The sequence below is a fragment of the Chenopodium quinoa genome, unplaced genomic scaffold (genome assembly GCF_001683475.1).
Source record: "Chenopodium quinoa cultivar QQ74 unplaced genomic scaffold, ASM168347v1, whole genome shotgun sequence".
Taxonomy (NCBI): Eukaryota; Viridiplantae; Streptophyta; class Magnoliopsida; order Caryophyllales; family Amaranthaceae; genus Chenopodium; species Chenopodium quinoa.
Genome location: NW_018743691.1, coordinates 3,415,469 through 3,468,133, shown reverse-complemented (window position 1 = coordinate 3,468,133; position 52,665 = coordinate 3,415,469). Strand labels below are relative to the sequence as shown.

At 33.9% G+C, this 52,665-nt stretch overlaps 4 protein-coding genes across 7 annotated transcripts; 3 read left to right on the top strand and 1 right to left on the bottom strand.

The window, feature by feature from the left end:
* Positions 1-2,075: 2,075 nt before the first annotated feature.
* Positions 2,076-6,388, top strand: LOC110683785 (root phototropism protein 2-like). Its single transcript, XM_021860198.1, has 6 exons — positions 2,076-2,222; positions 2,821-2,935; positions 3,028-3,097; positions 3,635-4,012; positions 4,421-5,146; positions 5,329-6,388. Exons 2-6 carry the CDS (start codon positions 2,847-2,849, stop codon positions 5,809-5,811), a joined length of 1,746 nt encoding a protein of 581 aa, XP_021715890.1. The 5' UTR covers positions 2,076-2,222; positions 2,821-2,846; the 3' UTR covers positions 5,812-6,388.
* A 10,327-nt stretch (positions 6,389-16,715) lies between these two features.
* Positions 16,716-30,391, top strand: LOC110683784 (inactive poly [ADP-ribose] polymerase RCD1-like). Of its 4 annotated transcripts, none has more exons than XM_021860196.1 (9): positions 16,716-16,854; positions 19,444-19,594; positions 20,489-20,550; positions 20,816-21,924; positions 23,858-24,099; positions 24,426-24,526; positions 27,206-27,379; positions 27,463-27,558; positions 30,047-30,391. In XM_021860196.1, the coding sequence occupies exons 4-9, from the start codon at positions 20,837-20,839 to the stop codon at positions 30,101-30,103; spliced, it is 1,758 nt and encodes a 585-aa protein (XP_021715888.1). In that variant the 5' UTR covers positions 16,716-16,854; positions 19,444-19,594; positions 20,489-20,550; positions 20,816-20,836; the 3' UTR covers positions 30,104-30,391. The 4 variants fall into 4 exon arrangements, with proteins under 4 accessions (XP_021715888.1, XP_021715886.1, XP_021715889.1 ...); XM_021860194.1 differs by having other exon boundaries at positions 20,729-21,924; XM_021860197.1 differs by lacking the exon at positions 30,047-30,391 and adding an exon at positions 29,886-30,031 and having other exon boundaries at positions 20,729-21,924.
* A 6,473-nt stretch (positions 30,392-36,864) lies between these two features.
* Positions 36,865-37,875, bottom strand: LOC110683901. Its single transcript, XM_021860306.1, has one exon. It carries the CDS (start codon positions 37,873-37,875, stop codon positions 36,865-36,867), a length of 1,011 nt encoding a protein of 336 aa, XP_021715998.1.
* Positions 37,876-44,465: 6,590 nt separating this feature from the next.
* On the top strand, positions 44,466-46,574 carry LOC110683900. The gene is made up of 2 exons (XM_021860305.1): positions 44,466-44,533; positions 45,926-46,574. The coding sequence occupies exons 1-2, from the start codon at positions 44,466-44,468 to the stop codon at positions 46,572-46,574; spliced, it is 717 nt and encodes a 238-aa protein (XP_021715997.1).
* Positions 46,575-52,665: the final 6,091 nt, after the last annotated feature.

The window sequence follows — 52,665 nt, the reverse complement described above, 5'->3', positions numbered from 1 at the left end:
CAGCTTTTTCGCTGACTAAAAAGTCAATTATCAAACACATTTTTTGGCTGTTTGACCACCTAAAAAAGCCAAAAGCTAACCAAAAATCCATTAAAAAGCCAATTACCAAACATGGCCATGGTCTCCTATCTTAGTATGTGTTCCCACTCAGTAAAATACGTTAACACCCTTTTAGGTAGTTTGAGAAAACTTGCTCCAATGGTAAGTCGAAAATGCATGGTTCTATACGCTTATAAATAGAGTAGTAAAGACTAAAGAGTGGCCGGATGTATATTAGAGTACGAGGTCTGACCTAAAATTATATTCTTAAATTAGTTGGGGATATCAATGATGCGGCTCTCGCCTTATCACCTATGATCGATGGTATGAAATCCATCCCAAATCTTTAAATTCCAAAGTGCTACACCACAATTTTGTCATATATTTTTAAATTATTACTAATTAAAAAACGCATAACTCCACAAATGCTTATTTTACTCATAAGTCATATAAGTAATACTGCGTATTAGTTTATTCAGAGGATTTTCAGTGCGACAGGGGTTACTTGTATTTTAGAGTTACTAGTATTTTGGGATTACTTATATGGGTTACTTGTAGGGGTTACTTATATTATGAGGTTACTTGTATGTGTTACTTATATCGTGAGGTTACTTGTATTCTGGGTAACTCCTACAAGTAACTCCATACCAAACCAGTAACACCCTATAAATAACCTTAACCAAAACCAGTAACACTCATACAAGTAACCCTAGAATACAAGTAACACCTACAAGTACCCCTGACAAAACCAGTAACACCTACAAATAACGTAACCCATGACCAAAATCAGTAACACCCATACAAGTAACCCTAGAATACAAGTAATACCTACAAGTAACTCCTGATAAAACCAGTAACATCCAACAAGTAACCTTTGTTGCACCATGTGGCCAGCCGCATACAAATTTTTTTTTGTATAGTTTATTTTGTTTGTATTCCAAATAGATCTATGTACCCTAAATAAAAAATTAAGCAAACAATTTAGGATATCTTCAAGATAAAAATGATTGGATGGATATCTTAGTTGATTGGCTAAAATTTATGCCACGTGTCATATTTGTCTTGCTTACTTAGATTAAGCTACTCCCTTAAACCAGTTTCTTTCTTAAGAAAGCCACTCTCCTAAATATTAAAAATGGGTCCCATTGTCAGCTTAACATGTGACTTGTCCTGAGGATGATTGTTTTCTACTCTTATGCTGGAATTATGACGTGGCATTTTCATAGCCTAAAGCCCTAAACATTGTTATATTTCTCTTGACGTACGCATGTACCCCTTGTTAAATTTAAGAAACAAAATTTCATATTTGTTGTAGTATTGATGGAAAATGAACCACTATGATTGTGATCGTTTTTTATGTTTATCAATTTCTAATATCAATATAAAAACAAATATGAACTTTAATTTGATAAACTATCTTACTAAATTACCAGTAATATTCTAAGTATTTCCTTATAAGTTATAACATTGGGAAGATAGTTTATATAAGAAATAAGATGAAGATAGTTTTTTGTTGGATTCAAAATTAAGTACTTTAATTGAAATTTGAATGGTGTTTGTTTCATTATTAGATCATCTCATATAATGTCTATTTCTCTTATTTGAAACTGAACATAAGACTATGGCATAAATTTGCAATGCACTTGAATATTCAAAGGAAGTATAGTTAGATACAGTTTTTCATAATAGATCTCGATTCATGACCTTCTTATCATATCATATATAAATCTCCTACCAACCACGCTTAGTAATTTATTTATTTATTTATTTAAATAAACCAACTACACGGAGTGTTAACTATACTTCTTAAATTATCTACAATAGATTTTTGCCTAAGGTAGGTTCCTCTACTTCTTATATTGTTAGCTTAAATAAAAAAATTTAAAAAAATGAAAGATGTATAATATTATTTACAAATAAAATAAATAAGTAGTGTGTAAATAACTTAGTAATTTAGTATTGTGACTTTGTGAGTTTGTTAATATAGATTGGATACGTAGGTTGGTCCATGCAAGAACGTATATCGTCCACACAAGAATTGCCCCCACCAAATAAAAATAAATACGGAGTACTATTCAATTAACTTGCATAAAAACTAGTGTGCTACTCTCCCTTTCCTCCTAAATTCCAAGCTTCCATCTATTCTTCATCCTTTGCAAATTCCAGCTAATCATCTTATCAAGGTGAACTTCTCCCTCTTTTTTGTAATTTATGTTTTAATCTTGTTTATATTATACTAATTTATCATTTTCTAGCTTATTGTTCATACATTAATGTAATTCTATTTGATTATGTTTTATGTTTGTAGCGATTGTAGTAGATAATTTACTTTTTTTTTATTAGTAGTTGACAAATATGTTTCTTCCCATTCATTTGTACAAGTTTATGCTAAAGATTTAGGTAATTATATAACCCTTCATTTGTAAAAGCTCAACTTTTAGGACTCAATGCATACTTGAAAATCTATGTATAATTGCTAGAGTTTAATAAGCCTTTAGTTAAGATCTGTGCTAGATAGGTTTAAATCGATGTTTTTCGATGTTTTAAGGTTAGAATTTCGGCCATTCGAGTAACTTTTTGTAAAATGTACTGTTTCATAGAGTTCCTCGTTATGCTTTCCTATAACAAATTTGGTTACTTGTGGTGTATTTATGCAAGTATTTAAGGCAGCATCTTGTAACCTATGTTCGTAGGATATTATGTAACAATTATATGATTAATGGTGTATTTCCTTGTTAACATAGATGATGCCTAAATCTTCTGATGTAATTTCATTTTCAGCTAATCATCAAGTGTGAAACAAAATCATGAGTACGCCATCCTCAAGTAATCCTCGACGACGTTCTCTTACTATGGAGAGGACGGTCTCTCCTGCTATGCAAAGGACTGGCCAATGGTATTTTGATCTCCTCCAAAAAAAAAAAATACATGTGTAGGGTTATTTTTTTATAATTTAGGCTAATTGGCTTTTATTTACTGTGATGACAGGGTATTCTCTCAAGATATTCCTACTGATATCGTTGTTGATGTTGGAGAAGCTTCTTTTTCTCTTCACAAGGTACTAATAGGCGGATCATATACTTTGTTCTTTTCGCCTTTCTAAATTCTCTAGTAAAATAACTTCTGATTGATAGGCTACAAGAGTTTAAGGTGTATGAACATTGTGTGATTAGCTATATGATTATTGATACGCTGTATGTCTATATAAGAATTTAAAGTGTAAGAACATAGTCTGATTAAATTAGCTAAACAATTTTACAATAATTTCCAATTTGTTTCATTTACTAATAATTTGCACAATATATTGTACGGAATAACCATATAGACTTAATCTGATTGCTTAGATGGTTTCGAATAAAAAAAATTGTTGTCCGTTGCAAAGCCATACGAGAACAATCAACAAAAAATTTCGAATCTGACATAATATATTTTGTGCAGCTAAACAAACTAGAAAGGTCAATAGTTGATACTGCTTTAAATTCTAAATGATTATATTCTCTGATCTCTGCTTTTGTTCTGTTCAGATCATAATAAATAAGCTTATTATAGAAATATATAACAAGGTCTAATTGCCTATGTTTTTGTGGGATGACAGTTCATGTTAGTTGCAAAGAGCAACTACGTACGAAAACTAATATTGGAGTCTAAGGAGTCAGACCTAGGAAGAATCGATTTGTCGAATATCCCTGGAGGAGCTGAGGCGTTTGAGAAGGCTGCAAAATTCTGTTACGGCGTAAATTTTGAGATAACAGTTCATAATGTAGCATCACTCAGGTGTGCTGCAGAGTATCTGCAGATGACAGACAAGTCTTGTGAGAACAACCTTGCTAGTCGAACTGAGGACTTCCTTTGTCAAGTAGCCTTGACTAACCTCTCTGGAGCTGTCATTGTTCTGAAGTCTTGTGAAGATCTTCTTCCTATGGCTCTCGACCTCAATATTGTTCAGAGAAGTGTCGATGTTATCAGTGCTAAGGTTCGACATAACTTCCCCTACTTAGTCGTGTTAAATTATACTTCGTATTAGTAGACTATGTTGTCAAGAACAAAAATCTCAGTTAGCTTGATTAGGAACTATGTTTAGTATTTCTATCGCGGTATAATATTGGATAGAAAAGTATAAGATCTGCACCATCATATCATAACATGCCATACAGATTGTTCGTGTCTGTTAGTCTAATTTTTCGAGTTTAAAGTGTTTTTCTTAATGTGTACGAGTATCCACTTAGTGGACTTTCGCGATCTTTACTTAAATTATGTCAAATTTAGTCTGATCAGGCTCATAGGTTATGTGTTATTATCTGATATTACCTAAATTTGTTGTTCATTTACATAAATCCATGATTAAATCTGTATATTTTTGTTTTGTTTTGTGTGATTTCAGGCGTGCAATGAGGCTAACTTTCCTAGCCGTACACCACCAAATTGGTGGACAGACGAGCTATCAATCCTCGATGTAGCCTCATTTCAGAAAGTTATTACAGCCATGAGATTACGCGGGGCAAAATCTCTAACCATATCAAGTGCAATCATCACATACGCCGAGAAATCTCTTAGGGACTTAGTCAGAGATCACTCAGGAAACGGGATCAAATTCTCAGACCCTGCAAACTCTGAGTTGAGAATCCAACAACGCGAACTCCTTGAGTCTATCATCTCCCTCTTCCCCTCTGAGAAAGCTGCATTCCCTGTCCACTTCCTCTGTTCTCTTCTTAGATGCGCGATTTACCTTAAAGCATCTACAATCTGCAAGAACGAGCTCGAAAAGAGGATATCAGCTATACTAGAACATGTCACTGTGGATGATCTTCTGGTGTTGTCCTTCACATATGATGGAGAGAGCCTTTTTGACCTTGAGAGTGTAAGGAAGGTGATCTCAGGATTCGTTTCGAGGGAGAAGAGTGTGGATGTCTTCAATGGGGGTAACTTCAGAGAGGCTTGCTCTGCTTCCATGCAGAGAGTTGCTAGGACAGTGGATTCTTATCTTGGTGAAATTGCAACTTATGCAGCACTTAGTATTTCCAAGTTTAATGCCATTGCTAATCTTGTTCCTAAGGAGGCTAGGAGAAATGATGATGACCTTTATAGAGCAATAGACATCTATTTAAAGGTAATTATCCTTGGATCTAAATGCTAAGAACCATTACATGTTACGCTTTTCATAGATAATGCTAAAACATATTTTCCATCACATCATCTTTCGGCCTTTTTCTCTTCACCTTTTGTTAATTTTTATTGATTTAAACTATTACCTGTGTATGTATTTTGATTTTGGTTGTTGTTCCAATGTAGTCTCATCCAAATCTAGACGAGATTGAACGAGAGAAAGTGTGTAGCTCAATGGACCCTCTAAAGCTCTCCTATGATGCCCGAGTACACGCCTCACAGAACAAGCGACTCCCAGTCCAAATGGTCCTGCACGCCCTCTACTACGATCAGCTAAAACTAAGGAGTGGAGCCAATGACGGGGGATTACCTGAAGCAGTAGCAACACGAGGCCAATTACAAGCTGATGTCTCCTTAGCCAAGGAGAATGAGGCCTTAAAGTCGGAGTTGATGAAGATGAAGATGTACATTTCGGACATACAAAAAAATAAAGCGACAACCTCTAAAACAAGTACTAGTGCTGGTATGCCAAAGAAAACGTTCTTTTCGTCGATGTCTAAGACACTAGGGAAGTTTAACCCTTTCAAACATGGGTCTAAAGATACTTCTCATTTGGAAGATGAAGTTGATCTTACAAAGCCTAGGAGAAGAAGGTTTTCCATTTCTTAAAAGCATAAATATTACAGTATAAGTATATTACAATTTAGCTACTATTATTATTACTCACCATATATTAAAACCTTGGCACTTAGTTATAAATTTGTTATGTAAAACCAACTATAGGTGTGGAGGGAGCCCTCATTCATCTTCATGATAAACAAAATTTGTTTATCTAATGGCATTTTCGTAAATATATCAACAATTCATCCCAGTCATCATGGCATTTTTGTAAATAAGTGAACAACTATTATTAATATGCGGGTCCCACAAATGTTGCCTTATTTACGAAAATGTCATGCTGACTGGGATTTTTTGTTGATTTATTTACCAAAATGCCATTAGATAAACAAATATTGTTTATCATCAAGATGAACTTGTATTTTCTCATAGGTGTGATGTTAAGTATTGGTTTTGTATTGATTTTTTTTCCCTATTAACTAGAGTGGCATAGTGTGATTTGTGTAGAAAGTTTGAAACATTATGTGTATAGTTGGCTAAGTGATGATTTAGACTTGTTATATGATGATTCTCTTTGTTCAAATTCATTTGTTTCTTCCTAGACATTAATAATTACATAATTTTATCATTGCTTTGAATTTGCACCGCTTATTAATAACTATTTAGAAAAACTTGACCCAACCTGTCGTAATATTTTTTAAAAAAAAAAAAAAAGAGAGAGATCTAGATCGATGCCCAATTGTGATAACATCACTACTATTAAGTAGTCAAACATAATGTTAGAGGTGATATAAGATGTTGGAAAACATCTTATATAATCTCTAACACATAACAACAAAATTCCACAAAACATCATCACTCTGTTGTTCGTTGTAGGTTTCGATTTGGTAAATAAATTTTGTCTAAAAGCAAGACTTGATTAGATTAGCACTTTACAAGGTTAGGACGTGATACTATTTAGGTTTGTCTAGACCGTGCCCTACTGCATGACCTACTAGAACTGGCTTCGCTGCTTGCCCCAAAGTCTGCAGGGGCCTTAGGCGTTTTGGGGACAGGGTCCCGTTGAAATACGGAAGCAATCTTAACATTTTGAGTAGCACCCTGCCAAGCACAAAAGATATATGAGTATTGTTGAACAAAGGAACAACTACAATTTGTCATCATCAAAATTCTTAGAATACAACAAGTAGTACTCTTACATAACTACAATGTTCTAACATTTTGATGAGTTTTCATTCTAAGCATTGTAAAGCAGAGCAATAGGGGATTAAAATCGGAACACAACCATTATTAAATTGATGTAACATATCATGGAGATGGGAAAATTGTTGCATTGTTAAATAGAGAATTAATTGTCATACCATTTCACATATACAAGAACAGAATACAAAGAGATAAATGGAAAATTTTAAGTGATTCATATAAATCAGCATAGATGTAAATTAGCATTAGGATTAATAAAGTTGGGCAATTGAGCTAAGAGCCCTTAAGCTTAGAGGACCTATAACACCATCATTCAAAATTGAGGAGATGAGCATTTTCACATAGACCTAAATCTATGCATTGTGCTAAGTAGTTACTGAAAGGCTAGATGCAGACACAAACAACACTAGACACAAACTCATCACCACCTTATAGTCATGAAATTTGGCCTCGAAAAATCTGGTTCTTTCTTTATAATCTTCAGCAATATCAATCTTAGAGCAAAAAAGCACAGCAAAGGCCCTCCAAAATGGATTATCAAATGATCTACCAATCGATCTCTCATGTCCTTTACATATGTCATCGAGCAAGTCCAAAAACGGCATGTTCCAATCAGCCTCCTAATCTATTAACTATTACTAAAACAAAACATTGTTACATCATCAATTATGAAACAATCTTACGTGTCATTCTCACATTAATTTTTTTCCCTCTAATTTTATGTATGATGTCATCAATTATTAATGACTTTTTTTTAATTTTTAATCTATACTTTTGATTTTAATGCATAGATGTCTATATAAAATTCAATTAACCAAGTTTCTCTCCTAAATTATAATTTCACATACCTAATTTGTTTGATGTTTGATTGTGGTTACAATTTTATTTACTTTCCTTAAATTAAATGTAAGTAAATTATTTTTATATTTAATTCTAATCTTCATATACAATGTAAAACAACTTAATATAAATTTTAACTGTGCATCGTACGGTAATTTTAACCGTGCATCACACGGGCTAGTGCATCTACAATAGAAAATTATCATTATTAAATTATGGACTCTTTTTTGAATTATTAAATTATGGACTCTTTCCAAACTTACATTTGGAAGCTGTGAAGTTGAAGCACTGGTATGTTTCCGCTTTCGCTTTGGCTTTGCCTTCTGAGAAAGAAAATGGTTTGAGAGGAAATTTACAAATTAGTTATACACAAAGCCTAACATAGAAAATCACAAATTAACATACAACCACCGAAAATCAGAGATGAATACTTGCTTTTTAGATGTTCTTAACAAAAGACAGCAAACCTTCTTAGCTACACTAAATGCATTTAACAATAGTCTAAGAAACCCAGAATATAGTTGAAGAATTAAAGACCCAAAAAACCTAGAAATACCCAGAAGATGGGAAACCCACGAAATCAGCAAAACGAGCAACCCAGAAAGTGATTGAGCTAAATCTTAGAAACTTGAATAAATTTTGTGAGGAATAGAGAAGAATCAGACATAATTGAACAAATTTTGTGGACAAGAAAAATACCCAGAAAAGTTCAAACCCAGAAATTAGAAGAACACACAAAAAAGTGCGACATTTCGTTCAGCCATTTCACCGAACACCTTCTGTGCATGGAGAATTCCTTTCAATTCAGCAATGAAAGAAACCCAGCAGTAAAATCGATCATTACTTTATTAAAAGAACATTACTTCATAATTAACATGATGAAGAAGTTGAATGAATCAAACATAAATAATATTCTGAAATTTATAATCCCAAACATAACCTAAATTTGTTGGAAATAAAGAAAGGAAATTCAAAGGGTCAGATATGAGCGCCCGATCAGGCGCCCGACTGGGCGCCCAACCGAACGAGACCCGCCCGATCAGGCGCGAGAAGAGTCGTAAAATTCTGGAGTTCCACCGCCCGATTAGGCAAGATCTGCCCGATCGGGCGCCCGACCTGGCGCGAGAAGACATCAGGAAAAGGGAGTGTTCGCCCGATCGGGTGAGATCCGCCCGATCGGGCGCGTGTTTGTCCGTTGGACTCCAACGGTTCCCTTGGATTCCTCTTCTTGTTTGATTTCTTGTAACTCCCCATTTAAAAGGTTGATTATGGTGTTGTTAATGACCATAATATTTCTGATTTTCTCTTCTTTGTTCATAGAAGATTTCTCCATGATGTTTCATCTTCTTTATTCATCTCTATAAATTGGAGGATGTTTTCTGATTTTTATATACACAAGAAATACTTATCAAACACAAGCTTGCTTAAACACATACTCTATATTGGGCATAAGTTACTTGGCTCCAACCTTCCACCCAAAAGTGCCTTTGTGTGGAAGTGGTGTGTTAACCTTAGGGAATTGAACGTGCCGGCAAATACAATAGTGCACCCCGGTTGCGCCAGAATTTCGTTTTTAAGTCAGTGATTTGCATCACGACACACCGTACTCTTTCATTGTCTCAAGATCATCTTTTCGATCTTCTAATTTTAGAATATAGCCTTGAAAATACTTCTTATATTACAACAAAATTTACTTGAACTATTTAGACAAACTGATTCATTACTACAATCTACACCAACTACAATCTACACCAAGTCACCAACAACCAAAAACATAAATTATAAATAATAATAAAACTTATAATAATTCGCAAAAAAAAAAAAAAAAAAAAAAAAAAAAAAAAAAAAAAAAAAAACCCACAATTGAATCGGCAGAGCTACTGCTACTTCCCTTCTTCTATTCTATTTTTCTCTTGAGAGCCATGTAGTTGAGTTAATGCATGTAGTTGAAGTGTTAACTCCTTTTTCGACAGAGAGAAAAGTCAGAGAGATTTTGAATATACGAAGTAGGTCAGCTAGGTAATAATGGCACAATGAATAGGAATTTTTTCATTTCAATTTACTTGCAATATTGTAAATGAATACGCTTACCGATACATATTTTGACTGTTAATATCTTTTATTATATGCTTATAAAAATTTTATATTAAAAAAATTATACATTAAAATTTTAAATAGACCCAACCACATATTACATGATTACATTGTCTTTCATATAAGTAATAGTTACAAAAGAGGGTCAAAGTGAAATGTGTGAATAGTGCAAAAAGTCAAAACGTTATGAGTAATTTGTGACGGATGGAGTAATTTTTATTATTTTAAGTCAATTTTCTTAAATTTTAAGTCCAGTTTTTTTGTTTCGGACAATTCATATATTCGGGAAAAAATCGAATACGGATATCCGAAAATATACTCTATTTTCAATTTTTCTTTTAAAAATAATTAAAATTAGACGGACCAGATATCCGAAAATATCTGATCAGAAAATTTTGAATACTCGTTTCTTCCGATCGGGTATGCATCGCAAAAATTTCAATCCTAAATTTTTTCGTTTCAAAAATGCCCGCCCCTACTTTTTTGCACTTCTAATTTTTATTTTTTGGGACTTTTATAAAATCCAATCACTTTAATTCAAATCCAAATTATTAATTCATTTCTAAAACTAGAGATTAGGATAGAAGGGGATTAGGATACTAGGGGTTATGTTGTTTGATGTAGGGGTGTTAAGAGCTTTGTTAATTAGTTTATTATGATTGATAGGACAATTTCTTCCATATTTTAATTTGATGATATAAAATACTAGTGGCGAAGCCAAGATTTTGACAATGGTAGGGCACTGTACCATTGAAACCCTTTATCAAGTCTTAAATTTTATCTATGACTAAGATTCAAAATTATTACTTAATAATCGTGTTTATCAAACCTTTTTTATTCCAAAATCCATGAAACATTACCCCCAATTTAAGGATTTAAACCAATGACCCTGTTCTTTTTTTTTTTTTTTAAGATCTTTTAAAATATTATAGGTTCAGATCAAAATCACTAGATAGATTTTGCGTATTAAATTAAATAGCATGATCCAAAACACCGTTACAAGGATTTGTAACTACTAATCCAGGTGTGCACTTATCATGTTAAAAGAAATATTACAATTAAACTTAGGGTCTGTTCCGATACGATTATTTTCAGTTCAGTTCAGTTCAGCTTCTAATTTCCTTCTCCTATAAAATATTTATTTCATTTCAGTTAAGTTAGCTCAGTTCAGTCAATTAGAATAGGCCCTTAATGATTCTTCAAGCTTTATTGTTATTTGGAATGGGACATTAAGAGTAAAAAATAAATAAAGAAAAAAAAAGTAAAATTAAAAAGGACCAAAAAAAAAAAAAAACAGAGAGAGAGAGAGATAAATATAAAATAAATGGTTGGGTAAAAGATTAGAAGTTTAGAACCCATGACTTTTGATGCACGAGGAAACGCTCCAACCACTAGGCTATTAGTAAGTTTATACAGAATAATGCAATTTGTATTCTATTTAAATATAATTTAACTAACTTTTTTTTTTCCTGGTGTGCCCTACTAGGATTCAATGTAGCTCTGCCACTGGAAAACAATAACCTGACCTGACTCTTGTTCCTCGGCCCTATCATAACTAACCTAAGTAAAAATATTAGTCAAAGATTAACAACAAAAGTCCACAAAATACCATCATTATGTATGCTTGGGTTTGGTAAATAAAATTTGTCTGGAAACCAAATTTTATTAGATCTTTATGTTACAAGATTAGAATTTGATGCATTTTAGGTCTATTGCTAATTAGCTTATTATGATTGATAGTTCAAATTCTTTCATTTTTGAATTTAAAGATTATAATTAAAAACTTATAAAATCCAAGTGAGGTCAATATTTTAAATATCAAAATTAGCTCAACTTAATAAAGTCTATTAATCCAATTGAGGACACGTGGAAATAAAAGCTCAAACCAACCCTTGAGGCTTGATCCCCTACGTAAATAACCAAGTAAAGAGAACTAGATGCCCACGTACGTGAGATAACACCTATACTATTGATTAGTCAAAGATAACAACAAAATTCCATGAAACACCATCACTTTTTATGTTTAGATTCGGTAAATAATTTTGTTTAAAAATTAGACTTGATTAGATTCGCACATTTCGAGGCTAGAATTTGATACTTTTTTTGTTTAATTAATGCTAATTTATTATAACTGTAAAATTTTCTATAGTACATTTTGAAAGATTCTAATACAAATATTTGTATTATATTGGTTGATTCAATAGAGTCAGTTTTCTAGGTCGGGCATGCTCAACTAAACCTAATCCATAAACCTAGCCCATAAATAACTAAACAAAAACTCAACCTAACCTATTATCATTTGTAGTCGTAAATAACTAAGGAAAGAGATTTAGATGTCCGCGTGCGGTAACATCACTACTACTAATTTATCAAATGGCATCAACAAAGTTCCATAATACCCATGCATCGTTTTGTACGTTTGGAGTTGATATATAATTTTTTTTTTCTAAACCAGACTTAATTAAAGTTGCACGTTACATACAATGCAAGGTTTGGATTTGATACATTTTTAGGTCTATAGCTAATTAGCTTATTATGATTAATAGTTCAATTTGTATGTATTTGAATTTGAAGATTTTGATATTAAAAACCTATATTGTTTAATTCAAGTGAGGTCAGTATTCTTAGTACAATTCGGGTCAAAATTGACCCAACAAATCTATAATATTAACCTAGCTAATCGAGGACACTTAAAATACATAATTTGACTTGACCTACACAATCCCCTATCATAATTTACTCAAGTAAAGAGACTTAGATGCTGTAGGGAATATTTCAAGCGTTAATCCCCTAGCTTGAACCCCACTGTGATCATACACTAAAGTACGGTGGCGTCCAAAAGGGAAGAAGATAGAGCAAAAGAGTCGCCAACAAGTTTTAGGAACTTGTAAACCGTTCACGAGGTGAAGGTTACACCCCTTAACGATCCAAGAGATCGTCAACTCCATAAGGTCTAGAACCAAATAAGGGTTCGGGGATGAAGGTACAAATCCAACCTAAAAGAGATTGAACCTGCCCTAATAATAGGCCTCTACTTTATTCTGATCGTATTCATGTGCGCTTTTTAATTAACATGCAATCAATAGGATTAACCCTAAACCTGTTTAATCTATGTTAGTTGAATATAATGCACACATAAATCTATTATTGGCGATCACTTGAATTATAATCATATTAACCCTAACAAGATTATTAATTATCTTATTAAGCATGATTACAAGTACCAATTCCCTTTAAACATGCATCAAAGGCGTGATCAAGCAATAAAAATATAATAATCAAGCAACATAATAATCATCATCATCATGAAAATAAATTATAACCATCATAACTATAATCATCATCATCATCATCATAATAATAATAATAATAATAATAATAATAATAATAATAATAATAATAATATTCATAAGCATCATAAATTATAACAATTATAATCATAATCATGTTCATGTTAATATTAAAGCATAATAATAACAAGATCTTAGGCATGATACTAACAAGATTAATAACAAACCCTAGCATGTCACTAAGCAATAAAAATCAAATCTTTAACTCTAACATGATACTAACAATCATAAATATTAGGAAGAGAATAAATGGCATCATAGCAATCATATTTAATATTAAAATTACCCTAGACATGATACTAGAAATCATAATAACAATATAAACATGATGTCTACATCATAAATCAATTAAAACAAATAAAGTACTTACTTTGATGCCTCGTACCTCTTTCTATTAACAAAATACACACGTTAGTAACTTCAAGGAAAATAATAAACAAAACAATTAAATTAAATAATTGAAAGAGAGATTTGAGACCAAACCCTCAGAAATTAAACCTTTCACGTCTAGGACAAAGGCAACTTCGAACTTGGCTAGGTATGTCTAGTGCTAATGTATGAGGAATTGTGTTTGTAAAAGGCTACATTAGAACGAGAGAGAGAGTATCAAGAAAATCTTGATGAGAGTTGGTGAATGAAAACGGAGTTTTTACGACGTTATTTATAGAGAAAATCAGCCAAAAAGATAGAATAAACAAAACAAAGTCTGACGCACAAAAAACAGAGCTGGCGCAAACCCTGGCTAACTGGCGCTAGGCAGCAACACTAGCGCCAGGCGCCAAGCCTGGTTTTAACGCGTTTTCGAAAATCAGATAAGTTTGCCGTACTGGAGGATAAAATCATATAATTTCCTCGAAAATGCTGTTTGATTTTAATTAAAACTCTGAAAAGTCAACAAAAGTCAATTTATCAATGCTAATTGAATTAGGAATGAAAAGAACCTTCTAGAAGAATCTAGAAGACTAAAACCATTCCTAATTGCATTAGGAATGATAAATCATATTAGGCTCTCCCCTAGATCATTGGGCCGCATATAAGGCTCAAAACAGGCCCAGTTTAGTAAATTGACCATAATTTCCTCAATATTCATCGGAATTGGGCTTATAATATATCGTTGGAAAGGTCTTTGCAAGCCCCATCCAACTTTACTACTATTGGACCCATATCATGGACCAACCAAACTGGATTGACTGTTTTCTTAAAATAAGTTTTCAAAAACAGAGAGAAGAGAAAAGAAATTAAAACTATCCGCAACACTAGACTTTCCACACTTTCGCTTCATTCAATTATGATTCGACGTGAAAGGTACTCATCACCGGGTTTGATTTTGGGGAGACACAAATGGGTGTCTACAGATGCCCACGTGCAGTAACATCATGAATATAAATAAATTAGTTGAAGATAACAAGTCCACAAAACACCATCACTTTGTATGTTTAGATTTGTTAAATAAATTATGTCTATAAGCCAAAATTAGTTTAGCTAGAGTACGTCATACATTACAAAGTTATGATTTGATACCTTATACGTTAGTTGCTAAGTAGCTCATTCTGATTGATTGTTCAATTTCTTCCATATTTATAAAGTCGCACTCAATTAGAGTAGTACGTACATTACAAGGTTTAGATTCTATACCTTTTAGGTCTATTGTTGATTAAGGGCCTTTTCATTCACCTTAATTCCACTTATTTCAAGTCTAATAAGTTCAGTTCATGAAAGATAAAAAGTTCTGATACGGGTTACCCAAGTTCAAATTACAATTAAAACAAGTTTTGATAAGTTCAGTTAAATTCAAATAAATTCAAATATGTTTAGTTAAGTTCAGATAAGTGAAAATCAGTTGAATAAAACACACCCTAACTTATAACGATTGATAGTTTAATTTCTTCCTAGTTGATTTTGAAAGATTGTAGTTGTACATACTTATGTATTATACAATTAAGTTAATAAAAAGGTTTTAGGTCTTGGCCATGCATGCTTAACTTAACCTAATTCATTGACTTAACCTAGATACTTCTAAACAAATAATCGATCCAACCAAATAAGATCGTTTATCGTAAATAACCCAAGTAAATAAAGCGACCTCGATGCCGACGTGTGGTAACATGATTCATGACTATCCTTTAGTCGTTACAGAAAACAACTATCCACACAATACAATCACTTTGTACGTTTGGATTTTGTAAGTAAAGTTGTGTGTAAATGCGTGCCAAGCTTGATTAGAGTCGTTTGTTACAAGGTTTAAGATTTAAGTCTATTGCTAATTAGCTAATTATGATTGATAGTTCAACATCTTCCAAATTTGAATTTGAAGATTCCAATATTAAAAACTTATATCGATTAATTTAGGGTTCAAGTTTTGTTAGTTTTTTAAGTCTTAACCATACTCAACCTAACCTAATCCAGACCATTTACCTAACTTAAAATAACATACAATTCCCTATAAAAAAACCCAAGTGAAAAGACATGGCTACCCATGCCACGTGAGGCAACATCATTACTATTCATTAGTCGAACAACCATTTACTCTATATGTTCGGATTTGGTAAATAAATTTAATATGAAACTAAAGTCAGACTTGATTCTAGTCGTCGTCCGTTACAGGCAAGGTTAGGGTTTGATACCTTTTTAAGTCTATTGTCAATTAACTTTCTATGATTGATAGTTCAATTCCTTCCCTATTTAACTTCAAAAGATTCTGATATTGACTACTTATATTATATCGGTAATTCAAATGAAGTCAAATTTCTAGAGTTTGGCCTCGGGCAGCCCAATCTAATATATTAACCTAAACCAAGACACTCCTAGATAAAAACTGACCAACTCGTTTATTGATTCCCTATCGTAAATGACATAAGCCATTTAACCTAGATACCCATACGTGACACCATTGTTACTACTTATCACTCAAATAAAATAGCAAAATTCCAGCAAAAACCCTTCCTCTAACTCAGTTTATTATGTTTAAGTCAATTTTCTAAGTTTGAATCAAACTTGACCCAACCAGATCTATTCCATTAACCTAATCGACGACACTTAAAAACAATAACTTAACCCGGCCTTTAATAATCCCGGTTATAGTAAATAACCCAAGTAAATCGACCCAGATACCCTCAAGTGGCACCACCATCAATCAAACGGTCAAACCAAACAGCAAAATTCCAGAAAACTCCCTGAACCCTGACCTTCCATACTTGTCAAAAACCGTATTTTCCCAGTCCTAAGGTCCAAAACAATGCAATAAACCGACCTACTTTCTCTCTCCTCAACCTGTCACATCCCACCCATCACAGACCAATTAAATCCAACCCTAGAAAAGTCAATCAATACCCCAACTTCCTCAATACATCACCGCCTTGTAACCCTACCAAAAAATTCTAACTCCTTTTGCGTTTGCTCCAAGTAATAATAAATAAACGGCGTTTACTGCAACGTTAAGTCTTCAACAATACGCCGACCTACGCCGTTAAAGTCCTATTAAATTCCTTTTTATCTTTCTACTTTCTCTCTCCTCTCTCTTGCGCTACTTTCTCTCTCCTCTTTTTGCAGTTTAGGGTGGATAATTCTTAGCGCCGGAACTTTCATCATCAAATTTCATCGATTTTTGGTATGATTCTTCTGCTTTATGATCGTTATAATTCGCGTTTTTTGTTTGATTTGATTGTTTTTTTTGTGAATTAGGTTTTATGATTAGGTTTTTTGAATTTTGTGATTTTTGTTTTGATTGTGTTTGTGGTTGTTTTGGTCGTTTTTTTTGAGGTGTTGAGTAGTAGATCTAGTAATTTAATTGGTTATTTTTTATGTTAAATTGTGTTTTTTGGGGTTTATTTGATTTTTTTTGGTATAATTTAGGTTTATGGGTTGACGTTTGAGTTTTGTGAATTTTTGATTGTTGTTTTGAAAAATTATATACGTTGTTTGGTTGATTATTGAATTAACATATATGGAGTATCTGAATTGATGTTTTGATTGAAATGATGGCAGACTTATGTTTTTGTTAGGTAAAACATTCAGAATATTTGGGGGGTAGATTTTGAGTTTGGAAAATTGAATAATTTCGTATGGAAATGTTTTAGACTTAAGATCCTTTGCTATCTTTAGTTTTCGGCTGTCGTGGTTGATAATTGGATTTGTATATTAGAGGAATTATATCAGGGTTGATGTTTAAGTGCTAAATTTAAGTACGAGAATATGAGTTTCTAGTTCATGTATCTTCACTATAATCTTAATTGAACTTCTAGGAATTTGAATACAGTCAATTGAATGAATAAATGATATTAGTAAAAGCCACATTGTTTCATATTAGAGTTAGTATTAGCTTACTCAGTGGCCAGGAAAGGGTAACATAACTTTGAGATAACTTGGTAATAGCAGTTGCTCCATCAGAGTCTTTGAGGGTTCAAAATTATGCTTTATTCTTGGCGGCTGGGTGGATTGGCAATCTTACAAGGCTTATAACAACCCCACTAGTTTTGGGTCAAACTATGTAATGACTGTTTGAAATAAAACTAGTATTTGCCTCATGGAATGCTCGTGTTGATTTTTATTTTTTTTTTTTAGTTTTTATAACTATACATTATACTACATTATTTTATATTTTGCTAAAATGCTATTTAAATTTTAGACATTTATCTAAAATTGTAAATAACTTAAATTAAGTCAAAAAATTTACATAGCATTTTCATATAATTAAAAAAATCATAGTAAGTTTTACCTACATTGTATAAACAGTAATTATCAATTGGTTTAAAGAAGATGAAGATATAAAGCAATCAATGAACTTAAAAAGTTATCATGCAACCTTTAAAAAAGATCAATGCAAAAAAAAAAAATAAAAGAGAAAGGAATATGATTTAAGAACAAAAAAAAAAAAAAAAAAAAAATTAATGGTTGTCAATGTAAATTGAAAATTTTGAAACATCATAGAGGACAAATTTTTGAGTTAGTTGAAATTGAGAATTGAGTCGTGAAACAAAATAAATAGAATTTAGAAGATGTGATTATGTAGATTTTTTTTTTTTAAAAAATACATGGACATGCATTGTGGTTATAAAAAATATATTAAAAAATAGAGATTAAAAGAGTTTGGAAGGGACACATGGCTTCATGGTAGGATAAGCACTCAATTTAAAATATTAGTATAGATAGATATAGATATATAATTTAATTCGGATGAAGGTTGAAAGAATTTGTACTTGGGCATAATTAAATAACCTTGATTAGAATTTTGTACTAACCGAATTGTATTTAGTAGGATTCAAGCAAAAAATACTATTGCCAACAAAGTGGAACATATTGAATATATTTCGTCAGAGTCGAGGAGGATGGTCAATTAAAGCCTTTTATCACTTGAGATTTTTTGAGTGAAGTATTTGTAACTACTTTTGTAGTTGAGCGTCCCCATTGAAGTATTTGGTAGGGAGAGAAATTGGAGGAATTGGGGAAATTTAGTAATCGCGTAGTAATTGAAAATAGTTTTCCTTTGTTGTTTTCTCAAAGACCTTTAATTGGATAAGTATAGCGATTTTTTATATAAAAATATTCTTTTTTACAATGACTATGTATTTGTCTGAATTGTTTGACGCTACTATATTAGATTTTAAATATATAGGCAAAGGTGGTGGCTTTGTTTCTTGTAAAGTAACATATATGAAACATTTTGCTCCTTGTGATTGTAAAATTTATTGTCTGCTGTGCCATCCTGTCCAATTTATGTCCTTTTGGTGAGTGATTTGCGGACTTTTTAAACAGTAATTTTTTTATTGTCTCAGTTGAACCATTGATTAGATAGATTAATTATGTTTCTTTCCTGGTTTTAATAAATATTTGCTGTTATTGTGTCTGCAAGTTGTATGCTTAACTGTCTCGGATTATCCAAAGTGTTTAAGCCTTCAGGGATGATATTATTATTATTATTATTATGATGATGATGATGATGATTATGATTATGATTATGTTGTTGTTGTTGTTGTTGTTGTTGTTGGTGGTGGTGGTGGTGGTGGTGGTTGTGTGTATTTTATAAAGTATTTTATTTATTTTTTATCTTTATGTGAAAATAATTTATTTGTTTGATATGTTTTGTATTTGACATCAATGACATGTAAGGTTCATATGACTTTAACTGTTGTGCAATGACATGTGCTCCTCTTCTACCACCCCTGTTTTCTTGTTTTCTAATATGGTTTGAAGCTGACAGGTTATGTTAAGTAGATAATCCACAAGTACATCTGTCAAGTGGCTGGGATATTCCAATGGGACGACAGTAAGATTTGCTGGTGACTGGTAGCAATTGTGAAATTTACCTGTCTATATTGTATGAAAGTTAGCGTCATCTCTGTGTAATATAGGTATTGTTGATTTTTAATCCTCTCGCAATTATTATGTTATCTTGACTTTACTAAATTGGTGTTTTCAATAATGCAAGAGTTTGGTTGTGGAAAAATAAGTTTGGAGATCAATTTTCTTGTATGAAGAGAGTGTTAGTCTTGTAGTTCTTGTGTGTTATTTGTTAAATTGTTTTATTAGCTCCTTTGGTTTGACCCTTTGACTTAGTAGAATTTCTAGGTTATCGGATTTGTGCAATAAATTTCATGGATTAATTTATAAGTCAATAGATTTGGGTTTTTTATGCCACTTTACCCTAATATTTATTTTCATCAACTGTCGAATCTTTCATTTTTATTGTTTGAATTCAACTCTTGTATGATATATTTCTGATAAATTGTTCAGAAAAGCAACTTCTATTACTGAATATACTTCTTTTTTTTTACTCATAACATTGGGGATTTTACGCTTGCAATGCACATTTTGCAACTGAAATATCTTAAGTTGTATTTTAGAAAAAAATATAAAAACTTGCTATTATGAAAGTATATTTTATGACAAATCTAACAAGATCCCACATGGCTATGTTTTTTTAAACGTATAAAATAAATAAATAAATTAAAGGAGTGTGTGAAATTGCAGAATTCCAATTGTTGCTATTAAATAAAAAGGAGAAAGAAAGTATTATTTTATGAAACACATTAATCTCCTGTGGAATATTTGAAAGACAGGAGTAGAAAATGTTATTTATCCAGCTTATTGGGTGTTGAGTAACTTTGATGTTTTACTGTATACTGGCTGTGTGGTCTATTTTTGTGTTTGAACTGAATAATATTGGAAGGTGTTGATGCTGGTTTATTTGTGCATTACTTTTGCATCATATGTCTTTTCTTCTCTAATCTGTTCATTGTTTTTAGGTACTATATCTTTTTTTAAAGGTTTTTTCATAATAAATGGAATCCAGTTCAGTTGCTCTCAGGTATGTGCCAATTGGTCATTATTACTATTGGAAATTTTGCTTTCCTTACCACTCTTTTTGTATGTGGCTTGTGACCCTATTATTTTCCGTAACTTATACTGACTTTTTCTTTTATGCAATTGCTCTACATATTAATTTTTTGTGCTAAACATAATGTGTGAAAGCCTGCTTCTCACAGGGTTGATCACTTGTATATTATGGCACCTGTGCTGCGTTCTTGATCTGTACATACGAGTCAAAACTGTTGATTTAGGTTTGTTTACAGGGATTGATCCACTATATACCAATGGAAGGAAAATACGCAAAGGTATTGGATAGTAGTCGTAGAGTTGTTGTTGACTTGAAGAGGAAGAGAGCTGCTAAGTTTGCTACGTATTTGGCTCGTAATGCCATTCCCCTCTCTACTTTGAAGTCATCTAAGCTTGGCAAGCGAAAGAAACCTGATGTCTGCAAGGCCAAGTGCAGGAGCTGTAAACTTGGTTCTCGTAGATCCTTGCTTCGTTATTACGCAAATTTTATGAAAAGTGGGCTGCCCAAACGTTTGATGTTTTTCCAGAATGGAGAATGGGTTGATCATGATTCCGAAGTTGTTGGCTTGGTTAAAAAAGATTTTGAGTTTAAAAAGGGTGCTGTTGAATTGAAATTCAAGAGTTACCATCTTCTGCTTGATTTCGTGCATATGGTGCAACTCAATTTGAAAACTTCTTTGGAACAGTCCATTGCATGGATTGATGAAAATGGATGCTGTTTCTTTCCGGAAGTTAATGTTGATGTCAATGATCAGCATGGGCTTTTCCAACCAGAGATCCACAGAGATGGGATACAGGACACCCAAGAGATTAAGCTGCAGATTGAAATTGAAGTAAATGGGGTTGGTGATTCACAATATATTGAACATTGCGGTGAATCAAGTCCTGTTGTCAAACGATTAAAAGTTGGTCAGAATGCTGAAATTGAGGATAGCTGCGATAAGGTGTCTGATGTGAGGATGAATGAAGATGTTGGAGAAAATCAACATGTTGAGAATAATTTGGATGCTGACGTTGATAAAGAAGTGAAGTCTGATTTGAATTCTGATGCTGTGAAAGAAATGTTTCTAAAGGGCATGGATTCTGCTGGTAGTCCAAATGTTGTAGGAATATGTCCCAACTCAGCTGCTATGTGCCAAGGTCGGTTGGAGCTTTTCTTGAAGCAGGTTGAGATAACGAAAAAGTACCGTGGTAATCCAAATGTTTGCTATGCATGGCTTGCATCTACTAAAGAAGCATCGCCTGGAATTATGACTTACGGACTTGGGCATTATGGATTTCAACAAACCAAGTCCATATATGGCATTGGTGTTCATCTCACAGCTGAAAACTGTGCTGATGCCAGGTTATAATTTATGTCTTCAGTTTTTATAATTTATTGTATTAAATTATATTAGGCGTGCATTCTTGCTTGCATCTAGGCATGTGCACACGTGTGCGCGTGCACTCAAACACACACACACCTCAGTAATTTATATGCTTTTGCTCATACTTGCACCTGTTCACATATTGTTTTTTAAATGCTTTATCATATACATGTCCCATTACTAGAAAGTTGTGATAGACCATTGGGCCTAGTTATGCATGTTCAACCAGACATGTTTAATGATTGCTAAAGAGAAGTGTTTTTAATGCCAAATGAAGAATGTGAATAATAGGTTTGCTTAGAATGTTATCTTATTTGAATGTCAATACTCATGGTTCGCTGCCATCTTATGTACAATGAAGTTTTCCTTAACTTAAATAATCCAGTGTGCATACATGTGTGTGTTTCTGCTGTGTTGTTTGTTTACAATCAGTTTATTGTGAGGGTATGATCTTTGAGGCACAGGATGATTGTTAGTGCTACTCATGTTGCATAAACTTCTGCTTTAGGAGTAAATTATTTCATGCGAATATGGCAGTTATATGCAGAATAGTCATCTAGGCTAATCTATTGGAGAAAATAGATTATATGTTCTACCTTCTAGAGCTAGAAAGTGACATCTAAAGGGTCTTGTTTGCCAATTTTGTTCTAGCTCGAGTACCATACAAATCTCATCTGCTATGAATTTGGAATGAGAATGAGAATAGCAAATTATCTCAAGGATCTTGGTTATACTGTGTATTAAGTAGACCTGTGCAAGGTTCTTTAAGTGAGCATCGATCTTCTTTTTGCACTTTTAGGGCTTTCATTGTCATCTTCTGGAAGTAAAGTTATAAGGCTGATCATGTCTATCATGAACTTCAAAGCTTCTGCTTTTACAAGCAATTTGTAGTTGTCTTTGTAGAGTAAGGATCATCTTGAGATTCTTGACTGCAAGATATTATCAGGTTTGCCCAAATTCAAATCTTTCTGACTCTGGTTCTTTGGTTTTTAAGGGATCTGATGTTTTTGCAGACAATGCCTTTTTGACCATATTTGGATCCTTGTATGCATGTTATTTGTCATATGACTAAGGCTAATCCTGGGCTTCTGCACTTTTTCACCTTTTAGCACATTTTATTGTAGATTTTCGGTTGCCAAATTGGATGCCTTCAACTTTGGCAGACCCCATTGTTTTTCCATCTGTATGTATATATGGTGACTGCATCTTTAATTTTGATGCTGATATGTATCTTGTGTATTTTTACATCAGGTGGTTTGCAGTCAGTCTAGACAAGCATGAATTATGGTCTTGTGTTTTTTAACTAGTATAGTAATCCGTAGAATTTATCCCTTGCGTGCACAGGTTGGTGTTTTTTAAATCAGGTTATATAAGTTAACATTTTTTAACTTTGCTATGATGATTTTTAAATTAAGATTTTTTTCGTAAATTGAATTTAAATGTAGATATTAGTTTTTCTTCTTTAAAAAAGTGTGATGCAAAACTTGCATGATAATATTAACGATTTGAGACTTTAAAAGGGATTAGTGAATTTGAGCAATAAATTTAAGTCTTAGAATGTAAAAAGAAAAATTAATGTAATAAATTTCAAATTTGACATGTGAAATTAATGTGATGAGAATTGTGAAACAATAGAATAGGACAGGTTTGTTTGAGTTTGTTTACAATTGAAAATAAACATGCTTGATAAGTTGACAATAATGCAAATCAACTGTGCCAAGATTATTCTCACATGTGTCCCAGCATGTTTAAGTATATGCATGCTTATCAACAAAGTATTTTGTGCTTCTGCTAAAATTGTTGCATGTTTTTCTGATCTCTGCCCAACCCTTGTGATTATTTGGATTGCTGCCAGCCATATATTTTGCAACCAAATGCCAGTGGTTTTTAAAGATAGTGTCTTGTTTACAGTGCAAATTATTGTGATATTGACGAAAATGGAGTGCAACATATGGTTCTTTGTCGTGTCATCTTGGGAAATATGGAGGTAGTTCATCCCGGATCCAAGCAATTCCACCCTAGTAGCGAGAGCTTTGACAGTGGAGTTGATGATCCTGAAAATCCACGACATTATATTGTGTGGAGCATGAATATCAATACTCATATATACCCTGAGTATGTTGTTAGTTTCAAGGTCCCTGCTAATAATAAAGGTGATATTTTATGCCTATGCCTATACACTCAAAGATTTTGTATTTTCCATCTCTCTCTCTCTCTCTCTCTCTCTCTCTCTCTCTCTCTCTGTCTCTATGAAGTTAGGGTACAAGTCAAATTGCCAAGTAATTTGTACTCCGATTTTCTCCTCGGGCAAGAGTTTCATGTTAGATTTTGTCCATGCTTCAAGCGCTATTTAATATACTCGAGGAAAATTTTTGTTGGAATGACATGATCAATTCATACCCATGCCTTTGCACTTTATTTTATTTGTGCACTTGGATTTCTTTATTTTTGCTTGAGAACTAGAAAATGAATATTGCAGGTCAACTATTGAAGAATGATGGCAACCTTGATAGTGTAAGTGTCAAGATCGGTCATCAAAGCTTTATGAAGCAGTGCAAAATGGAGATTGTAGCTGACATTGTAAGTTTGCCGATCTTCTGTGACCTGTACAGTAATCACCACTGTCATTTTTTCTGATTAGATATGTTTTATTCGCATATTATGTGTGCTTTAAAATATCTTATGTGTATTTTAGTGTGATGCTGTAGCTGACATGATAAGTTTGCTGATCTTCTGTGACCTGTACAGTGTAATTGCTACAGTCATTTTCTGATTAGACATTTTTTAGCTACATATAATATGTGCTTTAAAATATCTTATGCAGACTTTTGGTTATGCAAGAAAAATATAGTTGGTTGTAGAGAAATTTCATAAAGTGGAATGGATTACATACATATTTGCTCGCATTGCATTTGTTTTTTGTTTGTGCATGAGTTAAGTTGATTATTTAAAGTGATTATAACAAAACTCTATCTAGCATTGTGATTTTGCAAAGATGGGTGATCTAGAGGTTTCATTCGTTGCTGAGAAAGAGGAGTGCTGTTCAGGTCCTGTGATTGTGAAATTGGTATACAGATCTGCAAAATAGTAGATTGGTAAATTGGTATACCGTTAAACTTCTGCCTGCTGCATTTATGATGCCAATCAATCTACTAATTCACTAATCTGCTTTCCAATTTCACAATCACAAAAGCCATACAAAAAAGAAAGAATAGTCTGTCTAAGCTTCTGATATACCACAACAATCATGGATAAAGCACAATTCAACTAATCACTTATGGAATACAACCCTTCAGTTACCCAAAAAAAAAAAAAAAAAAAAAAACAAAATCAAAAGCTTGCTAATGAAATAATGAATTTTGAGTTCTGACATCCCAAAAAAAAAGAATAACAAAGCTTAATAATGAATTCTGACATCCACAATCTTCCTTTACTAAACTTCAGCCTATTTCCCACAAGCCTTGAAACTGATTCCAAATTTTCATAATTATATCATTAAATGTCTACTTGCTTCATCTGATCCCACCAATCTACCATTTCACTAATCTGTCTATCAATATCACAATCACACAAGGCATAGACAAAACATTCTAATCTTCTGATTCACCATAACAATCTTGGATAGATCTCAATTCAACTTAGCACTTGTGGGAAGAAAACCCATCAGTTAATCCAGAAAAATAGAAAGCTGAGTGAATTCTGACATCCACAATCATCCATTGCTGACCTTTGACCCGATTCCCACATGTGACCTTTAAATTGATTCCTAATTTCGCATATATTGAGATGTCGTGAGATTAAAATTAATGTGAACTATCTTAATATAAAATTGTGAGAGCCATTTTCATTACAGAATTTAAGAAATTTAGCGCTTAACAAATGCATACAAAAAGGTCTCGAGTTGAATTGTGCTAATTTTTAAAATTAGCAATTATTTGCTTAAGTACACTTTAATTTAACAAACCTCAATATATGGCTAATACATATGATATAGGCTAATATAATTATTATAGGCTTCAATGAAATGCAAAAATAATATGGCACAATTTATAAAATTATGTTGGGATAAATAGAATCAGTTTTAAAACTGTTTTAACAGTAAAGACCAGACTCTTCTACACAAACATCCTCCTGATTACCGAACCAATTCACATTGACATGCCAAAATGAATTATTCAATTCCATTGCCTAAACTGAAATGCTTTTGCCAGTAAGCAGACTGGATTCCTGGACGAACATCCTTTTGATTTCTTAAACTAAATATGCAATAGCAACATGACAGAAAACAAAGAACCCTGCAATTCCATTGCCTGACAAAAATCAAATTGCAAGCATTTGGATTTTAGATAAAAATTAATAATAATAACAGGGGGTGGCCTGGTTGGGGAGCACTTGTGGAAAAACAACCCTTCGGTTTACAGAGATAATCCAGAAAAGTAGAAAGCTGGTTACTGAGTCCTGACAACCTTAATCATCCCTTGCTGAACTACTTGGAATCCCTTGACTGGAATTTGAGAACCAGACATGGAACTGTCATGCTCGGTTATATGTGTAATTTTTAAATAATTGTTAAATTAAAATACAAATTCTAATACATTTTATCCCGGAAACATTTTTTTTTATTTATTTTTTTTCTATTTGCATCACTTTTTTTTATGGGTGTTTTTTTTTAAATGCATCACTTCTATATTTGGTAACATTTTATCATTTCTCTCTCACTTTAAACCCCACTAAAATTATTTTATTGTTGCCGTAAAAAAAAAAAAATTTATTTTATCGTTTCTCTCTCTTCCATGGTCCCCACTTAAATAATAAAAATATCTATTCTCTCTCGCTTATTTCTCTTTCATGGTCCCTATCTTACTTTTACTATAATAATTTATTCATCCTCTCACAATAATATATTATTCTCTTAAAAATTCGTGCATTCTCAAGTGATGCAAATAATAAAAAAAAAACAAAGGGAGTACTATTTTAAAAAAAAGGGAGTATTTTTGTAATCTGTTTGACCAAATTTAAAAGCCTGTAAAAAAGCCATTTTCCAAACAATTTCAAATTTTTGGTCTCGAAAGCTGACACCAACTGTGACATCTCATACGTTTAATGGTTATAGAACAATTTAGAAGACTTCCTTTGGTTGAAGTTTTTGCACATTGTATTAATATTGAGCTTATTGATTATGGTTTGTGTAGATTGAGTCGCACAATTGTAATCAACGATGTGTGTTCCTTAAATAACTCTATTACCATACATTTTCAGGCAAATGATCATGTGTCGAATTTGACAAGTGATGGAAGTAAAGAAAAAAGTGGAAGTGTGAGTTCATTTCCTAAATCCCCTTGGATGCCGTTTCCGATGTTATTTGAAGCAATTTCAAAGCAAGTTCCGCGAAATAAAATGAAGTTGTTGCTTGCTTATTATGAGCTATTCAGGGTATGGATTGTTTTGGTCACCCTTTTCAATCTCTATGCTTGTGTTTTGTTGGTTTTTTTCCTCAATCGTTTGTGTTGTATCAGAACAAGATAATTTCTCGAGAGGATTTTGTAAAGGAGTTGAGACTAATTGTTGGAGATACGTTGTTGAGGTCTACGATTAGTGAACTCAGCTTCAAGGTAATTATTGGTTTTTTTCTCTCCTTTTCGTTTATCTTCATGTACTTTTCTTTTTGCATGTCTTTAGCGAAAGTCTTAGGCATCAGCGGCTGCTGTTATCAGGATATGTTTGTTTTATAAATAATGTTCTGTCTGTTATCATTATTTGTTATTATTCTTGATTTCTCTGAGGTGATATTATCATTGTGTATCAGTTAGTGTCCAAGTATGGGAAACACTTATGCACCTGTATGCATGTGCGTCTGAAACTTAATGTCCAATTTTAAGTTCAACTCTTGGCCCCAGTGTATAAAATGTATACATGCCCTTTTGATTACCCATGTTGGGAATTCTCGTCCTATATTGTGATCCTATTTTAATATCAAATTTCTTAAACAATTCTTTGTTTACATCATTCATGAAATATGTTCTTGTTGTGAGTCTTGTGATAAAAAATAATAATTTTTTTTTTGAACTCCACATGACGAACCCTCTGAACTTGTTTTACTGATCATGATGGAAAATTCTTCTTATTATTTGCCCTCAGTTGTCTACTGAATTATATTGCCTCTGAAGTATTCCCATCATTTTCTTGAATTTATGTTTATTATTTATTATTAAGATGTTGACATTCTCGTCATTTTCTTGAACTTATGTTTATTATTTTTTTAGTAAAATGCTGACATTGTAAATTAGTAATACTGACTGAGCTATTTGGATTAAGTGATGATGATGTATTGATTGTGGAAATATGTTGGAGTGATTTTAAATCAAACTCCATGGCAATGATTAAACTCTTTGCAACTATTGTACGTGATGAATTTAGATATAAATCAATTCAATAAACAAGACTTCTTTTTGTTGTATTAGGCCTTCTTGATGTGTCTGATCATTTGTGGCCACACTGCTGCAGACCCAATATCCTATCATTTTCATAACCTTATTCCAGAATCTGATCATGTACTGATCTGGCTCACCTAAACTCCCTCCCTTTAGCGGATTTTTAGTATCTGGCTTTTTTTTGTTGACAGTCCTTTGCTTTATTCTGTTGATAAGCTGCACTTGTTATGCTCCCTTGTTTCCCGGCCTTCTCCTCTATCCATTATCTTTCCTTTATTCGTTTTCGAATGTCTTTTCTTGTTGTACTCAGAAGTCTCAAATCTTTAGCTTTCATATTATTCCGAAGTGCTTAATTCTTGGTGAGTAGTACCATTTGTTTCACCAAGGGAAAGGGAATGGGAGCTAAAGGAGTAGAATCTCATAAGTTTTTATTCATCAATATGTTTTACCTTCATTTATATCTCTTTTAATTTCTAGTATGTCCTTCCTTAATTTAACTACCAAATTCAATTTCTACCATAGCAAAGGTTATTCCTATCTCAGTATTGCTTTTAGATTTGAAATTCCCGGTTGTTCTATAGGCTGGGTTACAAATTTGTGCTTTGGAACCTTGAATGGTCAAATTCAACCACTATAGGTTGGATTACAAAATTCCTGGCTGTTCTATAGGTTGATGTTTGTGTTGGTTTATGTAAAGTTACCGTGTCCAGGTATCTACTCTTTTTATCTGGTGGTTTATGACATGGTGATGATGCATAGGGGTAGTATCAGGTAATGGTGGAAGAATTGGATCTATTTATGTTTGGGGATTTGGAGTGGAGCAATAAATACAGGGGATTTTGTGTAGGTGATTAGGGAAATGGAATTTTGTGTTGCAGTTTAACAGATCCTGGGGTCGTTTGTCGAACATCGTTTTTTGATTGATGAGTGTTGAGGGTATTTTGATTGATGGAGGGTTGAGGTGTAAGGTTTTTGCAGGGGCTTAATGGAGGGTAGGTTGTGCCCCCATTATACAGGGGTAAAGAAATGAAAGAATTTGTGTCTGCTTTGATTGGGATGCTACGCGGTCAGAGGATTCGGGATTTAAATTGGCTAATGGAGACTGTTCATGTCTTCAGCAGTTTGCTTCTGGTGTTTTTAGCTAGCAATGGTGTCTGGTGTGGGGTTGGTCTTTTAAGGTGAGGGTGTCAATTCCCCTCTTGTTGGGAATTAGTGATATCGACAAAAGCTGTCAAATGGGATTCATGTAAAACCCGAACAGTAAGAAATGGAAAGAGGATTGTTTCCTTTGCCTCCCCTGAAAACCAAATTCAAACTTCCGTTGGGCTGCTCATTTTGGATAAGCTTTAATAAACAGTCTGCATGGTGACATGATCATTCTGTTCATATTTCTGGAAAGATGGCTGTTGTGTGGTCTGATTTTGGTTGACCAACCATTCTTTTTCAATTTTCTTTTCTGGAAAACGTTTCTCCCTCATGGGATTCCATGTTTTTGGTGTTTACTGCAGTGTTGTACTGTGAATGGTGTTCTTCTCTACCGAGTATTTTGATAGCTGGGTGCATCTGCTGGTTCGTTGAACAGGATGAAGCCCTCAGGAATATCTTCGAAGTGATTTTGGTTTGTCTGATTTTTTGTTTTTAGTTAGCTAATTTACATGATTTTATGCAGGCGCCCCCAACCAATGACAACATGATGGCAGTGACAAAACAAGAAGTAGGAAGTTAAAAAGGTAGCTTGTTTAGTGGCCCTAGTCCAAGTTCTATAAATTTGTGGTTACTTCGGCAAGGTGGCAATGCGTCGACATGAAGTTTGTGTATATGAAATACTTGTTCTGGGTCGTCAAGTTTTCAGGTTTATTTAGCTTGCTTTGTGGATTTTTTTTTTCATGTTTATTTTTTGTAGTTAAACATATTTCATAAGTCATACTTAAACCTTGGTTTGGAGTTAACCCTATGGAACAAGTTTGTGGACCTGTATTTTGTTTGAAATAATTTGATTTACATTTCTGGAACTCTTACCTGTTTGTTGGTTTTAAAGTTTCATATCCCGCTTATTTGGTTTAGGCTTCGTTTGTTTTAAGCTGTTTGGGAAAATGATTCTCCGTTGAAAATAATTTCCAAGAGAAAACACAATTGTAAAAATATTGTTTTCTTTGTTTTTTTACAAGAAAATTTACTCTGTATATAGGAAGGGGAAAATATGGGAGAAAAATGTGGCATACTTTCTTTGTAGAAGAACATTTTCTACTCTTTGGAGAAATGTTCTCCACCTTTGGAAAAATTGTTTGTCATCTCTTTAATAACAATCAAACAATGGAAAATTTTCCAGTCATAACAAATGGAGCATTAATGGTTAAAAGTATCTGAAGCAAAATATGGAGTGCTACTGTAGAAGCTGAAGTTGGTTAAAATTTAAATTGAATTTTCGTTGAAGTAATCAATTATGGCTTATTTCATATTACAATGAAACTGGTTAAAATCCATTGATGTGATGTGATTGTACGCTTCTCCCAAATTAATTCATTTTAAGGAGTTTTTCAAATAATGCCAATCAGTTTACACTTTATAAATAAACTACTTTTGATTATCCTTACTATGAAGGTGAGTTTTGTCAATGTTTTTATTGTTTTATTACTGTTAGGGACAAAGTGGGTTACCTTGTTTCATTATGTGTAGCTTTCTTATGACGGTTAGCTTAGCTTGAAGAAAACTTTGTTAAGTTTAGGGTTTTTAAAAGTCAGCTGCGTTTTTTGTTTAGCATTTTTCCATAATCAAATTCATAACCTTGCCTCTAATCATGCATTAAATTGGTATCAATAGTCTGGGTTTGTAAGCTTGTATTCACTGGATTTTGGCAGAAATCACTTTGCACTGCTACCATTGAGATGTGATGAAGCAGCTTATTTTGTTTTCTTTTATTATTTCTGGGATTAGTTTAATTAAATTATATACACCGTACTATTAATATGATGTTTTTGGATTCCTAAGTAAATAGGGGGGGGGGGGGAGTTACAGAATTTCGTCAAATCTCTGTTTACGGGTGGGCGCCTTACAAAATTGCGAAATTTTGATTGACATTGTCGTAGACTTGTAGGAAAAAATTAGGTTAGTTTTTTTTTTTTTTTTTTTTTTTTTTTTTTTTTTTTTTTTAATAAACTTTATAGTTTTGTTGCTTTGTTGAGTTCATTCACTTACACTAAAGATCTAGTGGGGGAATATTTTCTCGTATTAATATTTTGGTATTGAATTAGGAGTTGATTTTTTTTTTTTTTATTCTTTTTTTTTTTTTATATTCAGCTGCAGGTGTACCGTGCACCTAACTAACCCAAGGTTTGTTTTTTGCTATTTATTTGATGTTAAATGAAAAACAATTATCAAAATGAGAATAAAATACGTATGGGAGCACCATACACTTGAGTATATATGACAATATCTCATTAGGAGTAGGGATGTCAATGGGACGGGCGGGAATGTTGGTCTTCCCATCCCCACCTAATATTTTCATTCCCATCCCCTTGGCGGGTTCAATATTCATCCCCATCTCCGCCCTGGCGGGTACAACTCCAAAACCATCCACGCCTCCCCCCCCCCACTTGGATATTCATCCCCACCTTATCCCCACCAAAGACCCACGTAATACCCACCCAAGACCCACCTTATCTTCGTCTCTCAAATACACAATCCTACATAATTACTACGGATTATAATAATAAAAATAAATTCTTAAAATTACACACTTTTTTATTTATAATACAAGTATAGTACAAAGTATTATTCAAAAAAAAAAAAGTATAGTACAAAGTATTATAATTAATATTTTATTTCAAGTAATTATTTTATAAAATAGTATAGAAGTATATAATTTTGCTTTTAAAGATATATAGACGGGGTATGAGGTGGGTATGAAGTCGGGCGGGTGGGGCGCGGGGAGGGGGATGGGGCGGGTACAACTTAAAATCCACCCCCGCCCCATCACTTATGGCAGGTATGGTTTTTATCCCTATCCCTGCCCCACCACCCGCTAAACCAAGATCCATCCTCGCCCCATTGGGGCGGGGATGGGGCGGGTCTCCAACTTGACCCGCCCCACTGACATCCCTAATCAGGTGTTTGGGATGACTGGTGTGTCTTATCCAAATTACTATTTAAATTGGTTTAGGCTTTGTTTTTATTAATTGCGGTAGAAAGCTGCTTAATAGCCTGTTTTATATTAATAAAGAAGGAGCTAGACCTTAGGCAATTAGGCTGATTGGCAAAATTTTGTCAATCTGTCGTCCTTGTGGGCCCCAGTGTACCAGATATTGCTTTTATATTCACTTGTACTTCTCTTGCTAATTGACGTAAAATTACCGTTAATGTGGGCCAACCAAAGTCTCAAGAAACGTCGAAAAGCAAACGGTTAATTTAATATTTCAATCCAAAATACTACCTCCGGTCCATATTACTCGCAACTTTGGGGTATTATTTGTGAAATATAAAATATTTTAAAGTTGCGAGTAATTTGGACCGGAGGTAGTACATGTTCCTTGGGTTTAGCCAGTGACAACATTTTCATCCCAAATTGACATCTTCATTTAGATTTACTGGCAGATCCTCGTGAGTTTGGAAGATGACATAGGAGAAGGTTCATCGTGTCCACACAACTATAATTGCGTACTCGTAATCCCAGGTGTTAGGATTTCGGTATTTGTTTTTAAATTAGGTTTGTTTGTACAGATTAGTGTTGTTTAGATCTGTTTTTGGAATGTCGGGGTTAGCTGATTTGCTTAAAGTGTTTGTAATTTATAATTAGTATTCATCATGTGTTACGATATTTGAGCACCAATTATGGCATTTTGTAGAATAATATGGCAATTAGTGATTGCAATAAATTGCTCGGAGAATGCCGTGACATCATAATTAGTCGTGGAATAAAATTAAATTCAAGACCAGAAGGTTGCAGAAGATGATGTCGCAGTAAAATTCAATTACAAAAAATCAACACCATAGGTTGGAGAAGATGAAGTAGCAGTAAAAATAAATTAGGGCTTCAGATTGGGAAAGTGAAATACACGGTGTGAAATGGCTTGACTAACAAAGCCGTTAGTCAAGAACATGAACCAGAATCTACTGTTTGCTAACCTTCTTTGTGTGGTTACGTTTTTACTCTCTACTAAATATGTGAAAAGACGAAAGCATCCCCTGATGTACAAAATATGTTAATCAGGCTGATGAACTAGTATTTTCCCAATAAAGAAGATCTGGTTTCTTTAAATACAATGATGAAGGCATTTTTTAATGTGAGTTGAATGAAGAAATCGAGACTAGCAGGTCGAAACCTTGTCTACTCAATGGTTGGAGAAGAAAGATTCATTATTGACCTGCCTATGGGAATTGTGAGAAATTTTCAGCAACAAAGATCAAGATTTGAACTTGTTAGAACTTACATCCTCTGTTAGTTGATTTCTACTTTTAGCATTTATTCCTCACATAATAGAGAGAAGTAGTAGATAAATCACGAATTAATACTTTGAGTGAGTTGAAGATGCAATTAAGAAAATAGTTTGAATTAATCATCTTTGACAAGAATTTTAGTGTGTAATAAATTCACTAAATTGTTTGAAATATGCATGTTTTGTTATTTGTTGAAAAATTAAAGGAAATGAAGATTGAAAATAATCATAATACATGAAGGGTTTGATACCATTGATTTCTTATGAGGTAGAAACATCAAATTATGTATTCTTTGATGATGTCCTAAGGTTGGCGGAATAACTTTAGAAGCAGGATAATTGGGAAACTTCTTACGTCAGAGAGAGTAAAATATTATTCTTGACTAGTGTTATCCCATGGATGGTTGGTCAATACAGCCAAAGTATAAACCAAATAATAATTAATAAAATAAGTATATAAACCACACATCAATTAGTAATAAAATACTACCTCTGGTTCATTTTAGTTGCAACAATTTCCATTTTGGGGTGGTTCAAATTACTTGCAACAAATTTTTTTTTCCTTATTTGGTAACTTTTGTCCTGTAAAATGACATATATGCCCTTACTTTTTTCCTAATCTATTTTATTAATACTCCTAATTTCATTTGCTTAGTTTGATGATTTAATTAATTAATTTAACTACTCCCACCAAATTTACCCCCTTCCCCTTTAAATTCCTTCATCTCCCAACCATCTTCATTGAATCTGCATTCAATTCTGGAAAATGGTTGGGAGAATTAAATTCTGGAAATTTTTTCCAGAAATCACACCCCCTCTCAAACCCTACCTTTTTAAATCTCTCACTCTCGTCCTCTCTTATTCTCTCTCCTCTTCGCCTCCTCTTTCTCCTCAAAAAATCTGGGTTCTTTCCCCTTTCTCTCTCTTCATCTTCTGGGTTTTTTTTACAATGATTCACCTTAATTCACTCTTGAAATGTCTTCTTCTCAACCAAAAATAATAGATCTGGTAAGCCATGAGTCCCTTTCTTCTGGATCCACACGATCCCCACCTAAACCTGAGGCAACCATGTACATACCTCGTCTTGGTTCTGGTGTTATGAAGCCGCTCCGTCGTGCTTATGTAATTGCTAGGAGGAAGATTGTAGGGGCGAATCTTGTTGATTACATCTCAAGCGACGAGGATGAGAAGCCGACAAAGTTTTCCGGGTCAAAAAGGCCTGTTCCGCCACCTCACAGCCCAGATCGGAAGGTTGTTTCCACCAAAGAAGGTGGATCTGCTGCTGTGATGGTTGTTCCAGCTGCTTCACCACCACCAGACGCCAATTCTGAAACTAGGTCTTCTTTTTTCTAGGAGCTGACTGCCGGAGAAGTCCTTCAACCACTTGCTTCCCATCCCATGATGAGTGGGAGTACTTCTGGGACAAGCGCTGGTAAAAAGCGCCTGAGAGGCTTACCTCCAGGGGGGGGGGCAGGATCCAAATGACGTACTGGAGGCTTACCTCCGGATCTACTACCCTCAGTAGTCCCTTCCCCCATACTAGTTGGGCAGCGTAATTTCTAAAACTCTAATTAATCTTGTTCTTCTGTTCCAATTTATGGTTAATTATGCTATTAATGAGTCCCCTGTTCTTTGTTATGCCTAGTATGATAGTGTTGGTTCATTGGGTATGATTTGATGTGTTTCCCGTTATGTTTGGATATGTTGTTTGGGTATGAGTTGTTGGTTGTTTGGGTATGAATTGTTGTTTTTAAATGAATTGTTGAGTCCCCTGTTATGTTTGGATATGATTTTGGGGTATGAGTTGTTGGTTGTTTGGGTATGAATTGTTGATTTGGATATAAATTGATGAGTCCCCTGTTATGTTTGGTTATTATGTTTGGGTTTGAGATGTTGGTTGTTTGGTTATGAATTGTTGTTGGAATATGAACTGGTCTGTTGGTTGACTTGAGGAGTTGTGTTGGTGTGTTGGTTGACTGCTGGTATGATTTTGTTGATGAGTCCCCTTTCCTTGATGCATTGAGTCCCCCCCAGCTTGCATCAAATTGAATTCCATCCAAATGATGAAGGGACTCATCTGATAGCTATTTGAGTGTCATGACTGCTCTAGTTACCTCTTATTGAGGTTTCTATTGAGGTACCATGACTCATTGATGCCTTGAAAGAGAACTGTAACCCTTTCTAATGGATGATTAGTACCCAAAAAAGGTTGTGTTTCCATTAATAACAAAAGGTTGTGATTTGTACAAAACCAAACTAAAGTAGCATACAAGACTACCTAAGAATGTGTAACTTAAGTATGTACCAAAATACACCTAACCAATACCAACAAAAACAACAAAAAAACATGTTAAGATTGTACTGGTTATGTGTGGCAGTCTTTGGCTCACATGGTTTGATTGTGCTTCCTTATATTCTTCAATCTGCATCAACTTCCATTTGAAATTCATTTGCACTTGTACTTGGGATTGTGATTGAATCAAGATAGGAAACAACCTCTGCAATTAATTCCTTGTCTACCTAAAGCAAATCTGGTAAAATACCTTGCCTGTCTAGACTTCTTTTTTTCATGTGTGGTGGTGTATAGTTGTTTCCTCCTTTTCTTGTTAATACCTCAATCATGCATCACTGAAGTGTAATCCAACCGTATTTGTTCAACTCTGGATCAAATACTTTGAATGCTATTTCAACTTCTTTGATGAGATCAACTAAGTTCTAAGGGAATGACTGATACTGCAGTGATTGAATGACATTGAATAATCCTAAGTCTAGAACATTCATGTCTGGTGATTGAGCTGGTTGAAAAACAAATTATATGTTGAATCCATATGCTTGACATGCTTCTTGAAATTCTAGATCTTGTGGTATTTTGTGAGGTCTAGCATTGTCCCATTGAATAGTTATGTCCTTGGGAAGCTGTGGTGGCCATTGTTCATGTATTGTTGGCAACACATTTTTTTTTTTTGGTGTTTAGAGAGCCACAAGGGCGGGGTGAGAATCGATCCTAGGATCTCCTAGAAATCGGGAGGGAAGCTCTAACCACTTGAGCTATCCCTCACTCTCTTGTTGGCAACACATGATTAAGTAGCATGTTCCTTATTGCTTCCTTGTTAATACTCTGGACTGCCTTAGCCTCTATGGTTCCCTTGTCTCTGTTTTTACTCTTTTTCTTTGCTTTCTCATACTTGACAAAAGGGAAAAGACCATACTTCTCATCATGTAATAATTGTTTGTTTGCATCATACAATGGTTTCCCAATCATGCCCATAAACATAGCCTTTATCTTAAACCTTATGGAAAGTTGTGCTCTGTATGGATTGTCTTCTGTTGGAAGAAGATAGAATGTCCTTGTTTCAGGGTTTATAAAAAACCACTTTTCATCAATGTGTATCCATTGTTGCATGTCTTCAAATGAAGAGTCCCCTTCTGCTGGAATTGGGGTAATGTGAATCAGAACCCATTTCATTCTTGCTATTTTATATTGGTCAGTGAGTGCTGGTTTGTTTGTGCTTGTGTGTGTTCTCAGTCTACCCCTTTTCCTTAACCTGTGAATAGCAGACTTAGACACATGAAGTGCTGCATCATATCCTCTTTCAGTTTGTCTTTTGTACAAAGGCACAAATGTTAAGAATTCATCAGTGTACTCCTTTAGTTTTCTGCCAACAATACCTATTTTTTTGGTCCTAACATCTACAGCATTGCCTTCTAAAACGTGTTGCTTAATTACCTTAAACCATCTTGTTGTTGTTGATCTATGCACATGATGCTTTCTGGCCAAACTGGATAAAAATCCTCTTGGCAAAGAGTCCCCCTCCATATTGAGCATGATCTCATCAACTAGTTGGCGCTTTTCTTCCACTGTCATTTCTCTGCTTTGTCTGCCATACATATGCAGTGGACCATGTAGTTCACCATCATCATCTGCATTATAACCAGCTTCTTCTTCTGAGTTGCTGTTGTCTTCTTCAGTTTCTTCTTCTGTGAAATGATGCCATGCTGCCATTGTCTGCTCCTCATTGTACAGTTGATTTTCATTAAAAAAGAGTTCTTCAAAGAACTCTTCCATGAGTCCCTTACCTTTTTTTTTCAGGCTGTCTGAAGGTGATGAAGTGGTGGTTGGAATTTTTTGGATGGTCTTCAACGGAGCCTAGAAGAACTGAACATGGATGCTGCTTTTGTTTAACTTAGCACTGTGAATTTAGGCTAGTTTTAAACTAATTGTAGGCTTTTGTAATTTGTAGGCTTGTGTTTTGTGAACAATGAATTATTCACCCTAAACCCCCAAACCCCTTCCTGATCTGTCTTTTGGTTGAAAAACAAACTGTTTGTGCTTTGAAAATTCCCCTTTTTATAAGGGGAATTGATTTGAATGTTAAGAAAACAGGTTTTGGGGTATTTTGGCAAAAATTCTGAATTTCCCTTGAAAATTTGGGAGGAAAATTCGTGGGAAACAAAAAAAAAGGGAAGTCCCTCTTAAAATTGGCTGGAAATTTAGGAGGGAATTCCCACCCATGTGAAAAGTCAGATTTTTTTGGGTGGGAAAACTCCACCTCACCAAACTTTCCCACTTGTTTTACTTTATTAAAAAAGGGGACCACATGCTTTCCCTCCTTTTTAACTCCCTTAATTACTTAATCTTCACATGCATTAAGCCCCTTAAAAGTTTTGCCTAGGTTTGCGTAAAGTTGTACTTTGTTGCAACTAAAATGAACCGGAGGTAGTAAAAATAATAATAATAATAATAATAATAATAATAATAAATAAATAAATAAATAAATAAAAATAAAAAGTTATACTCGTATTAATTTATATGTTTTACTGCAAAGCTTGGTGGAGTTGGTAGGAAACTCAACTTGTGACTTTGAGGTCATGAGTTTGAGCCCCACCAACTACAAAATGCTTGGGAGTAGAGGGATTTTACCTCCCCCCTTTATTCTCAAACGATAACCTGCGGAGTTAGGCTGGCTAAAAGAGGTACCAGCTCAATAGAGTCCTTCATCTTAACAAAAGTTATACTCATAATTAATTTATACATTCAAAAAATTATCGAATCTTACAATAGAATGAAATAAATATAACTAATATTTCACAATTCAATTGAAGCAAAAATCGATCAACTTAATAATGAGTAATGACTCGTGCAACTAATTAAGCATTAGGAAAATTCCACCTTTTGAGCATCGTAGATTAATAATCCCACCTTTGGGATTCTTTTTAATAATCCCACCTTTGATATCAATCTGCTAAAAATAGTCCCATGTGACTAGTAACCGGTTGAAGAGGTATTTTTTTTATTTAAGTTTATTTTACACGTGTAACAATTTAATTTGTCCAAAATTAAAAAAATAAAATAAACATTAAAAAAATCAAATAAAAAAACCCACCACCACCAACTGAGTTTCAGCCACCACCATCCCCACACACCACCAAAACCCAGCCCGAAACCATCGCCCAATCCAGCCCGAAACCACTGCCACCAAGACACCACTGTGGCACTGCGCCGACTAGGAACCAAAACCAGCCAGCCTAACCCCAAATGCCCTTTGAAAAATCAGCACCCACCAAACCAATTAATCCCTTCGAAAAATCGCAACCCCTTCGAAAACTGCGTGAATCGAGATTAGGGAAGGACAGAGAGGTCGGAATGGGGGATAGGGAAGGCTGACGCGATCGAAAAAGGGATGGAGGACGGTGAGGGGTTGGTATCGCGACGGGATCGAAAGGGGTTTTCGAGGGGAGGGGGCTGGTGGTGGCTCGCTTCGCTTTTGTTGCGGATCTGGGTTTACGAGGGAAGGGGTGAGTCGAGACACGGCGCCGGAGCAGGAGTTGTCGTCGGAGGTTGGGTGCTGGAGTCGTGGGGCTGGTGGTGGCTTGGGCAACTGGTGGGTGGTGGATGGTTTTATTTTTATTTATTTATTTTTCTTATAAAATACTTCACGTTTTTAAAATTTTATTTTATTTTTATTTTTTTAACCAATCATAAGCCACCACGTGTCAAGTAACTTGTTATAACAGGTTACTTGAGCGGTTGGGACTATTTACAGTGGATTGATATCAAAGGTGGGATTATTAAAAAGAATCCCAAAGGTGGGATTATTAAAAAGAATCCCAAAGGTGGGATTATTAATCTCCGATGCTCAAAAGGTGGAATTATTAAAAAGAATCCCAAAGGTGGGATTATTAATCTCCGATGCTCAAAAGGTGGGATTATTCTCATCAATTTTTCCTAAGCATTATACACCACTAAAGAATGAAACAACAAGTTCATTGAAATAAAAACCTTATTTAACACCAAATTACAAAGAAAAATTTGCACCACGAAACAAATTTCCTGGGCATCTAAAACGTATACATTTTTGTCAAAAAAAAAAAGTATATAGATTAATATTAATGATTTAGGGCCTGTTCACTTCAGCTTAATTTCAGTTCAGCTCCAATTAGTTCAGTTCAGCTCTGTAGACACCCATTTGTGTCTCCCCAAAACCAAACCTAGTGTTGAGTACCTTTCGCGTCGAATCATAATCGAATGAAGTGAAAGTGTGGAAAGTTTAGTGTTGCGGAAAGTTTTAATTTCTTTTCTCTTCTCTTTGTTTCTGAAAACTTATTTTAAGAAAACAGCCAATCTTGTTTGTTTGGTCCATGATATAGGTCCAATAATGGTGTAGTTGGATGGGGCTTGACAAGAGCTTTCCAACGATATATTATAAGCCCAATTCCGATGAATATTGAGGAAGTTATGGCCAATTTACTAAACTGGGCCCGGTTTGAGCATTATGCGGCCCAATGATCTAGGGGAGGGTCTAATATGATTTATCATTCCTAATGCAATTAGGAATGGTTTTAGTCTTCTAGATTCTTCTAGAAAGTTCTTTTCATTCCTAATTCAATTAGCATTGATAAATTAACTTTTGTCGACTTTTCAGAGTTTTAATTAAAATCAAAAAGCATTTTTGAGGAAAATACGATTTTATCCTCCCGTACGGCAATTTTTATCTGATTTTGAGAAAACGCGTAATTTTTCAAATCAGCGCCAAACGCCAGCTGTAGCGCCTGGCGCTACGCTTGGCGCCAGTGTTGGCGCCTGGTGCCATCAGCCAGCGTTGGCGGTGGTTCTGTTTTTTGTGCGCCAGACTCTGTTTTAATAATTTTATCTTTTTGGCTGATTTTCTTTATAAATAATGTCGTAAAAACTCCGTTTTCATTCACCTACAACCAGTTTTAACCAGTTTCATCAACAATCATCTATTCACCAACTCTCATCAGATTCTCTTGATTACTCTCTCTCTCTCTTTTCTAAACTAGCTTTTACATACAAAATTCCGCATTAATTAGATTTAGACACACCTAGCCACTTTCGAAGTTGCCTTCGCCCTAGACATGAAAGGTTTAATTTTTGAGGGTTTGGTCCCAAATCTCTCTTTCAATTATGTAATTTAATTGTTTTGATTATTATTTTCCTTGAAGTTACTAACGTGTGTATTTTGTTGTTAGAAAAAGGTACGAGGCATCAAAGTAAGTACTTTAATGGTTTTTATTGATGTTATGATGTAGAAATCATGCTTAGATTGTTATTTTAATTCCTAGTATCATGTCTATGGTAACTTTAATATTAAGTATGATTAAAAGTATGATGCCTCTTATGTTCTTCCTAATATTTATGATTGTTAGTATCATGTTAGGGTTAAAGATTTGATTTTTAATGCTTAGTGACATACTAGGGTTTATTATTAATCTTGTTAGTATCATGCCTAGGATCTTGCTATTATTATGCTTTAATGTTGATATGATTATTTTAATTATGATTTATGATTATGATTTTATGATTGTAGTCGTTATAATTTATGATTATTATTATTATTATTATTATTATTATTATTATTTTGATGATGATTATTTTATTTATGATTATATTTTCATAATTATTATTGTTATTATGATGATGATTATTATTATGTTGCTTGATGATATATTTATGTTGTGATTGCTTGATCACCTTTTATGCATGTTTAAAGGGAATTGGTACTTGTAATCACGCTTAATAAGATATTAATAATCTTGTTAGGGTTAATGTGATTATAATTCAAGTGATCGCCAATAATAGATTTATTTGTGCATTATATTCAACCAACATAGATAAACAGGTTTAGGGTTAATCCTATTGATTGTATGTTAGTCAGAAAGCGCACATGAATACTATCAGAATAAAGTAGAGGCCTATTATTAGGGCAGGTTCAATCTCTTTTAGGTTGAATTTGTACCTTCATCCCCGAACCCTTATTTGGTTCAAGACCTTATGGAGTTGACGATCTCTTGGATCGTTAAGGGGTGTAACCTTCACCTCGTGAACGGTTTACAAGTTCCTAAAAAACTTGTTGGTGATTCTTTTGGTCTATCTTCTTTCCCTTTGGGCGCCACCGTACTTTAGTGTATGATCACAGTGGGGTTCAAGCAAAGGGGATTAACGCTTGAAATTTATTCCCCACAAGCTCCTAATTTCCTTCTCTCATAAAATATTCATTTTAGCTCAATTCAATAGCTCCAATCAGTTCAATTTAGTTTAGTTCAGTTCAGCTCATTTCAGTAAATGAGAACATACCCTTAAACTGCACATTCATCTTATATACGGAGTAGCAACATTTCCCACACATATTTACTAAAATAGCAAACACAATCACATATTAATTTTAATATATTAACTATTACTAAAAAATAAGATGCTCACATCACCATTGCTCGCATGTCGCTCTCTTAATTAACCCGCTTAAATATTTTGTTTGAAAAGCTATCATATTTAACATTTTTGAAATTTAAATATTAGAAACTTATACGTTACAACTTAAACCTATCAATTTATCGTAGAAAGTTGAAACAATTTTAAATAGCACACTAATAAATGACATCCTACATTGACTGTAAATTAGATGACTTATATATGTCTTTTTCTCTATTTGGTGAATTAATACTTTGGTATTTTAGTGGTTAAACCTTGATGGTTCACCCCCCCTAGTTGTATCGATCCTCTTATGTATATATGACTTTTGCTCTATTTTTATATATATATATATATATATATATATATATATATATATATATATATATATATATATATATATATATATATATAATTACTCCGTACTTCATCAAAAAAAATGTTATTACTCCGTATATGACTAGTATAAGTAAACTATTTTTTTTGATAAACATATAGTTGGTCAGGCACCACCAGGACCATGAGTGGCTCCACCACTATATGTGCCCTGATGTTGCATGATTACACACTACTAGAAATAGGCTAAATTTCGAAAAGTAATTTCCGATGGAATATTCTGTTGGAAAATAATTTTTCGAGGAAATAAAATTCGGTCGGAAACTAAATAATAACAAAACAGACTCATTCACTTCTCTGACTAATTCACGAAAGGGAAGAGAGAGAAAGAACGAAAGGGGAAGAGAGAGAAAGAACGAAAGGGAGAAAGAGAAAGAGGAAGATCTGGCGCCGCCACCGCCATCGCCCACCGACAGTAAGTTAGTTGTTTTTTTTTTTGTAAACCCTAACCCCAACTAACTCCTGACCAGCCACCACCCTCCCCCTGAGGAAGATCCGGCGTCGCCACCACCTTTTTCCCGTCTACCAGCCGCCGCTTCGCCACCAACGGTAAGTGAATTTTGGTCTAATTTTTTTTTATTGATTTTGTTTTTCGGTAAACCCTAACCCCACCACATTGTGACCAGCCACCACCATCCCCTTGTGTCTCCCGTGGCCGTTCTCCCGTCCATCCACCGCCGTTTGTCGGCCGATTGTAAGTACTGTTGTTGTTTTTTGTTTTTTTTAAAAAAAACCCTAACCCTAACCCTAACCTGTTTTGGTTTGACAGGGACCACCACCACCTTTGCGTCGGCGACAAAAACCACCACCATCTCTAACCTACGGCCACTGTGTAGAAGGTGGTAAGTCTTGTTGTTCTTAAATTTTTTTTTAAAAACAGTATAATTAAATCTCACACCATAAACTCTAAATCATTTTCAATAAAAAGTGCAGATCTAGAGGTTAGTGACATTAGAAAACCCTAAAATTCTTAGTTTTGTTGATACATGACATGTTAGTGAAATATAGAAATATAATTGTATATAGAAATATGTTAGTTTAGTTTATTTTAATTATGTATGTTAGTTTATTTGGTTAAAAATAGGCATTAGTTTTGTTTATTTTGAAAAAAAACATATGTTATTGTAGTTAAATTAAGCTTAATTATATATGTTAATTTATTTGGTTAAAAATAGGCATTAGTTTAGTTTATTTTGAAAAAAAAAATATGTTAGTTTAGTTTATTTTTTTTTAATTATGTATGTCAGTTTATTTGGTTAAAAATAAGCTTTAGTTTAGTTTACTTTGATAAAAATAATATTTTATTTTAGTTTATTTAATTAATTAAACTAAAATAACATATTATTTGCATTTCCATGACACTTTGATGGATAATGTATAATCAATACGCTTTGTGACTAATGTGATTATACATACATTTGCGTGAGTGACATTATATATAAACCCTAAAATTCTTAGTTTAGTTGATACATGACATGTTAGTGAAATATAGAAATATAATTGTATATAGAAATATGTTAGTTTAGTTTATTTTAAATATTCGGAGTGAAATGGAAGCTGAGATGCAAACCCGAATTCAAGCTGAAGTGGCCGAAATAGAGAGGGGAGCCCAGGAGAGGTGGGATGAGTTCATGAGTCGATTCGCCAGCAACGACACATGTTCCACCATTTAGCCTCAGCATCGAGACCCTAGGGACGACCCGGGTAGTGGAAGAGCAGGCCAGGGTACCTCGGCAATTGTTTAGCCTAACTTAGGTTTATCTAGTATGGACATGTAGTTAATCTAAATTATGTAGCTTTTGATTATATTTCCGCTCTTGTGGAAATGACTACATATTATGTAGCTTTTGATTATGTTCAACTAGGGGCATATCTTTTGTGGAAATATATATAAAAATATTTCCGTAATTCGATTATGATTTAAATTTTAACAGGAATTAGGTGCAGGAGTATAGGTTTTGAATGTTGCAATTTATTTTTGAAAATACAATCTGAATTTGTAGAAATGATCACTGATTTCCGACAGAAATTATATGGCATAAGACGTCAAAAATGAACCTGTTGCGACGGAATAATTGGATGTGAAATCCATCGCAAAATTTAATTATTGCAAGGGAATATAAATTCGTCGCAAATTTGCGATGGATATTTTCGTCGAAATATTGCGACTGAATAATATTTCCTCGTAATTTTTAAATTTTGCGATCTACGACGACCACAGACCACCAACGCACCTTTTTGCTGTAGAGCTAGTCCTCAATCTCCTGCCTGCCGCACGCACGCCGCCACACCGCCTGGCGCCACCGACCGGAGTGATCGAGACATCGAGTGAGTGACTTGTGACCATCGACTGAAGCAGAGCAACTAAACAAGGTATTGTTGCATACTTTGATAGTTTGATTTGTTTCAGATTTGATTGTATTATTTGTATTCAAATGAAGTGAAAATCTGTATACTTGATTGGATATTTGAATTGCTGATTTTTTTTGTTATTTATTAAATGATTTTCAGAATGAAGCGGAAGCGTATAAATAAAATGTATATTATCGCTAGTTTCTTCACTAAATGTAATCCTTCAATTCAACAAAACTCTTCTCCAAGTGAATAAATTTCCACTCTACATCATGCTAGTGAACGACATACCTCTTCCACACACAATTCACCTCAAATTTCCCCTCAAAGATCACCTCAAAATAGCTGACCTCAAATTTCCACTCATAACTCCCCTCAAAATGAAGTGGAAGAATCTTGTCCTCTTAATGTTTTGAGAGATGGTGTTATATTAAGTGAAAATGATCTTGCTAATCTTTATTATTATTAATTCAACATTCTTTGTCTTACTCTCAAGTTAGGGGTCAGGGGTATGACGGGGCAAGTTCAATTAATGGCCTTAGACCTTAATAGAGAAAGAATGTAAACAAGCATACTTTGTTCATTGCTTTGCTCACCAACTTTAGCGGACCCAAGTTGCACTTGCTAGAAAGAATCATGATTCTGCTTGGATATTTAGTGACATGCTTGCACCTCTCTTGAATCTTGTGGGATGCTCACCAAAGAGAAAAGAATTTCTTCGTGAAAAACAAGCTCAAGTAGTTGTTGATGCATTATCCCTAGGTGAACTTGAAACGGGTTCGGGTTTAAATCAAGAATGGGGGTTAAGAAGACCTTGTGACACTCGTTGGGGTTACCACTTTAAAACAATTGTAAATGAGTTGGATATATTTCTTGCGATCCTTGGCTCACTTGATGAGATTGCTAAAGCTGCTGAAGCAAAATATATGAAAGATGATTTTAACAGAGCACAAAGTATTATTGGTTGGTTAATGACTTTTGATTTTGTGTTTATGGCTCACTTAATAGTTGTTGTATTTGCAATTACAAATGAGTTGAATGTTGCTTTGCAAAAACATGAGCAAGATATTGTTAATGCAATGGCCATGGTTAACGCAAACAAGACTAATTTGCAAGAGTTGAGGGAAGGGATTCCCTTATGGAGAAGATCTTGTATGTATTTCACAACCAAATATGAGATTGAGGTTTCAGATATGGCTGCGTCATGTATTGTTCCCGGAAGAAGGATGTTCGGAGGTAAGCATCCGGGGGTGTCTAATCTTCATCATTTTCGAGTTGAGGTGTTTATAAGTGTCATTGATCTTTAGTTACAAGAGCTTGAAAATCGATTTCCCGAGATAAGTAAAGAACTTCTTGTGTGTATGTCCTGTTTTAGTCCAGCTAATCAGATCTCTTCTTTTGACAAATCCAAATTGACCAAGCTAGGAACATTATTCTATCCAAATGAATTTTCAAGCTCGAAATTGATTTACTTTGAACACACATGCACCTCAAAAATTTATTGTCGCCGTTAGATAAGATGAAAGGTTTTTGAATTTGAAGAGTCTTACTAAGTTATCAAATAAACTCGTTGAGATGGGATTGTACAAAAAACATAGTAGAATATACTTGCTTTTGAAGTTGGTGTTGTTTCTCCCCGTTGCAACTGCAAGTGTTGAAAGAGTATTTTTTGGTATGATGGTCATGAAAGATAAATTGCGTAATAGCATGGGAAATCAAATGTTGAATGATTATTTGACTTTTTTTTCTAGAAAGTGATTTGTTTTCCACTGTCAAAATAGATAACATTATAGATCGATATCAAAAAATGAAAACTCCTCGTGAATAACAATTGTAACAGTTTATTGTACTATGTGCTTGTAATATATTATTTGTAGTACTTTTGGTTTGTAACTTGTACGATGAATTATTTAAGTACTATTGGTTGTATTATGGATATTTATGTCTTATTTGTTTGATTGAAATCAAGTTGGTTGTCATATGTGTTTTTTTGTTAATATTTTTGGATTTGAAATTTTTTTTGGTACTTTTGCAGGTCATAAATAATTTAGGGTGACTCACAAGCTTCGAAATCCTGGATCCGCCACTGCATGATACAGATGAATTATAAGTCAAGAAGCAAAACTTGGTTAACCTCTTTCGTGTGTTCAAATTCTGATATTGTGTGGTCTACCTATATATGATTGTTTATTATATACTCTTGGTGTATTGGGTCATTTATAGCAATATGTGTTAGAGGACCAATTCAACCAAAAGCTTAAGCTTATGGTTGAGGCTCAGGAATATGTTTTATATTCTATCACTCCCCCTCACATGAAAGGCCCTTTGGGCTTGAAATGTGGATGTAGCACAGGCCCTCCCATACCCGGCGAATTAATTCCACTTTGAAAGAGGGGTGGATGAGATTCGAACCCGTGACCTTTATGTCACGCTGGCTTCGATACCATATTAGAAGACCAACTCAACCAAAAGCTTAAACTGATGGTTGAGGGTCAGGAATATGCTTTATACTCTATCAATATGATTGAGCATTGTTGTTTAATTTAATGGTGCCACCAATGTTTATTTGATGTAGATTGGGGACATGAGAGTCCAATTGCATCATTTACCTTAATTGTGTGACCTTATAGGGTCTAGTTATAGTTAAAAGTAAGCCTAATTGCATGATTGTACCCAAAGACAGTATAATATTTAGTTTCCAGCAAACGACATGAGTATATGATCCCTAAAATAATTAAATTAATTATTTTCTTATTAATATTTCTTTCATCTCTTTCATTTTTTTTTCTATGTTACAATTTGATTTTTACTATCTCCAATGCATATCTTTATACAAAAAGATGTTCAAATAGATTTTGTGTTAAAATTATTACAATTCAAATTTTAGAAAATTCATTTGAAGACGAATCTAACACGCATCCCATATGATTTGGTTTTGATTTAATAATCCTTGTCCTCACTAAGAGGAGCTTTTATAGTCATGTTAATAATCCTTGTCCTCCACTTTCTCTCTCTACAAAACCTTCACCGCCTCACCACCGCTACGTCCACCGCCTCGTCTCTTTCTCTGTTTGCTCGCCGGCGATAGGTGCTCCTTCTCCTAGCTGTCGCCGGCGATGCTAGTAGCATGTCTATAGTTTCTTTTTTTGGTTGTTTCTCTTCGCCTCTTTCAAAGTACGGCTGATGACGAGGGTGATTGTTTGGAGCAACGTTGTATTCTCTGTTTCTAGGTGTTTCGTTCCCTTTCTCGTTGTTTACTGCTCTTTTCTTTTTTCGTTTACTTTCGTTTCCATTGGTTTAGCTTTCTTTGTCCTTTTATGCCTTTTATTTTCCTTCTCTACTTGCAGCTTTCTTTAGGAGTTTAGTTGTGGTTGTTCTGGTTTTATATTTTGTTTTCCTTTTGTGTTTTTTCTCCTTCAAAGGTGTGGTCTCTATTGGTTTTTTTTAGAGTTTTGGAGTAATTGGCATCAGTTCTTTTCTCTATAATCATATTTTATGTTTGAAAGAATAAAGGTGTTGTCTCTTTTGCTTTGTAGAAGCTGGTGAGATGGTGTGTTTGGTGGAATTTTCTTTTTTCTTTGGTTGTTAGTTGTTCTTCTAGGTGTATATCCTACTCTTACTCTGTTTCTAGTTTTGATTATGGAGTTATTTCCTGCTTTCATTTCTTTTTATCTTCTGGATGATTTTAATGATGAAAGTATCATCCACTTCCTTTCCTCTATGGATAAACCCAGTGACGTCGTAGTTCGTTCCTCGAAGTTCAAGGAGCAAGGGAACTCCTTGTTCAAGGCTGACAAGTTTAAACTTGCCTTTTCCAAGTATGAGTTGGCTAGTAAATTGTTATGTTTTACTATGCCGTGTTCTATGGAAGCTTTTGCTTTGTTTCGATCTTTGGCTTTTGCTTTGCATCTTAATCTTGCGGCTTGTGCTTTGAAGCTTCTTGATTATTCTTCTATTGTTAAGCTTTGTTCCTTCGTGTTAGTGTTTAATTCCGATCATATAAAGGCTCTTTATAGGAGAGCTTCTGCGTATCAAGAATTAGGCAAGCTTCGTTCCGCTAGAAAGGATCTGGTTAAGGCTACTAAAAGTGATCCTAATAATACAGAGGTGTTAACAAAGTTGCATTGTGTCGAAGGTTTGTTACAAGATGTGTCTTTAGTCGATAAAAAACAAAGGGGTAAGTTGGTCAAGTCTGTTACCCAAGTTGAGTTGACTTCTCAAGTTCCTAATGACTGTGTAGTTGGTTGTGAGGTAAACAAGGATTGTTGTTATGCGGAAGTGGTTCAAACTGCTGGGGTTCAATGTAGTGGTTTAAGTCCAGCTGTTTGAGAGCCAGTATTATTGTCTAGTTCGTTTAGTGATGACAAAGAATGTATTTTCCCATCACCAGCTTCAGAGAGTGCTGATATGGAATGTGATTTCCAATCAGATTCGGTTGGTAATGATATGGATTGTGAGTCGTTACCACCTTCTCCTCAGGTTGAAGTCCCTCGTATGCATGAGTTTGTTTCTCGACATGGTTCGAGTTCATCCCTTCGACTTTCTCCTTCAAATTTACAGCAAGTTATGCAAGGCAAGGTCATTCAGTTCTACCATTCTAAGTCTATGTCGTTAATGTCAATTCGGGTTCATCCCAGTAAAACTTCTATCCAGACCGAGCTCCCCCAAGATGTAACTTCAAGGGAAGCAGCGGCCTCTATTTCCACTTCAGTTAAGTCCCCTAGTGGATTGGAGCAACAGACAGTTTCCACTTTAGAGTTCCTGAAAGCTCTTATTTTGCAGTCCACGTATGCTCTGGTTTTGCAGTCTTATCCGGAGGAAATGATCACCTCTATTACGACAGAGGTCTCCCACGATGTGAAGTCCAGTGTAGCGATGTTCCCTACCGTTACTTCACAAAAGGTTTCATGTGATGATTATCGGCAGACGGTGCCCATTCTAGAGTCTCAGCCGGTTCTCACTTTGCACCAATCCTTAGGTGCTCCTGTGATGCACAACAGTTCGGAGTGCATGACTACCTTTTCTAATTCTGATAGTAAGATGGGAGAGATGAATTCGCAGGAGTTTGTGGGAAAAGTTTGTGTTCCAAGTTATCGGTTCTCCACTTTGCATTTCAGCGCCAAGGTTTCGGGGCAACCACTTCATCGTCGTCAATCTATTTATCACCCTCGTTTTAGGAAAATTAGTTCTTTGATGGGTCGACCTATATCACATGCAGGATGTCAAGTGCTTCGTGTGGGTGCAAAGCGTGGTCGTGGGCCTAGTGTGGACTTCAAGTACTCCAACTTGGCTCGAATAAAGTTTGCTCGCAAGTGTCTTTTTGGGTTTGTGTAGTGTAGTTGTTGGTTGCTTTCTTTTATGTATTTTTTTATTAGTACTCATTGTCAAAAAAAAAAAAAAAAAAAAAAATCCTTGTCCATACATGACATGAGTAGTACTTTTATAAAATTTTTAAAAGTTGATGACAAAAGTCAAAACGTAATAAATAAAAAGAATTGGAAGTAGCTTCAAATATTTACTCCGTAAAATTTACTCTCTTCGTCCCTTTATTAGAGACCTCACGTAATAGAGAGAAATGAGAATCTAATTAAGGAATTGAATGAGTATTTATGAGGCCTTCCAAATAGAGGTTTGATAGGTACCTGGACATACATATTAAGGGCATAAAAGACATTTCGCATGAAATTTACCCATCTCTCTCCTCCTTTCTCTCACCCCCACGTGTTGAATTTAAGTGTACCACTGGGTGATTAATAGTATCACTAGATGATCAAATAGTATCATTGAACATTCAGTGGTACACTGGTACTATATATTCATTTAATGGTACTGTATATTCATTAAGTGGTACTAAGGCCCTGTTCTCTTTACCTTAATTTTGCTGAACTGAAATTATCTTTAATGAACTGAAATTATTTTTGCTGAACTTAAATTATTTTTACTGAATTTAATTAATTTTACTGAACTGAAATTATTTTTGCTGAACTGAAATTATTTTTTTTTTACTGATTTTTCTATTATAAATCTTTTTTAAGAAAACTGAATTTTACTGAACTGAAATTATTTTTACTGAACTGAAATTATTTTTACTAAATTGAAATTATTTTTACTTAATATTATTTTTTTAAGGTGAACAGAACAGGGCCTAACTACGTGTAAAAATAGTATCACTACATAGTCAATGATTTTATACAAGCTTCCAGTGATACATTTAAAACTGGTCTCACGTGCCCATCTCTCTCCTCCTTTTCTTTCACCCCTATGTGCTTTACAATACTTTAAGGTTTGCAAATACATATCAAACCTACATTATTACTTCCTCGAGTACTTATTACTTATTTATTGTCACACTTAATCTAAGTAAATTTTGTAATAACAATACTGACAATTCAGGGATATGGTTGAAATGTTGAGCAAACCTAAAATGAAAAAGATGCATTGAACCAATGTTAATGTGGGCAGTTATAGCTCTTTTTAATTTATAAAATTTTATAGACGTGTGAATGATTTTGCAGACAGATTCAAACTTGGGAATTGACCATGGAATTTATCAAACTTGATCACTGATGAGCTGCCAAATAAAATTTATGAATATTGTTAACGACCGCCCTTAGCGCATGCATTGATAACTACTCTCTCTGTTTTCTTTTTTATAGTCTCGTTTTGGCTCTGTACATTCTCTAAGTTGTTCATTTGACTTTTAATATCTTTAATTAATTATATATTTCCAAAATTATAAATTCTTGATAATAATACAAACCGAGACTATTCTAACAATATACTTTGTATCACATAACTATATTAATGTGAATTTTTTATCACATTTTTTAAAGTTTGACTTTAAAAGGTCAAAATGAGACTAGAAAAAAAAAATTTAGGACATTTATTAGCTTTTGCTTAATTTTAATAGTTTTTCCTAAAATGTATATTAGTTTTAAAAAGTAAGGGGTTGTTTGGCATCATTTTTTGTTTTTAGTTTCTTTTTTTTTGAAAACTAAAAACCAAAAACAAGAAACAAGAAAAGGTGTTTCCACTTTTTTGTTGTCATTTTTCAAAATTATTATGATTTTAATAAGTTTAAATAATTTTTTATTTATTATGTGATATGTATCATATACTTTTATACAACAAAAAACCAAAAAAAAGAAAATCACAGCAATGCCGAACGAACCCTAAAGTATGTACTCGATTCGTTTCGAATAATTAAAAAAAAACTTGCACAATCATCATATTTGAATTGTTTTTTTTTTTTCGAAAGAAATTTTTTGAATTGATCAATTCGGTTATTTTTGTGAATTTTCAGCTCTTATTATTTCTTTTTTACAAAATTAGAAAACCCTTCGTATTTTACCTAATGTATCATCGTTTACAAACAGAGTATAAATGTATAATATGTGA

What these genes read in the sequence shown, in the direction of transcription:
- LOC110683785 (XM_021860198.1), top strand. Translation starts at nt 2,847, where the DNA reads ATGAGTACGCCATCCTCAAGTAATCCTCGACGACGTTCTCTTACTATG. An exon ending in ATGCAAAGGACTGGCCAATG is followed by an intron (nt 2,936 to 3,027) that starts GTATTTTGATCT and finishes CTGTGATGACAG; the next exon opens with GGTATTCTCTCAAGATATTC. An exon ending in CAATAGACATCTATTTAAAG is followed by an intron (nt 5,147 to 5,328) that starts GTAATTATCCTT and finishes GTTCCAATGTAG; the next exon opens with TCTCATCCAAATCTAGACGA.
- LOC110683784 (XM_021860196.1), top strand. Translation starts at nt 20,837, where the DNA reads ATGGAAGGAAAATACGCAAAGGTATTGGATAGTAGTCGTAGAGTTGTT. An exon ending in GGTCCCTGCTAATAATAAAG is followed by an intron (nt 24,100 to 24,425) that starts GTGATATTTTAT and finishes TGAATATTGCAG; the next exon opens with GTCAACTATTGAAGAATGAT. An exon ending in TTAGTGAACTCAGCTTCAAG is followed by an intron (nt 27,559 to 30,046) that starts GTAATTATTGGT and finishes GATTTTATGCAG; the next exon opens with GCGCCCCCAACCAATGACAA.
- LOC110683901 (XM_021860306.1), bottom strand. Translation starts at nt 37,875, where the DNA reads ATGGAAGAGTTCTTTGAAGAACTCTTTTTTAATGAAAATCAACTGTAC.
- LOC110683900 (XM_021860305.1), top strand. Translation starts at nt 44,466, where the DNA reads ATGGAAGCTGAGATGCAAACCCGAATTCAAGCTGAAGTGGCCGAAATA. An exon ending in GAGAGGGGAGCCCAGGAGAG is followed by an intron (nt 44,534 to 45,925) that starts GTGGGATGAGTT and finishes TTGGATATTTAG; the next exon opens with TGACATGCTTGCACCTCTCT.